Raw genomic sequence first — 72,089 nt, 5'->3', positions numbered from 1 at the left:
TGTGTTGTCACTTGGGTGATGACATTGAGGCTCATGTATCTCTTTCTTCTGTCAAATGTGGAGAACTTGGGACAATTGTGGAGACTTATTGAGTGAGATATTTCTTGCATCATTTTTCTAGGTTGTGCATATATTTGTGGATGGTCCTTGGTACTTCATGATCACACTTGCTATGCATTGTGATTGGTAGACTCAATATGCCTTTGATCTTTTCAGATTTGACATTACCCATGCAGTGGGAGTTCCTTGATGTGTTAGGTCTTCATCAACTATTTTGCACATGGAGCTTGTGGTTGCAGTTTATGGATTGCTTATGTTGGTTGCATGAGTTTACTAATGTTGGATACCTTAAAGGTACGTGTGATTAAATGGATTATCACTTGTTGTGGGTGTTATTTCAGTCATGTGGGTTTATTAGTTGGATGGGAGCAGTCAATTTGATTGTTGTTCTGGTTAATGTTCTATCTTTTTTTCTAGAGGATTACTTTGCAGTTATGTTCTAGTTATGAGATTTGAAGTTGATTTTGTTGATGCTTATATATATCTTGTGAGCACAATGGAGTGGTGGCAGTATCCTGTAGCCTTTGATATTGTTGGGGAGCTTATGATTGTGCTCTTTGGACTGGTGGATATTCACTTTGGCTTGTTCCTTTCTTCCATAGGCAGCATGCTGGAGGATGATGAGGATTGTTTCTTGAGATGGTGGACATCATGGATGTTATTGCAGATGTCTTGATTGGAGTAAGAGAGCATGTTTGGGATCATGGATGGTAGTGATGATGCATGGTTTCATCATTTTGGCTCCTAAGAAGTTGATGTTGTAGACTCTTGACAAGACTTGAACAAGTGGGAGAATGTTGGGATTAAGGTGTCTCTACCTTAGAGTCCTAACATGTTGAATTATTTAATTAATTGTTATCTAATTGGTTTATCTAAAGTTGTCTTTCAATTTGTGGGATGTCTTGGTGAGGTGGCATCCTACATTGTAGGTGATGAGATGGCATATTCCCTATTTTTTAGGAAGTTGGCAACCACTTGGAAGATGCCATGTTTGGGAAGATATTGTCATACATTTTCATTTTGGAGTGGAAATCAATTTGGCAATTTTCTATGTTGACTAAAGAGCGTTGGTTTTCAATTTCGATTATGTATTGAAGTTGTATCATAGCAATTGGCATTTATGGTGGAGTTCACTTTTGACAAGTGGTGTGAGATAAGGAAGGTTCCTATTCTTGGTCATATTAATATCTATATTGTGCTTACATTGTATTTCTCAGGATGACCATTATGGATAAGATAGGTGTTGATGTATTGGAAGTTTCTATGAGCAACGTGTCATGGATTAGCAAGTTGTTGTTTATGACACAACTTACCTATAAGGTGGTGTAGATAGTTTTGGAAACCATGGGCACCTACCTCTTTGCGTTGAGATTTATTTATATGTTGATGCCTTACTTGATCCAAAGTAGAAGAGATGAGTTCAAATCATAGAGGTTACACTATCGGATTTTCTCTAGGTTGGAACAAGATGTAAATCTCCATGTAAAGGCTTAGAGCCTACAAATGTATTTCAACTTGTTATTGAGTAATACATTGGCTCAATGTTTTGTGGGGTTTTTTACTTGAAAGGGTTTTCCACACATATTTATGTTCTCTCTTATGTCTCATTCTTCTTGTTTCATGATTCTAAAGTGTTGAATCTATATGTCGTAATGCTATTAAAATTTTCTTAGATCTATAAATTGTATGATCTTTCCTTTAAAGATTTAATTGTGGGAAATCAACTCTGTATGTTTCCACTTGTATGGCATAGTAGTATGTGCTTGTATCAACATGTTGTAATTTGTTTTGAAAAAATGCATGATACCATAGGTACATACTGATCTCTGAGGTTTTATGAGGATGCTCCCATTTCCCTTCACGTATCCACCTTCTTCAAGTCAATAAAGAAATCCATTTTTATCTCATGATGTTCCTGTCTAAGTGTTTCCTCTTTAACAATTTTAATTCGACCAAGAGTTGTTGTGTAACCTAGGAGAGATATAGACATGTGGTGAAGTTAAGAAATAATTTTTTTAGTGAGATTGGGAGCTCAACAGTTTGTTGTACCAAGTATTGGGTTTACTTGTAATATTACTCTCAATTCCAAGTTGAATAGTATTTTGATTAAAAGATAGGTAAAATTAAGTAACAAGCATTACAGAATTAAAAAGGACAACCATGAGAAACAACAAAATTATAGAAAAAGACACAAATTATTACAAACAAACAACCCAAAGTCGGGGTGGTTCAAAGCCTATTCACTCCAATGATTTTTTCTTCACAGCAAATGATTCTTCTAGCACTAAGCTCTTTTTTTAATCAATACAAAGAGTAAGATCACTAGCTAACTGATTCAACCTTGAATACATGGAAGAGGTGTCCATCTCGTTATAGTCAACAGAGGCTTTCCCTCTGTTTTCACCCATTTATGCATCCTCCTCATTACTACACTCTTCAACAACAATAGGTGTTTGCTCATTTTTTCCCCAAACAAAATGACTTTTCTTGTTGCTAGGGCAACAACCCACTTTACAACAACAATAAGAAACACCAAAAGAGTCTTCAATTACTATATGTTGCACCCAAACTTCATATTTGGAAGAAAGGGTAATCTAAGAAGAAAGATCCTTGATTTTTTCCACAAGCACACAAAATAGAGCAAAGATCAAACATTTCTTCAATTTTCTGGTCGAATAATTATTAAATATTGTCCAAAAGTGTTTGCAATGAGCATAAAGACTTCCTCATCCCAAAATTCAAAAAGAAACTCTGACAATCTAACTCACACAGGAAACTCGCTAGTATCATCTTTGATAGGATTAAACTCAGAACCCAATTTTAAGGCAAAGGCCATTCTACCAAAATAAATAAATAAATAAATAAATATCAAATCTAAGACCATCTAAAAGGTCCTCAAACAATCATCCAAAATTGAAAAGGAGAATAAGAAAAAAATGTTTAGTATTGCAGCAACCTCTACCTTACCTCTTAGATTCCACTTCTTAATCAGCCATCTTCTAACAAGATCGATGTTGAAAACGATTCCCACAGAATTTCCCAACAAGTCAAGGTTAACGAGTTCTATCCCCTCCATCTCAACCTAAACAGAAACAACAGTCTCCACGCATGAAGTGAAAGACTAAGGCACCAACACAATTGGAGCACCAGGCACATACCAATCAATGGGAGGGCAAGCCTAATGGAGAAGCTCGTCCTCCTCCTCGACATGGTGTTATGTGAATCGAAATTTGAGATTATGTTTTTCCTCCTCCAAATAACTTAAATTTATTGAAAGGAGGGAGAATTAAAGAAGCCAGCCTTTAAAAATCAGTCCCTAATTGTCCTCTAAAACAAAGCCCAACCTATAAATATAAGCTGTCTATCAGTTTGCTCCAATCTCCTTGGATTTGAACTATCTGGACATCGAACCATCTCATGTACAGTAGCAAAAGGCTTCAGCAGAGTCTTGGTAACCATAATATTTCTTGAATCATGTGACAGACAATAAACACTGAAAAAAATTATAACTAAAACCAAATGCTTGTAAATTAGATTTCACATGAAAAACCAAACTAAAACATCTCCATTTTATCAAACATTAATATGGAGTTGCATATACAATTAAAGAAAAGAATTCTAAAAGCTATATTCAGTTGCATATTTATCTAAATTGATGGTATCAATCACAATTCACTGCAACAAGAACTATACAGAACACTTTTTCTTGAACCAGAGTCCAGTTACCGAGGTGTCTATTCCATCGAATTTGTTACAGGACATAAACCTCCTAATCCATTGTTATTTATCTTCATGTTTATTATATTCAAGAATGTAATCAATTTATTATATTCAAGAATGTAATCAATTTATTATATTCAAGAACCTAATCAACACTATTGAGACTAGACTCTTGATGTAAAGTCTAAGCAGCCCAAACAAAACAAAAAACTTAGTTCAGATGCGATGTTGGTTTTGGTGCTTCCACATTAACAAGTCAAACAAAAACACAGATCATTGATCATCTAAAATTATCTATCATCTCTGTAGATGTTTTCTTTCATTACAAAACAGCCACTGAATCATCAAACTTCACATCATCCCAAAGCTCTGTAACTCAAAATTGTACAAAGAAAGATATTGATAGAGAGTGGAAACTGATATTTTAGAAACAGAGCACCTCTTCCAAATGCAAAAGGGCATGCAATTCTTTACTTTATAAACAAAATTTCAGAAGGGATCCATTCTTTTATGATATATATTAGCCAGAAGATGAAGTGGGCGCAGGAAAACTTGTAATAGAGGACGATGTTGATCTGAAAATGGCTTCTCTGACTGATTTAAGGACTGGTAAGGTTTCACCTGCCTTTTGTCTAGGAATGTTTCTTTCTCAATGTAATTATAGTTTCACAATCTATTTGAATATTGTTTGTAGTTTCTAGATTTGATTGTGAGGAATTTTTATCATCAATGTTTTGGATTACACTCTGTGATCCATCATCAAGATGCAAGAGAGTTCAAAAAGATGTAAGATAGTTTGTTGCAGACTAAAAATCCAATATAAAGAAAAGTGAAATGAAAGGGAAAGAAAAGTGAAATGAAAGGGAAGAGGGGCTGATAAAATGCACTGATCCCATAGTATTATTTATAAGAACTCATTAACTTATAAATAACAATGAACAGTATAAGACCGGTGTACTCTATCAACCCATAGACTGTGTCAAAAGGTAGGGATAAGCACAAAGACCAAGGAAAACAAAATGAACAAAAGAAAAAAAAGAAACAAATGTTTCTCTCTGCTGCTGTTGCCATTTGATCAGAGATTAGAGAAGATTTGAATGTGTTGGCCTCCGATGCACAACTCTGAATTTATAGAAACATTTGGAGACTATTCATATGGATCTCATTGTGGAAAATTGTATGTGCATCCGCCCATAGTATGTTTTATAATTCTAACCTATATTGTAGGTGCACTTGCCCATAATATGTTTTATAATTCTAACCTATATTGTAGGTGCACTCGCCCATAGTATGTTTTATAATTCTAACGTATGTTGTAGGTGCACCCGCCCATAGTTAGTTTTATAATTCTAACCTATATTGTAGGGCCGGGCGTAACAGGCACACTCTAAGCGTTGACGTATTAGGTGGCCGGGCCCACTCAACAGAGATTTCCCGTTCAGAACATTTCCGTTTACGGATTTTTTTGTTTCCACCATTTATTTCACCTAACCTCCATTCCCTAACGTCCATCCAATCCAAATAAGAGTTGCCATTAACTTTGAATTTGAACACCGATCCCGCTCAAAATTTTGAAAGCATTTTCGCATTAAATAAAGCGGGCACTCCCATTTGTCTTGCGGCTATCATGAAAGACTTTTACCAGTTGCAAAGATTTACATCCCTAGTTGCTTTATGCAAATGGGTTTTGCAGCAGATAGAAGACATGGGTATCCTCACGATGCAGGTTTTCATACCAATCGATTTTAATCAATTTTATTTTCCAGGTTTTCATACTACTCGCCTCTGCCGAAATGGGAGTTTTGGAACGGGGTATCGGTATCCATCAAAGCGGCTGGAAATACTTTGGTAGACATGTATGCAAAATGTGGAAACATAGACACGGTGAATGGACTGTTTAACCAGACGCCTCAAAGAAATATGGTATCATCGAAGCTATGATTCTAGGATATGCACAAAATGCATTTGTTGAATAGGATTCTAAAAATCTCAACCAAATGCAATTGGCGGGCGTAAACCCAGACTCCACAACCTCTGCCTATATCGTCCCAGCCCGTGTGAAAATGGGAGATTTAGAACAGGGTATGGACATGCATCACCGCATAAATGAAAGAGCAACTCTGTCATATGTTGTAGCTGCAACTCCCCTGGCAGTCATGTATGCAAAATGTGTTAGCTTCGACAAGGCACGTGAACTGTTTGACAAAATGCCTCAAAGAAATGTCTTCATGGAACGTCCTGATTGCAGGATAATAACAAAATGGGCTTAAGATGTCATCTTAGGTTCATGGAGGGCCAAAACAAGTTTTGAAAATCTTAAATATCTAAAAATTTTATTCAGTTTCATCAATCCAAATTTATGATTGACTGAAATTCTAAAGTTCTATCACATTTTATGATTGGCTTTTAAAAAACTATATAAAATCAGTTGTCATTGTAACATGTTTATGCGATCTAACTAGTTGGAAATCAAAAGAATCACAGTACAATGTTTAGGATCTTAAGGATAAGATAGCTTTCACTTGTAACATAAGATATATTAGTTTATTCATATAGTGATGGGTTTGAGGATAAGGACCACTCAGAATGTCTATTCAAGATCCCAAACTTGATTTACTCAAATGTTTATTGGTATTAATATATTCAAAATAGATTCAACCAAAAATAATATCTAAAATAGATCCAGCCAGAACATTTTCTTGCTCATAAATAAAAATTTAGATGGACCTTTCAATATACATAAAAAAGTTGGACAAATATTTTTTATGATTATGTTTTCATATACAAAGAGCAAACCATGCTTCTCATCTTCATTTTCTTCTTTAGAACCACCGTCATTTTCTATTTCAATATTTATCACCTTCCTCGTCATCATCTTCAAATTCTCTCCTCGTGAAAAGACATTTGTTTGTATGAGTTCTTTGAAATTTTAATTTCTAAATTGACTGAATCTACATATAAGATTTGAATATTTTATTGCATGTGATTTTCTTGACCATGACTACCTATGACTCTGACTTGAATTGCATCTTCATCTTGCTCATAACCTCTTTTCATTTTTCATATAGATGACAACTTTTAAATGCCTAGAAAATTTCCTTGACTCTAACCCATTATGATACTAACTGCCATTGCATCTTCATATTTTTCACCTTTATTGTACAACATCTCACCACCCCCAATCATGCTCTCTTTTTAGATGAAGATTCAACTTTACTCATGTTTATAATTTTTCTTGCAACTTGGTTGCTTATGCACCAATTTAGGATATTATTTTTAGTTATTTTTAATCATTTTTAGATTTAAGAAAGTATTTTACTTTTATATGTAGTACATCAGTTGTATTCTTATATTACCTTCTTTCTTTTGTGTGCTTGTGATCTTATCACATTTGTTATAAAGTTTGATTGTTAGTGTAAAAAAAGAAGTCAATGGTTTTGTCACATCCTACATTAGGCCCCTTTAACTTGGGCATTATGTGGACAAAATATTAATTAAAATAAAATAATAAAAAGAAATGAATGTACAAGAAAGGGAGAGGAAAGTTGGGTGATCTCCTATAATTCACATTAACTAGTGATGTCACAAGAGGGGGTTGTCATGTCATTAATAAGACATGACATCCTTCCCCTTAGCTATCCGGTATGTATTCTTTAATTGTATTAAAAAATAATGTGTGATATTCACATAACAAGTAAGGAGATATACATAGACAACTGTGGAAGAAGGCAAGTGGGAGGAGCAAGCATGAACAATGGTTGGAACCTAAAAAAGGGTAGGGGGATATAGAAACTACCTTGGTAGGTAGGATATTCTCAAAACTAGATTCATTAAAAATGGTTTATGATCTTTTGAGAAAAAGTAATTGGCAGAAGTAAAGGTACACTCCACAACCTTTGATGACATCCATCAATATTTTGTCTGAAGGAAAGCTTACAAACAAGCTATGGATATACTTCAAGATTAAAGGATAGACAAATTTCATTAGATGTAAGAAGAAACTTAAAAAGGAAAGAATGAAAACATTAGGCAAAGAATGGGCGATGAGAAGTTTGCAATCTCTTTTGGGAGAAATGTATTTAGTGGCAAAGGAGATGATGATGATCTTTATGTCTAAGGATAGCTAGAAAATCATGAAACTGTGAAGTGGTTTGAGAGGAAGAAACAAAAAAATTGAGGCAAAATGAGAGGTGATAATATCAGTGCCTAAATTAGAGTATCTTCAACATTGTTCCAAGAGCTAAGTATTAGCATCTTTCACATAGTTTTGGTCTTTGAATATCCACTCTTGTAGCTATCAACCTTATGATTTTCTAGATTTATAGGGGAGACTATGGTAACAATAGTGAATGATAATAAAGTAAGTTTTCTACTTTCACTTCCCTACGACTTGTCAAATGGTAAGGTTTACCTAGTCATTTTGGATTGTAAAATAATGTGCAAAATTTATCCTTTCATATTACTAAGAACAAATTTATTTCAATGCTACCTTCCTCAATTGAGTTAGTGGGTTTAGCTTGTGAGTATTGCTAATATATTTTATTTGATAATCATCTTAGTGTTTCTTTTCTTTTTTTATTCTCAAATTATTCTTCATTAAAAGTAATTTTAACTTATGGCATGTATCTTATCATTAGAATTAGCCACTAAGAAAGTCAATAGGCATATTTTATTTCTTTTTGTCTTTGATTCTAATAGTGATAATTGAAAGTTATATCCATGTCCTCATATGGGGTGTTGGATGTTGAACAATAGAAACTTTTTCTCCACCCCTACATAGCTATAAAATATGTTGAATGCTTTGATAGGGATGGATGCATAGTGTCTCTCACTCATATACTAAATTTGAAATATATTCATTGGTTTTGTGCCTCCACAACTTATGCCTTGTTTTATCTCTTGAGAAAATAGAGACCCCCTTTTTTCTTTTAGCTTGGCCTTTTTTTTTTTTGTCTTTTGTTTTCTTTTTTTGTCCTCCTCTTTTTTTTTCCTTTCTTTGTTGTCTTTTTCTTCTTTCCTTGTTTTTTCCCTCCTTTGTCCCCTTTCTATTTCTTTTTTGTTCTATTCCTACCCATGTTTCGAGCTTGCAAGGATCGCGGATTAGGGATTCCCCTTCAAATTTGAGGAATCAATCTTAATCCTCGACCCTCGACCCAAGGTTGGTGCAAGTGTTGGAAACCTAAATAATGCTCTATTGCATTGTCATTGATGTCAAACTTGTTTGGTGTTTGTTATAATCAATTAATGTAGTTGATCAATTTCACAGATGTTGAATATGGTCTACCAATCTAGTGATTGACCAGTTTTAGATCCAGTTGATGTGCTTCACTTGTTGGTCTAATGATGTTCAATTGATGATTTGATAAGTTGTCTGATGTTTAGTTGATGATTTGATGAGTTGTCTGATGTTTAGTTGATGATTTTTCTGGTGATCGGTTAATGTGTTTTTTTGACTCTTTAGTTGTTGATCATTTATCTAGTGCCTTAGTTGATGATCTATCATGCAAACTACATGGTTCAAAATAATTAGTGTAGATGTTGTTGTATATGTTTACATGTTGATGCTCTGTTTGATGGTGTTGTTCGCTCTCTTGACATCTATAGTTGTGGATGTTTCAGTATGGAAAAGAGAACTGATATGTTATTTGATAGTTATGTTGAGTAAGCTTTAATATGCAAGAAAGAGTATTTATGTCCTATGTGTAGAAAAATGGAAACTTTTTTGGTTTACCATGTAATCAGTTTGTGTAAGTATGCAACAAATATTTAGTTATGATAGGGATGTATGGAAACTTGGAGATGTTGGTTGTTGATGCATTGTGTTGTCATAGATATTAGTCTTACATGCCATTCCTAGTTGTTGTATGATTTTTATTGCAAGTGTTTAGTAATGTATATGATCCGAGACTAGATGTTTAGATGTTATCATGTTTCCTAGTACTGATGTTATGCATACATGAGCTGGTTTCAAGAGATTACAACACAAGAAGTTTCAAAATGCAAGAAATAATGTTTAGTGTTTTGCAGTGAAAGAATGTTTTGCATCCTTTTGGATTATGAAGATCATGATGTGCAAATTTGAATATAATGTTTATGTAGTACGAATGATGTACTAGTAGGTGTGTAGGTCCTCTGATTTCTCAAATGATGAAGCTAGTTGTTGTTGTTTTTTGATAGTAATGTTGTCTATCAGCCTACCTGGTGGCTTTTGGATATAAGGATTCAAGGGTTGGGGTTTGGAGGACATGTTCTTCTAGTTTGTTCAGTATTCTATTATATCTTTCAAGTGTTGGTTTTGATCCACAAGTTAGTTATGTTTGTATGTTCTTTACATGCTCTATTGTGTTGACCCTTAGTTGTTCTAATTGATCTATCTTGTTTGGATTATACTCTTTTGGTCCAAATATGCTATGGAGGATGAGTAAGATTATTGATATGGATCTCACCATAGCGTGTGGTGATCCACACTTAGTAATTTGTATTGGAAGATGTTTTTGGATTGACTGATTGGTGTGTTTCATTATCTTTCTACATGTTTATTTTGGTGTCGATCTTGGATATTGTTGTAGCATGTGTGGTTCGTTGATATCTACTTGAATGAATTTATTATGATATGTTTGGGTCCCCTTTATATCTTGGAGAAGATTGAAGTGATTGTTTTAGGTCCAAATGGTGTAATTTTTGTAATATTGCTTATTCTATCTTGGTCGACCTAATTGAGGGTTTTGATGAAAAAAATTATATATAAGAATGTATGGTTGTAAGTATTGAGAAATGGAATGAGCATGAATCATTGTGAAGTGGATGAGAATAATATTCAAGTAGATTTTGGGTTGGTTATGTGCAAAAGTTAATTGAGAAGAGCCTTGATAGTTAAATCTTCATAGTGACAATCATTAGAGATAGTATTTATGATCAGATGTCATTTCAGTTTTAGTTGTTTCTCTTGTCTATCAATGGACAATGAGTTTGTTGGTAGACTCCTATATCTTGCCCTGAGATAGTGCACCTCAATTTTGTAAGTCTCTTTATATCTTTCCCTAAGGTTGTGAGCATTATCATTGCAATTCCATTAGGTGCATATTTCTCCTTGGTAGTAAGCCTAAAAAATTGTAATCAACTTTACTATATTATGAGTGTGATTCTCAATGTGGTTTTTTCCTCATTGGGTTTTCCACGTAATTCTAGTGTTCATGTGTTGAATATGCTTTGTGCTTCCATTCTTTGAAATTATAATAGAAGGTTAATAGTTATATAGATCTGAAAAGAATTCATCTACTCTGACTCATCCCCTCCTCTCAGTCCTGCAATGATTTCAATAGCAAGCAATTGGATTTCTTGTTTCCTTATAGTCTGCAGACCTAGTCATGGTGTGTGCAACAAACTATAATTCAAATGAGAGGAGGGTTTATGGTCCATTAGGAGATATCATTTTAGATATCTCTCTTAATGCAATTAAAGTTGTCTTCCACATTCGTAAACACGATACATATTCTAAGGTGATAATCACTTGCAAGTAACAATATTATGTAGAGGAGAAGAAGCCAATAGTCTATATCAATGAGCATTTGCTTGAGAAGTCCAAGAAATATAATCAATTGGAGAAGACGAAGATTATTCACCAAGCCTACCTACATATGGATGCAAGGGATTATGTCACCCTTCTAAGTAGAGTAGTAGGCCTCCCAGATGCAAATTTCCATCCACACTTCTTAAAAAATTATTCAAACTCCCAAAAAATACATAATATAAATTTTCTTTAAAGCAAAATTAAATAAAATTCTCCCTCCAAATTATTGGAAAACTAAATTCTATATTTAGTAATCCTCTTGAACATATACCTCACTTTCAATATTGACAAAGCGTAAACTATCTTCAATATTAAAAAATAATCTAATTAATTTTAAATTATAAATTAATTAGCTATAAGTATAAATCTTAGAAATTATATATGTAATTATTTGTGATTTCAATAAAATATAATATTAAACTTTAATCAAATTTTAGATAAAGTATAAAATCTATAATTATTTATGAGTTCAATAAAAGAAAAAAATATGTAATTATTTATTGTAAATCATTTAGGATGGAGATCATGAATATAGAACAAGGAATAATGAGTATGGATAATTTGATGTCCACAAAAATGGTTGAAGATTTTGGCCTAAGATGGATGAAGTAGTCACAACCATACAAGATTAAATGGTTGCATTAGTGAGATGAGATATTATCGAAGAATTTTTTTTGGTAAAGTTCAATATAGGTGCATATTATGATGAGGTGATATATGACATTGCACCAATGGATGTGTGTCATGTATGGTGTAGGTAAATGATTAGAGGGATAACATCCACACAATAAAAAAATATGTCTAGAAGATAAAATTTGATGCCCCTCTAAGGATAAGTGAGGGATAATTCTAAAGATACAGGTCATGATGAAAATAAATAAAAAGGTAATTGAGTTTAAAATTTGTAGTTTTAAGATCAATCCTTTATAGATCTTGTCAAACATTGGTGAATTTATCTTCTAAAAATAAGCAGCACCAAGATGTATGCTCCAATAAAAAGCTCATAGTCATAAGAACATCCACAAATATTAGAATAATAATACAAACTTTTGAGAACATTATGTTGAAAAGGAAGCTTGATTGAAATAGAACTAAACACTCTAAATAAATTAATCATTGTTAGAGGGATGAACTGGGATAAATTCATGAAGGAGATATTTTTTATCTCAAAACTAATAAATGTCCAAGCAAGGAAAATAAAATACAAAGGCAAAAAAAAACCTTGAGAAATTTAGCTACCTATAGGCGAAAAGAATCCAAAACATTTTCATAGAAGTTGAAGCTCTTTTGCATGACTTGTTATTATTTAAATCACGTAACATTAACACAATAATAATTAAGAGTAATTTCTAGTCATCATTTTATGTATATAGAAAGGATGCTCTACTAATCAAAGAGTAAAAGTCACTTTGAATGAAGTTTGTGTTATACTAGTTAGTTTAACATCTTTAATTTTCACACATTGCAATCGATGGTTGGCCTAGCCTTAGTAAGATATGAGAATAATAGTACATTTAATCTTGTTGTTTGTATAATCATTCCACCTTCTGTCAGCATTCCTTGATGTCATGTATAAATCAATTCCTATGTTGGAGTGATACTTCTCACACATTTGGTTTAGCTCAAGAGGGTTTTGGTCTCATTATTTTTTGTTAGATGCTTCACACTCTTTAGCTATATGATCATTTATTTCACTCCTCTCCTTTTTAGGCTCTTTGTGGTACTAAAACACTCACAATGGAGTTGCTAGTTCACTTTGATGGTGAATTATAGTAGATGGACATCCTTGTAGAGATCAGAAAAGCTAGATTGAGAAACAAATTCTTCAGAAGTGGTGAGATTGTGACTGTCATTTTAGAAGTGCTTGGTATGAATCTCATGAAAGGATTTAGTTGACACAATGTCAACATTGACATTTCTTTCAAATTTATGTTTAATATCTATACCCTCACTAGTGGAAAGAAACTCACCAAAGCCATGAGACAAAATTACATTTAGAATAACAGTATGATAGTGTGAAAGCAATTATTGACAACATTGCTCTTCTAATTGTCAATATTCTTCCTCTCAAAGAATTTGAATGCCATAGATTTGTCTCGATTGATATTGTTTGTGTAAACATTGACATTTCTTTCATATTCATGTTTAATATCTATACCCTCATTAGTGACAAGGAACTCACTAGAACCATGAGACAATATTACATTTAGAATAAGAATATGATAGTGTTAAAGAAACTGTTGACAACATTGCTCTTCTAACTATCAGTATTCTTACTCTCTAAGAATTTGAATGCCATAGATTTGTTTCCATTGATATTGTTTGTGCCATTAAGTCAAGATTGATGGTATTGAATAAATTTAAACATTTAATATTCTCCATGAACCTAAGAAGACATCCTCTGGCGTTTATTAATATCCTGGAATCAGCTCATTGCATGAGGACATATTTCTTCAAGGCATTTTGTCAAATAGTTCAAGTTCCTTACCTAAGCTTCTACATGTTTGTACATGTAGAAATCATTGCACTCTGTCAAATAATTCTTGGAGCCATTCTATCAAGCAGTTCACGTGCTTTGTCGAAGCTAACACATTTTGCATACATGCCTACCAAGGGAGTTGCAGCTACAACATATGACAGAGTTCCTCTTTCATTTATGCGGTGATGGATGTCCATACCCTGTTCTAAAGCTCCCATTTTCACACCGGTTGGGTTGATGATACCGACAAAGGTTGTGGAGTCTGGGTTTACATCCACCAATCGCATTTGGTTGAGATTTTCAAAATCCGATTCAACAAATACATTTTGTGCATATCCTGGAGTCATAGCTTGGATGATACCACATTTCTTTGAGGCGTCTGGTCAAACAGTTCATTCACCGTGTCTATGTTTCCACATTTTGCATGCATTTCTACCAGAGTATTTCCAGCTGCTTTGATGGATATCGATACCCTGTTCCAAAACTACCATTTTGGCAAAGGCGAGTAGTATGAAAACCTGGAATATAAAATTGATTAAAATCGATTAATATGAAAACCTTTTTGCATCAATAGCATCGTGAGGATATCCATGTCTTCTATCTGCTGCAAAACCCATTTGCATGAAGCAAGAAAGGCCTTGAAAATACCTCAGAAGCCATCTAGGAGGGATGTAAATCTTTGCAACTGGTAAAAATCTTTCATGATAGCGGCAAGAAAAAGGGGAGTGCCCGCTTTATTTAATGCAGAAACGCTTTCAAAATTTTGAGCGGGATCAGTGTTCAAATTCCAAGTTAACTGCAACTCTTATTTGGATGAGACGGACGTTAGGGAATGGAAGTTACGTGAAATAAACGGTGGAAAGAAAAAAATCCGTAAACGAAAATGCTCTGAACAGAAATCTCTGTTGAGTGGGCCCGACCACCTAAGCAGTCAACGCTTAGAGTGTGCCGGTTAAGCCCGGCCATATTGTAGGTGCACCCGCCCATAGTTATTTAAAAGGCTGCAAAGTCGAAAACAAAAGATTATTAGATTCCACCCATGACGACCAAAGGACTGTGATATGACTCGTTGAAATTCTTCCGTCAATTCACGAATGTTCTAAATGGCTAAATTTAGCAATTAATTTGATTTATTTATGATATTTAATTGATCGTATAACTTTAAATTTATTACTTGGATTTGGTTTATTTATTATCTTATCTAGGGTCACTTCAACTCTATAGATTTTTTTATATTTTTGAATTAAATTGTATTCTTTATTTTGTTTTTTAAATCAGTTATATTTTAGTCTTTTTATCTTGTATTTCAAGATTCACGCTATTTAAAGTATTTTTTTCAAAATTGTGACTGTTATCATGTTTCATCAAAATATTCAAGTTCTGTAAGTCTAGGACTTGTGTTTAAGGACATCATCTTAGGTCATTTACTATCATCAATTCTTATAATATAAATATCCACACTTAGAGCATCTTAATCACAATTGCATTAATTTCTATCTCTATAACATTATCATTTTATTTCAATACTTATCACTTAATCTTTGTATATTGCCAATAAAACTAGCTTATTGTGAAAGAAATTAATAATCTTTCTTTTGTTTATAATAGGTTATAATAGGTTGTCGAAGGTGCTTTTCAATACTACCTCATTTCAAATGTAACTACACACATGGGGAAAAATCTTCAAAAACAACAAAAGAAAAATTGTACACATCATACTATGACACAAGAGCTACCTAGTTCGCAGACTAGGTTGTGTGCAAGATTTAACCCCAAGCATTAAAAATAGTATCCTAATCTCTCTAAAAATGATATATCTTTGTGTATAGTCATATGTTACATCATTAGTAGTTGAAGAATGTCAAATTGGACATCGTGTTGTAAATTAGATAAGTTCAAACTATTCCTTCTTAGTTTATTCATTTTATATGATTTTGTGTCTCATATCTCTCTTTTAAAAAAAATTATTCTCAACAAATTAGATCTAGCTTTAATTCAACAAATTGGTTAGAGCATATATCTCTTATCATTAGCGCATGTTTATTTTCCCTTTATTTTCATTAACTCATAACTTATGCACGTACATATTTAGAGTAGAAATTTTCTTATTTGGGTTTATCATAGAGTGCAAGGTGGTATAGAGGCCAATTCTATTTGTCCTCAACCTCCTAATTGTAGGGTGTCAGGGTCACTTGCAATCTATGACTCAAAAAATTGAAAATCATTTGATTATCCCTTTGGAGACCCCTCTCAATGGGTTGTTATTCATCACAATGTTCTACCTCTTCCTATATGATTGAAAATAGCTAGCGGAGTGATGCCTTTCTATTTAAGCTTCTCTTAGTTTATAGATTGTGTGTTGATGAGTTGTACATACCAATTTCCTATGTTCTATAGTAAACATTCTTATATTTACTTTATTTTCACACTTTTAATTAACATATAATTGTAAGAAATGTATTTGAATTGAAAATTTGTGTCTTCTAATTTTATGATATTCAATAAATTTGTATGATTAATGTTAGATAATATGATATTGTAGGAGTGTATCTCATCTAACAAATTTCAATGTTGTTTATAATACACTTTGTGTAATGTTTGGCTACAAGCTCTTCTAGAAAAATATTTTGTTAGGATATGGTGCCAAAAAATCCATAAGAAACATAAACTAGATCAAGTACAAGATCCAAGGATCATGACTGTCTTCTCAAACCAAGATAATATCTCTACGCTCGCTAGTCTTATGAGATATTATCTTGGTTTGAGAAGACAGTCATGTTCCTTGGATCTTGTACTATACATTACAATGAAATCCATAAGAAACATAAACTAGATCAAGTACAAGATCCAAGGATCATGACTATCTTCTCAAACCAAGATAATATATCTACGCTCACTAGTTTTATGAGAAAATTTGCAATATTAACATTCTTTTTAACATTATCTAACTCTAATTCACAAATTAGCATGCTAAATTCCAAGTTGAATAATACTTGCTCTGTTTGATTTCCTTGCTTTGATAGGTTGTTCATGTCTTTTGAACAGGCCTTTTTATCTATTTTTGTGGTGCATAATCTTCTCTTTGCTTGGAAAATTTTGAACTCGAGAGACCGGACAATGGATACATCAATATTTCTTTTGAAAAGTGTTTCTTTTTAAGTTTTTGATTGGAGTTATGAATATCAATATGGGAGATCTATTTTTCAACATGAACGTTTAATAATATCTTAATAAAGGTTTGAATTTTGGTGACAAGAATAACAATGCTAGAATTTAACTTTCATGCTATGCCTTTAGAAACCTATTTTATTTTATTTTTTGATAAAAGTGGATGAAACCACTAAAATTATATTAAATATTGAGCTTTTTTCTTTAGAAACCTATTACTTGAATGAAAAAAATCCAATTAATTTTTTGTAATTTTGTCTTTTTAAAATATAACTTATATCTTCAAGTTTCAGAAGTGATAGTCTTTTTCATAAGACAAGGTCTAAAACATCTAAAAAAATTGGACACTTATATAGTTAGGGGCATTATGAGGAGATTTTGTGATCAATTGTGATATTTGTCTAGACATAAATAGTTTGGGGTGCTCCGAATGAACAAGGAGATTTGATGGAAATACTTCCACAGATTTCCCAACGTTGCAGTTCAACCTATATTATCATGTTTTCTTTCTTTTCTTTATTTTTTATAACCTAAACCTTAAGAAAAAGAGATGGAAAAGATTTACAATTTCTAATTAAATTACTTAATATTAATTTAAGTAAATAAATATCTATAAATTAATTGTAAAAAAAATTATAAATATTATTTTTTATAAATATATAAACAATATATTATAAAATCTCACAATATTGATAACATATTTATATTTTGATGTTACAACTTATTCTTACAACATTTATACGGCCCATTTATACCAGCCTTATATAAAAGCTTATCAATACTTCTATAACATCATCCACGTGTAAAACCGGATATGTGTTAGTACTGTTATAAAAGGAGGTAAATACCGGCCTTAAATAATATCTTAAGATATTGAGCTTCTGTGTTATGAGGTGTTCATGCCTTTCCAAATTCCAGTAATATAGACTTTTGACTATTGGATTTTTATTTCTTATGATGTTTTAAAAAAATTGAAACCTGACCCGTTTGTTCTCTTACAGAAGGTTAAATTATATAAACCTTCCTTTAAAAATCGGAGTTAACAATTGTCCTCGGAAACAAAACAAATTCCCTACATATATATGGATTGATGGATTAATGGACTGTACACCAAATAATCTCCTGTACAGTAGAATAAAGCTTCGGCAGAATTTTACTAACTATTAGGGAAGAGCATCAGTTATGTTAGAATTTTTGAATTTTAATTAAAGGAGTTATGTAATTTCTGTTTTTGAGATGATTGTAATGTATATTTATTGGAGCATCTTTAAGTAGGTATTGGGTCACATTTTGAAATGATCATTTTTTATCCTTACCTGTATAACGGATCTCACAACATGCATCGTTACTATCCAGAAACCTGAACTATAACTATAAATAGTTAAGTTGCATACAGAAACCATACAAAAAAATCATCAAAAACCAATGTGTCGTTTAAGATCTTTGGATGCATGAACTTAGCTATAATGACTACTGAAATGCTAAAAGAACAATGCTATGTCTGAGAAATTCTATTCTTATATTTTCAATATTACCAAATTTACTTTATTTGAGTCCAAATTTGCTTGCAACATCTAATATCAATTAAAAATGTTGGTCACATAACTATTTTGCTACTGAAGTTGAGAACTGAAGAGAAATGTTGTAGAGTGAAGAGTCAGAATATCCCAGTCAGTACAAGTATATTTCTTACGATTGAAGATCTTTGAATTGAATATGAGGAAACGATTTACTTCATGTTTACTATATTGAAAAATGTAATCAAATGTCTAGAGTCTAGATTCATGATGTAAATTCTAAGCAGCCCAACCAAACATAAATAAAAAAGAGATTTCACATGCAATGTTGGTTTTGGTGCTTTCAACCGACTGCCCTTTGGTCTTTTAATCCTTTTCCCTCCATTCGTTGTCCCTTTGCATTCTATGGAGACTTCAAATACTGATGAAAACATATTGTACTTGCAATGTAATTAGCTGATAAAAAATATAGCCGTAACAAATACAGAGATTTAATAAAACTTATTTCCTGATCTTTTATGGTGAATCACTATAAATTTTGGTGTTCTGATTGTTTTTATTTGGTCAATTTTTTTTCTGTTCTTTAATTATCAACAATTGACATCAAAGCTCGGTGAAAGAGCTGTTTGAATATTGGTGAAAAATTTTGAGAAAAAATGGAAGAAGCAGATAAATGGAGAATAGATAAATTCTTAGGACAGAACTTCAGATTATGGAAGGTGGAAATGGAATCACTGCTGATCAAACAAGATCTCTCCCTTGCATTAGAAGGAAAAGCCAAGAAGCCAAGTATGATGGGTGATAAAGACTGGGAGAAATTGGATAGAAAAGAGAGAGCAATAATCTTCCTTTTGTTATCCAACAATATTATTCCTTTTAATGTTTCAGCTGAAAAGACATTGAAAGAATTATCCAGAAAAAACTCTCTGCTACGTATGAGATGGCTTAGGCTTCGAATAAAGTTTTTATCATGAAAAAGTTATACAATCTAAAAATGAAGGAGGGAGGGATCATGTTGAATCACCTCAATGAATTTAATACTTTGATTACTCAATTGATATCAATGAGCATAAATTTAGATGATGAAATCAAAGCTATATTGTTATTGTGCTCTCTACTGAATAGTTGAGACCCACCTACAAGTGTTGACATGTATTACAATAAAGACTTATGATCACTTCAAAACTATAAGTCATGGAAGAGTACGAATGATCGATTCAAAATACCTCAAATATTTGGATAATTTGTAAATAGTCAACCTAACATCATGGTCAAAAGTGCTTGGTATTGCTGCAGACAACACATACTGCATGAACATTAACAAATAATAATGTTAATAATATACATGAACTGATATTATCGCTAGGATATACAAATTTACAAGTATGTTTCCAAGTACTACAAAGTTACCTTTATCCAATTGTGCCAATCATGTGTTTTTAGGCCCGAGAACTCTGATCCATCTCTCGTGAATAAGTTTTTTAATGTTGCACCAAAACCAGAAGGAAATCTTATGCTTTTCATTGTATCAATGATGTTTTCTTTCTCCTTTGATGTAAAAGTCCACGGAGCATGATTATATGAGTTGTTTTCATGCAACCACATGTTAGGCATGACACTAACAACTTGGAGGTCCTTTCGTAACTTTATTTGTGCTTCAAGGTTGGTTCCATTTAGATGTTTCCACAAGCACTCTGCCACATTTTTCCCAATGTGCATCGTATCAAATAGGTGGGCTATTGGCAAGTTCTCATAATAGTCTAATTTGTAGAAAATAGATTGTCTTTTCATTCCCGGTGGAAAGCCTATCCCTTCTTTTTTGTCATACATTGTTTTCCACCTAGTAGGGTTCATCCTTCTTGGCTTCCTCATTTCCACTTCCTTTCCATTGAACTTGAATTTCTCAAGTACTCGATAGCGATGATTTTGTGGTAAGTATTGTCTATACTCATCATATACAGTTTTATTGAGATCCTTTGACTGCCTATACAACATTTTTGGCCCACATGATGGACAACCATGTTTCCCCTTTGTTTCTAGCCCTAAAATAAGAATACAAACCACATTTACTAAATGGTACAATGGACACTATAATTACAAATGTAATCTACAATATATTACCACAACAAATAGAGAGCCCCGGGGCATCATGAATTGTCCAAATAAGCATCGCTTGAAAGAAGAAGTTTCTATCATTGATAGGTCTTGATACATCAAGCATATTTACACCATCCCATAATTCACGAAGCTCATCAATGAGGGGCTCCATGTATACATCCATATCCTTTACGTGATACTTCCCTAAGTAAACAAGAAGTTTTTTATCAGGGTTTAACTGAATTGAAATATTTTAATATAATACTCAAGAAATCACTGCATTCATATATTCTAGTACCTGGTATGATAAGAGTTAACATTGCATGCTCCTTTTTCATTGCCATCCAGGGGGGGAGATTGTTGTTAATAATTAACACTAGCCAAACAAAATATGTTGTTCTAAGATCTCAAAATGGATTTACACCATCCATTGCTAGAGAAATTCTTGCATTCCTTGGCTCATTTCTTAAATGTGGCCATTTTTCCTCAATCTCTTTCCAATATTTGCTATCTGCGGCCATACACATGACACTGTCTTGGCTCCTCCCATGTGCATGATAAACCATATATTTTGCCAACTCCTTGCATTTGAACATCCTCTCGAACCTTGGCTTTAATGGAATGTGTCGCAGTACTTTATAAGGAACCTTCTTGGATACTTGATCTTGACGATATCTACTTGTGTGACACACTGGGCATTGCTGCAAATTTGCATTCCTTCCATAGTACAATATATGGTCATTTGGACATGCATCATATGTATTGTACTCCATTCCAATGTCTTTCATTACTGAAGATACTTCTCTATGAGAACGAGGCAACTTATTGTCCTTTGGAAGCATTTTATTTGCCAAAAGCCTACATGATGCAACAAATGTTTTTTATAAGATAAGTATACACATTATTCAAAAAATCTAAGACATCGAGAGCATTAATTTATAGGAATATTGAATCCTACCTTAATATATCAGTAAAGCATGTATTTGTCAATCCATGTGTAACCTTCAAATTCAACAACAACATAAGTGTTGCCAATATAGAAGTATCTGCATTTGGGAAAACAAGTGTCGTAGCCAACTGAGCTAGGGGGAATCAGTAACTTCTTCAAAAGATGTGTAGAAGTCTTGGATGAATTCATTGACACCAGCCTCATTTATCTCTTCAAAGTGTCTTCATCCATAACTGTGTCTTGTTCTTCATCTTGAGAGTGGCTATCATCGGTGACATCTGTTGGTTCTTTAGAAATATTGTGAACTGGAAGCGGCTTTTTATCAGAAAACCAATTGAAATGGTCAATAATAATGTATTGAATAATGTGCACCTTTATTTATTTAAAAAATAATAATTTGTTAATTATAGTGTACCTCTTCTATATAAACCCCATAGTTCAATCTATGGATACCGACAAGTCGTCGCTTCTTTAGTTTCCTATTTTGGCACCTATTGCAAGTGCAATATACCATTTCGTTGAAGTATTCATCTGTCCCTAGAGCGGGTCTTGCTGCTCATTCATCTGAATATTCAGATGATGATGATGTGCTATTTCCCTGAATGCACCATGTACTATCAGCAATAAGAGTACAGATTTTACTTCAAGTGTTTCTTCTTTTTGAAAAGAAGATGTCTCTTAGGTGCATGATATGTTATATCTTAATAAATTTGAAACTTTGGAATCGTGGCTTTAAGATGAGATACACAAAAGTGGAAATAACCTCTCTTGGGCTTTAGGTAGTGAGACTCTAAAGTAGACCTCGTCGTATCCTCCTTCTAAAAATTATGATTATATAAACAAAAATTCCTATCATCTTGTTAATTTTGTATGTGTACATTTGCATATGTTTCTATGTTAAATGCCCCATGTTTGATTCACACCCGATGTCCACTCCATTAGTTTATGCGTAATAATTATAGAAATGTTCATTTTAAGACCTATCAATGCTTATATTGTTAAACAAAAATAATAGCAGGTCAATAGTCATAAGCCAATACTCATGAAATCAGGTAAGGAATAGTCTACATTAACAGTACCAGGGCACACTTGGAGAAAGAGGACAGGTATCCTATGTTCTCTAGATGAAATCTGACCTAAAAAAGAATGTCTATTGAGTATCATTTGAAACATGAAAACCACATATATATATATATATAGTGTTATATACAACTGCACACAGACATTTATGAACTAGTTAAGATCATATCACAAAAGTCTCTCATGTGAAGCCATTTGACAGTGATGGTCACCACCAAAGTCAACATAGTAAGAAAAGAGGCCTGAGACAGTAAAAGGCACAACATTCTCAAAAGAAAAGATATAATCAATAATTCAAAACACAAGCAGTCCCATAATGAGAAGCTATGAGCAGCATGGATTCAAAGATAGTTCATTTGGGCATGAAAAGACTAACATCACAAAGATTTGCATCACATAGAAATTGAAGAACTCATCATTACCGTGATGAAATTGAAGAACTCGTCATTACAATCTAAAATCAAAGTAATGATCAGCATAAAAAGCAGTCCAAACAGAACCATCAAGATTCAATGATCTCATTTTGACAAGGGTTTCATTTGCCAACAATGTTGCAGCATAAAGACAGTTAAGACAATGTGATATAAGGATATTGAAAAGAGGATAATAAAGCTCAAATAATACATTAACAATGCCATTACACACGAGGAATGTCAGTTCAAGTTCAGTCTCAAATATCAAAAATACTGCGAGTACCAAAAATAACAACATAAATACCTAGTCTGCCATTTCGTATAGAAACCAAGAAAATAGCCCTAATAGAATTGCCAAGGTAGAATAACCTGAAATACATGGATTTAAATTAATTAGAGAATGAGCAACAAAATATAGAGTAAATACCAAGATTATGCAACCCAATATGAGGTGATTTATGTGTCCAAATTTCCTTGTCTTCAACACTACACTTCGACTATTTTCACAATCATCTTCAATGTGAATTTATGTATAAAACTAAAAGCTTTCAAGTTCTTACTTACTACTCATTTTCGTTTTCAATTTATAAGAGAGTTCTTTTAGTAGTTTTTTTGACTTATTAAATTCTAGCAAGGATTAGATGTCATTAAGGATTAAATAATTCCCCATAAATATTTCTCTATGAACAAGTATTATATCAAGGAAGGATACGTGAATATCAACAAGTAGATGAAATTCTCTCATAAAATGATATAATAATGATTTACTAAAGATAAAATTACAACATTTTGAACATCTATAAACATACCTTTCTTTGCAAAGTGCTTGATTTGTTCAATTTGCTTTCATTATATTTGCTTTCTCTCTACTAATGGTGTTGTTCCCTTCTGCAATTTTCAAATTACTTTGTTAGTTTTCTGTTTCAAGATTAATGTACAGTTAAAGAATATCTCCATATTATTCTGAAAGGGTCCAATAACAGTAACATTGCCAGGGGTTAAAAGTGTTCTGACATCAAAGTGGACACAGTAAATCAAAAGTCAAACACACAAAGTAAATGCCATGGTATGCAGTTATTAACAGTCCCACAAGGTTCCTCAAAAATCAGTGAGAAGAACGCAACAATACAATATTGAATGATCAAAGAAGAATACATGGTGAGTTACATGGGATGGTAGTCAAATATTTGTATGGGTTCTCTTCCACATTGAACAAGAAATCTGTGAAGATCAAAGAAAGATACTTCATAGTTTAACATGTCAATGATTCGTTTTTGGGCGGGGGTATTAGTTTAACCTGTTATTTCTGTTATTACTAGCATATATGACTGTAGGTCGTGCCTTATTGAGAAAGATTTATGGATACTTGAGAAGGTTGTACACCCTAGAGGCGGCCATACCACATGAGAAGGGAGTGTGGGAATGTGGAGCTGAATCACCCCTATTTGAGTGCTCAAAATACCTTGTCCTTAGGCATCTAAGGGATATTTGTTGATGCAAACCCAAAATAAGGTAGACTCTGGTGAGTACTATCAATAATAAAGGATTGTACCCTGTTGTACCTACATGCTACAGTTGTTTTGAAAACAGAAATTCTGAGATTTTTAAATATATTATCATTTGAGATTGTTTTGGTTCAGTTTGAGTCATTTGGGTGTGGTTTGCCAATTCATGAGTAAGGAAGTGTGTTCAGTATGCTGGTATATCATTTCGTTGAAGTATTCATCTGTCCCTGGAGAAGGTCTTGCTGCTCACTCATCTAAATATTCAGATGATGATGTGCTGCTATTTCCCTGAATATACCATGAACTATCAACAATATTACTATTCATCTAAATAGTTAGCCCTGAGCATCGAATCAGAGAGAGTCTCATATGATTTTAATCTGCATTTCAATCCCCAAATAATGTTGTTAAACAAGATGACTGGGAATGTGAGGGATTTTGCGAAGCAGCAATTGGCAGAACAGCTTCAAAGGATTAATAGAGGCATGAGCATGGAGAGGAATAGTTGGGGAGGAAGAATGCGTCGCATCAAAAACCAAACAGTGGCCAAAGTTTCCACGTAAATTAGTTAATCAAACATGTGGATTCACTTTTTTAGTATTCCTCATCTTTATATCTTGTATTTTTAGACAAGACAACAATGAACTTCTGAGCGTCATTTACAAGGAAATCACTAATAGACGTTCACATAAGAGCTCTGAATATATATATAGTGACTTCTGAGCGTCATTTAGAAGGAAGACACTAATAAATGTTTACATAAGAGCTCTGAATATATATAGTGGTGAGCAGGAGCATTGCGCTGCATGGTTTAGTACAAATTTTCTTTTACATTGTTACCTTGTGAATGTTGTATCACCTTCAACCCTGTTGGAAATCCGCAAGAGTGATATGTGTATGGAACTGTTAGAATTAGCGTTGATTCAGTTTTCTTCATGGATTTTTGGGTTTTCAATAAATATTTTTTAATAAAAAATTTGGAAAAAACAAAATTTCCATTGTCAAATGAATTCCACTTTAAATTGACTCCTCTTCACTTAAATTTAAAATAAGGAAGAGGGTTTAACAGATGCTCAAGTTTCAATAGATGTGCATAAATATATAAAATTTGAAAGTCTAGTAAAATATTTCACATGTATTAATAGTTGTTTATTTATGTGTCATTAATCATTTTTTTTTAGAGGAATTGTGTAACTATTTTTGGTGGTCATAGCACACAGTTATTAAGGCATCTATGCATAAGTATTGGTCGACACCTTCATTAGAGGAATATGTATTAGAGGAGTTGTGATCATTTTTTGGTAATAGTACCACATGATTGTTGGGGCATGTATGCATAGGTATCATGAAACATCTCTAAATAACCACTTGTGAACCTTTGTGCACATGATAAATAATGTATTTGTCCATTCTTGACGAAGTGACTGATAAGAAGTTATTTTATGTTCTATCCTCTGGCCATCCATTGATTTTGCATGTTGTTAAATATATTCTAGGGCAAGAGTTCATCATGGCCTATCATAAATATAGAGTGAACATAAACATTACTGCAATGTTCCTGGCAATGGCTTTGTACATGGGCACCCCAAAGACAAGAGTGAAAAAACTATGCCAAATGATCTTCAAACATGCTTTTTTGGGGGAGATTGACGCAGTTCTTGATAATGTGGATGGCAATACTATGGTTTGTTTGCACAAAGCTATTACCTATCTCGAGGAAGGGGTAGCGAGGTGAGATAAATCCTAGAGGTGTACACAATGAACCAGAGCTTCTACAGGCCAAGTGGGAAGATGCGGACAGGAGCCTCAATTTTTTGCAACACATGGTGGGTATGATGGGAATTCCTGAGGGATGAGTGAAAGAGTACATGTTAGATGAGGAGATTGATATTCGAGAGGAGGAATAATATCTAGTGTTGTCGCCATAGGGAGAGGAGCAGCATTAAAATGATATTTCAAAAGTCTAAGAGGTGGCCAATAGCCCAACTCACATAACCTATGGGGTGGATTGTCTAGTGGTGGCCAAAGTTATGGTGGTCCAAAAAATCCAAAGATAGGACACAGATTAAATCAAGGTCTCCGGTTCAATGGATCTGTTTTTGCTTGGTCCTTTTAGTTTTCAATTGTTGATAGTGTATTTTCTGGTTTGAGTGGGTCACTTGTATAATCGAGTGTATTTTTAAATTGGTTTTTGGTTGGCGGGTTTAATTTTTTTTTTGGCTCTTGTTGATAGTTTTGGGGTGTGGACAACTGCCTTTTCTTCCAACCCATCTTTTAAACTTTGCTACTTATAAACATTTTTGTTCTCGTTGTGGGTGTTCTCCCTTAGTAGCTATTTAATAATAAAAAATAATAAAAACTTTTGCATTTGCCATTAATACTCAAAAGTTGAAATAATAACATTAAGCTTTTAAGTCAGACACAAAGAAACCCAAAAAATAGTGTAAAACTTCAATGCATTGCTTAGGAACTTAGGGTGCATGAAGTTAGGGTGGGCAGCTATTGGGCCTTCTCTAATAAGTTTGTAGTTTTATATATATATATATATATATATATATATATATATATATATATATATATATATATATATATATATATATATATATATATATATATATATATATATATATATATATATATTTTAAACTGATTTTTATTTTAAAAGAATTGTAATAGTATTATAATATTTTTTATTAGGTAGAAGCATTTTCTGAAATATCCCTAATTCTTTTTACAAAGATAAACAACGAAAAAAAATCCAAACAATAGAATTACAACAAACCTACATGAAATAGTTTTACAATATCACTACTTCCATATGGCATTTAAAGTATGTGGGCTAGAAAACAAATCTAGATGACAAAAATGAGGATTCATATCAAGGTAAATGTGTTAACCCGCCATTGGCAGATTCAGTCGAATATATTCAGCCGAGAGATTTGTTGAAATTCCTTGAGGTTCATTTTATTTTTTATTCTTACTAGTAACTCGTGGTATGCAGAATAATATTGTGGATATTTTCCATTTGGCCCCCCAAAAGCTTCCTGCCATGTATCTAGCAGGACCAAGATCTTTTCTCTAACATTTAAATCTAGTTGCAAAATACAAAATAACACCCACATAAAGGACTACTGAAAATATGGACTAAGCCCAGAAACCATAAATCATTGAGCTACAACCCAACAAAACATGTGCATATTATACACAAGCTTTCTTCCAGACCTTTTTCTTTACTATCTTGACCATTTCATGTAGCACATCTCTCTCAGCAACTTGCAAGTGAACACTGTGAAGAAGACCTTTCAAGAAACACAGGACAGTCATGCTTCAGTGCTTGTACACAACAATATGACAGCAAGTGCAAAGGTTTAACAGTCAATGCATCAATAAATGACAATACAGTAGAAGCCTACAATATGAACCAAAGACAGAGACTGTGATTTACAACACTCATAATTAAAGACTCGGGAACAATGATCCAAAGAGAGTTTAATAAAAAGCCAATGAGAGCAGTATAAATACATTGAGAAATCTTAGTTTGAAGGCAGAGGTAAAGGTGACTGTCACAATAGCAACTCAATAGGAGCCAACGAAGTAATTCAAATCCAACTAGCAGTGATAAGGGGAGTATTTTTATGAGTCATGTAATGATGCAAGAAATATATTAGTACATTCATTTAGATTCCCTGTCATGACACAAAAATGACAATCATGTGCAGTAAAGCTCAGCTTAAGGACAACCACAACACTATAATCAGAAAATACCTATCAAAAGTAGGCAATCACACTATAACCTAAAAGAGATATAAGAAATGTTTTTGAGATTCATATTAATAGGCCTAAGAGAAGTGATTTGAAAATTGTAGTGTTTGCAGGATCCCATTACAACACTCAAAAATAGAGGAAAAGATAGTATAAAGTTCTAAAGAACAGTAACATTGCCAGGGGTTAAAAGTGTTCTGACATCAAAGTGGACACAATAAATCAAAAGTCAAACACACAAAGCAAATGCCATGGTATGCAGTTATTAACAGTCCCACAAGGTTCCTCAAAAAACAGTGAGAAGAACGCAACAATACAGTATTGAATGATCAAAGAAGAATACATGGTGAGTTGCATGGGATGGTAGTCAAAGATTTGTATGGGTTTTCTTCCACATTGCACAAGAAATCTGTAAAGATCAAAGAAAGATACTTCATAGTTTAACATGTCAATGATTCATTTTTGGGCGTGGGTATTAGTTTAACCTGTTATTTCTGTTATTACTAGCATGTATGACTATAAGTTGTTCCTTATTGAGAAAGAATTATGGAGATTTGAGAAGGTTGTACACCCTAGAGGCGGCCATACCACATGAGAAGGGGGTGTGGGAATGTGGAGCTGAAGCACCCCTATTTGAGTGCTCAAAATGCCTTGTCCTTAGGCATCTAAGGGATATTTGTTGATGCAAACCCAAAACAAGGTAGACTTTGGTGAGTACTGTCAATAATAAAGGATTGTACCCTGCTGTACCTACATGCTACAGTTGTTTTGAAAACAGAAATTCTGAGATTTTTAAAATATATTATCATTTGAGATTGTTTTGGTTCAGTTTGAGTCATTTGGGTGTGGTTTGCCAGTTCATGAGTAAGGAAGTGTGTTCAGTATGCTGGTATATCATTTCGTTGAAGTATTCATCTGTCCCTGGAGAAGGTATTGCTGCTCATTCATCTAAATATTCAGATGATGATGTTCTGCTATTTCCCTGAATATACCATGAACTATCAACAATAAGAGTAAAACTTATAACTCGAGTCTTACTTGTTTTTAAAGAGAAAATGACTCCAAGGTGCAGGATACCTCCTTTCATAGCTTAGTGTAGGAAGCACATTCCGCACCTCTACTTCCTTTAAGTACAATCATCAAGCATCAATAATAGAAAACCTTTTCAGAATATCCCTAATAGGTAACTTCATTGATATGCACCAAACTCAGAAATTACATCCAAATACTACACAAAAATACAATTGAGATCTTTGGTAATATATTTATTTTCATTGCTCTTTTAGCAGCTTCCACACAGAATTAATTTTGTGCATTAGCCTAGAACTAATTTTGTGCATTAGCCTAGAAAGGATCTCTCATAGCATATTCTTTCAAGTTAGATCGGAGTCAGCAGCATCCAAGCAGATTATAAGTTGCAGAAAAGGATTATATATCTGTCAAGACCACCTTACGTAGATTTAATTACCCTATCAGACTAGCAATGACAATTATACAGTAAACCTTTATAATCATTATTTAAGCATTGTTTGAGACTTTTGAGGAAAGAAGCTAATTCTCCCCTATTTCTATAAGTCATTAGAGAAGGGGACATTACACCCCCTCTTCCTCCCACCCACCTCATAGGGCTCTGTTGGACTCAGTGGGAGAACTTCCAGCTACTGGGTTGGTCTCGCCCGAAGTAAGAATGCCATTCAATCATGACTTGGCTCTTGTTTTGGGTTTTCAGGCTAAGGACACACGCAGTCACAGAACCATTTGTAATCGCCAAAAAGAGAAATCTGAGTGCCCTGCATCCCCTAATAAGTTGCTAAGCCCCTCATTTTCATGATACAATGAACATCAATGCTATGGGTCACCATATTCTCATTAATGCGGGAGGATTAACTGAAAGTACAGTGTTTCCACACAAGTATTCCATGGAAATATCTGCTATAGTTTACAAAAACCAGAGATTTGATGGTGAGGGCTTACCCACTGATCTTCTTAAAAGGTAATAAATTACAAATTAAGGATGCGTATTTGGGTTTCCGTGAAATGTAATGTATTTGAATATACTAACCCACAGAGTTTGGGCTCGAACAGGGCAATGGTAGCAGAGGATGAATCCATGCTTCATGGTTGAAGCTTATGATAGCAAGAGTTGCAGAAAATGGGTTTTTGGCAGATATTAAAGTTGGAAATGTTCTAGCAGATGCACATGCAAATGTGGAATCATAAGCAACGCACCTAAACCGTTTGATAGAATACCTCGAAGAGATGTTAAGGGAAAAAAAGAAATGATTGCAAGGACTGCACAAAATGGATATGTTGCAAATGTTTTAGGAAATTTCAAGCAAGAACTTACCTGTTTCGACCCTTGGGCCGGCTATGGCATCGAAAACTGTTGAAGATCTCTAAACCCCTCGATCTGGAGTTGGAAAACAGTACACGAAATGACATTAGTTGGAGATTCTGAATCAACGGATGCTTCAGAATCTTGAGGTTCTGAATAAACGCTTGGTTTGTTGCCTCTGCTCCCGATGCTCCTGCTTCCCCTGTAACTCTTGCCTCTGCTAGCTGGATGGGAAAATATGGGAGGATTTTGTAGGTTAAATAAAACCCCTCCATTCCTTCCCGCGATCGCGCCATTGATAATGAACACTGTGAACGCCTCGCATGAAGCCGTTGCCGTCGGAGAAGCATTGACATGTTGAGCTTAGTGATAGAAGAAAATAAAAGACTGGAGGGAAACAATATAGTTTTAGAAACATGTTTTCCCTATTGTCTTAATTTTAGACAATTAAATAATAAAAAAAGTAATTAAACAAAAAAAATTATATTTAAGACAAAAGTAATATTTTGTCTTAAATACCCCTCTTGTGTAGTAGTGAAGGGAAGGCCTCAAGATAGAGGCAGAAATAACGATAAGAGGATATCCAAATCTACAAGAAGATCGAAATCCATAGATAGAAATGGAGGTTGTTGATTTTGTGGAAAAACAGGTCATACTAAAAAGAATTATTGGTCACACAAAAAGGCACAAGAACAATTAAAGGACAGCGAAGCTAACACAAAAAAGATGAAGGTGTTCTAGTCTTGTCAACAAGTGACACTACAACATATTCATGGGTGTTGAATTTTGGTACTTCTTTTCATGCAACTCCATGCTAGGAAGCCTTCAAAAACTATCAAGAAGGTGCACTTGGAAGAGTCTACCTTGGTGACAACGAACTATGTGAAATAATTTTCAAGGGTGACATGATGTTGCAATTAAAAAAAGCAAATAAATGGCTTTTCAAGGATGTAAGACATGTTCCTAAGCTAGAAAGGAATCGGATATCCATCGGACAGCTTGATGCTCAAGGGTGTAACACCAATTTTTCTTCAAACACATGGAAGGTGGCTAAAGGATCCTTGGTGATTGTAAAAGGAAGCAAATATTAGGTAATCTATATGTGCTAGAGATTCACATTGAAGTGGGAGCTACAGTGGCAGTTGTGGACAGCGGGATGGAGTTTTGCCATAAGAGACTAGGACATATTAATGAGGGTAGAACTCGAGACATAGAAAAACACAACAATTTTAGACAACAAATATTAGTTTATTATTATCAATAATATGCTTCAATACATGCAAATACATTCAAGAGGAATAAATCCTCATAGGCTGCAACACAACAACTTATAGAGTTTTCTGGAAAACCCTTTCCCACAATCTAAAATTTTTTTGACCCCAAAAATTCACTCTCTTAAAACTCAACTACAACAACTCTCCAAAAACTAACTCAAGAATTGACCCACAAGTTTCCTAAATAGCCTTCACTGGTTTGGAGCCAAAATTACAATTTAGAAATTAAAATTTGGCGGTCTAGCACCAAATCATACAATTTGAATTTCAAAATTGAGCCAAATTTGAAAACTAGAAACTTTCTGAAAAATGGTCCAACTTTTGGCAAACATAACTTTTGAACCAGTAATTAGATTGATGCATCATTTTAAGCGTCGAAAAGCTTTCTGAGTGAATAATATGCTAAGGATCCACTCTGCTATTTCTCGCCATTTTCGGGTCCTTTTGAGGTTGTTTAATGCCTCAAATCTAATTCAGAAGAATTTTTTTCGGTTTTTCAAGAAACTGAAACTTGAATAACTTCCAAACCGTTAATGATTTTAACTTGATTCTTTCACCAATATGCTTATTTTTCTATTCTTAGGCTTCCCGCAAAATTCAGGCTCCATGTGCCTTCAAATTAAAACTTTCTAAATTTGGCAGTCAACTAGAAAAAACAAGTGGTTAATTCTGAAAATTGGAATCTCCTATTCATCCAAATGAGTATCCAAAAATGCAAAAACATTAAAAGAAAACTAACTAAAAAGAAATATTCTTGGGTGATGCAGGATTGCCCTTACACCACCGGATGCTCCTGCATCACATATGAACAAAAGGGGACTTAAAATTATGCTCTAAAGGGAAAATCCATCGATTTGGAGTTGTGTGAGCACTATCTCTATGGAAAACAAAGATAGACCAGCTTCTCGAAGAGAGGTCATGACAAGAAAACAACACCCTTGGAGCTTATTGTCTCAGATGTGTTTGGTCCTACAAATTGGAGGAGCTAATTATTTTGTTACTTTTCTTGATGATTGTACTCAAAAAATATGCATTTATATGCTAAACAGAAAAGTAAAGGTATTTAGCAAATTTAAGCTTTCAAAGCCATGGTTGAAAATCGAAACAAGAAAAAAATTAAATGTTTAAAAACTGATAATGGGGGAGAGTTTTATTCCTTCAAATATGATAGTTTTTATACATATAATGACATCCCAGAGATTCAAATAGTTCCTTTCACCCCTCAAAAAATTGGTGCAGCTAAAAGGTTGAATAGAACGATTTTAGAAAGAGCTTGGTGTATGCTCTCTAATAGGCAAAGAATTTTGGGCAGAGGCAATTAACACAATAATGTATTTAATTCACCGAAGCCTTTCATTTAGATTGAATTTTGAAATTCAAAGGAAAAATGGTTGGACAAATGAATTTCCTACTCTCGTCTCTGGGTCTTTGGTTGTGAAGCGTTGCTCATGTCCCCGAGGAAAAGCAAACGAAGTTGGATTCTAAGTCAAAACGATGCTTATTGTTGGCTATGGCGAGGAACAGTATGATTTCGAACTTTCGGATCTAGTTGCCATGCAACTTGTTCGCAGTAGGGATGTTGTATTTAATGATAAAATAGTTCCAAATTTGGATGTATAGGTGAGGCCAATAAAAGAATATATACACATGTCTCATATAACAAATGAAAATATTATCTCTGCTAATCAAGGTCATAGCTCCCATCCCCTGTCTCACAGGTAATTTCCCTGTCCAATGTAACAAGATTTGGAGGATAAATTTATCCCTAGCAACAAACAAGTGAGTTGTGGTCTCCATCCACCTGCACGCCTCACTCGGGAACTATAAATCTTGAATCTCTCACGCATAGCAGTTCCCAAGCTCTTGTGTCCTCCTCTTCACTACCTACGCATTACTCACATTCTTCCTCTCGCTCTGTCCAAGGCATTACTGGAGACGATGTCACCGCATTCACGCGACCTTCTCTAAATTTCACTCCTACTAACTACGTCACCAAACAAAGAACGCATAGCCACTAGTGGACCTTCAACTAGTAATCATGACCTACCTTTCACTCCTACTAACTACATCACCAAACAAAGAACACATAGCCACTAGTGAACCTTCAACTAATAATCATGACCTACCTTTCACTCCTACTAACTACATCACCAAACAAAGAATGCATAGCCACTAGTGGACCTTCAACTATTTAGGAGTATCACATCAAACGTGATAGAAAAGCATTAAAATACTATCCTATTTTAGATTGTCAATTAAATTCAAGATAAATTATTGTTTTAAAAAATATATAATGATATTTTTCTCAACATGCATCATAAAATATGATAAAAAGTATCAAATTTTAACTCATAGACTTAATTCACAAAATATAATTATTCTCTAAATTATGAAGTAGAATTTTAAAGAAAAACACACACTAAAAAAAAGTAGAAGCAAATATCAAATTATAATACTGCACAAATAACGGAGTTGACTTGGACCTGTAATTTAGCCAGAATACCATTTTCAGCTCACAATTTTCCTGTTTTACTGCTGCCTCTTTTACACCTCTAATTCGATCAAGAGCTGTTGTGGAACAGAAGAGAGATGAACTTCACAAATTAGCACACTAAATTCCAAGTTGAATAATACTTTCTCTGTTTGATTTCCTTACTTTGATAGGTTGTTCATGTCTTTTGAACAGGCATTATGGGAAGAGTATCAGTTACGTTAGAATTTTAATTATAGGAGTTTTTCAATTTTTATTTTTAAGATGATTGTAGTTGTAGCGTCCTAAAATTGCGACACTTGCAATTTCGACTGCATTTGGGTCTTCACGATGGCGATGCAACACGGAACCTGAATGGAGACCCCGAAACTTGTTCATGACATCAAAAACTGCATTTTTCAGCACCCTGGCCTGATCCTCCTTGCACCCTGCTGCCCCTGGAGGTGGGACCATGGCGCCCAGCACCCTGGTCCCTGGCCCTATTTTGGGCCCAGTCTCTTATGGGGCTTCGGGTCTTTAAGTTTGCAAATTGGAAAATAATCTTCCTAGGTCGGCCTAAGGTCAGGAAAATCAGTCTATCAGCCCTAATTGACAAGTATATAAACTAGATTTCCTCTCCCATTCTGGTAGATGGAAAAAGAGGCGAAAGCAATATTCAAACATTCAAGCATTCAAGCATTCAAGCATTCCTTCAAGCAATTGATCATTCTAAGTCTCCATTCAAGGCTAGGTGTTGCATTCAAGACAAGGATTCAACCATTGAAGAGGAGATCACTTACAACACATTACATACTACATACATTACACCTTCGCATGTAAGAATACAAACATTCTTACAACAAGGTATCAGTACTTGTTTACATTACAAACATTTACATTTATAGCATTCTCATTTCTTGGTTAATTCCAAAACCGAGGTTTGACCTAAAGGCAAACCCCTCATCCCTAACCCCCCAATCGTCCTCTCTTTTCTGTGTGTAGGTTGCAGGTACGCAGCTGTAATTGAAGATCTGGAGTCCTTGTGCAGAGACGAACCGATCCCCCTTCGTTTCGCGGATTTTTCGGAGGACCGTGTGCACGCCGGGCGCCATCGTCTCGTCAACTTTCGCTCAAATTTGTAGAACAGCACCGTCTCGACATTTTACTGCTAATTCCAGGTCCGCAGCTTCATCCCATATCCCTATCTCTGTTTATAAGCGAATCTTTCCTACTTTACATGCATTCCTAGTTCAATCTTTCTATCTACATTCTTTACAAAAGAGGGTATCCTTGATGTCTTAACCCTTGAAACTCATATAGAATTCAATCTTGTATTGCATGGGATTGGATCTTGTGGGTTTCAACCCCTCTTTTGAATGTAAAGTCTCCCCTAAGTGAAAACCATCAACCCTAGTGACTCTCCCTTTCTCTCTCCTTGGAGTTGGGGAGGGGAGAACGACTAGGGTTCGATTTTTCCGCTTTACATTTTGGTGAACCCGACGTGAACATCCTCATTCTGATTATTCATGGTTAGATCTGAAAATTTTGCTTCCCTAATTACATTTCCATGTTTGATCTTTTGCAAATTTTAGAGGCTAATTGCATAAAAACCCTAAAATTTTCTTTTTAAGTAATTAAACTTGTGAAATGTTTAATTGTTAATGCTTGTTTCAGATCTACCCTTCTATTGCCAATTGTTAATTCATTTTTGTGCTTTAATTCTGAAAATTAAGTGGTTAAGTGTCAAAACCCTAATTTTTAAAACCTCCTTGATTCAACCTTTGATTGATAATTTCACTGATCAAAACACCTCCAAATCGGCTATAACTTTGGATTCCGCAATAAAATCACAATATCTTTCATCCCTGAAAATTTGGAAAAAAGTTGCGAGGACCGTGTGCACCCCGAGCGCCATCGTCCCCGACATTTTTTCCGAAATTTCGGGAGCTAGATCCTACTGTATTTTTCTGCTAAAATCCAGAATTTTGGCTGATTTTATCAATTCTAACACTTTCAAAATTAAAGTCAAAGTTGGTCTAGTGATTGCTTGGATTAAGGCTTCTAATCATTCAAAAATTGTTGAAATTGAAATTCATATCAAAATTGTGTTTCTTACAGTCCTAAATCTGAAAAGTGTGTTGGCATTCATTCAAAATTTCAATGCTTTATTCAAATTCTTGCAATTTGTGACTTTTGAAATTAAGTGTTTAATTGCAACAACCTTGATTTCCATTTTCAAAATTTGAATTTTGTGTGAAATCGAGTCATTTTTTAAATTTCAAAGCTTACATTGCTTTCAGTATTCCCTCTAAAATCATAAAATTCAAAAATTTCAGTTTCCCTCTCTTTTTCAAAAATTCAAATTTTACATTTTTCAACAATCTTGGTAGGGTTCAATTTTGAGATTGCAACTTTAATTTGGCCTATCTACAGATCGTAAAATCACTCAATTTTTTCAGATTAGCTTTAAAATCATCATAACTTTCATCCCTGAAAATTTCGAAAAAAGTTGCGAGGACCGTGTGCACTCAGTTCGCCACGGTCCCGGACATTTTTTCCGAAATTTTGGGAGATTGTCCTGATTGCATTTAACAGCTTAAATCTAGGAGATTGGCTGATTTTATTGAAATTTGCTACCTCTAAAACTCAAAATCTTCTCTCTCTCTTTAGTGCATGAGTTTTACGACAATAAGCCCTACTTACACTATTCCCGTTAGACGCAGCCTTAGAATTAAGTCTTTCCAAGGTGTAATTACCGAGGAGATGGAACCTAATTTGAATGACCTCTTTAATGAGGACATGGGTAATTCCTCTAATCCTCTTAATGATGAAGAAGCTCTCCATGAGGTTTCTGTAGAACAACTTTCGAAATTGGATAACCAATTTGATGATTTTCGACAATGGATGTCTCAAGAATACCCCGATAGCGAAGCTCTTTCATTAATTGAGGGTCTAAAACGTATGGTTCAAAGTGATAAGAATGGAATTGATATTTTGCGTGGTATTGCACACATTGTGGATTCAAATGTGATGCCGATGAAAAGTTGTGCCGAAACCTTAGGTTATACACAACCTCCTACTCAAGGTAATCATTCTATTCCTTTGACGACTTCTATTGCTAGTATACCTACTTTTACATCAAACATAATGACTACTTCAACACAAGACATTCCTCCTATGATCACCAGTCATGGGGGCAATCCCTCTTCTTCAATCAACCCTCTTCCTTCATTCAATCCAACTTCTTCATTCATTCCTTCAATAAGTGTTCCTATTATATCACCACAAATGAACATGACGCAAGGGGGCAATTCATTTAACCCTTCCATTCCTCCTTGTAGTGTTCCTCCTTTCCAATCATCTCGTATGACTAACTATCATAGTGTCCCACCACCTTACTCTCTACCTTCTTTCAATAACATAACACCTCCATCACAATCTAACACGTCTAATATGAACTCTTCGACTGAAGCGACCATTAACAATCTTGCACAAACTGTCTCTTCTTTACAACAACAAATTGCTTATGTGAATCAATCTAAGTTTAGTGTGCCCACATTTGATGTTGCGAGCCCAATTTCTCTTGACATTGTTCGAGCTATCCCCCCTAAACATGTTGAAATTCCGCATTTGGAGCTTTATAATGGTAAGGGTGATCCTCTAACACATGTTAAGACCTTTCAAACAATATGTACCGATTTTGCTTATGACCAAAGGTTGCTTGCAAAACTGTTTACTAGAACATTAAGAGATAAAGCCCTACAATGGTATTGCTCATTGCCTTCCTATTCTATTTCTTCTTTCGAACAACTTGCAAATGCTTTCATTCAACAATTTCAAAACAATATAAGTCCTAAAGTTACTCTGATTGATTTAATGCATTGTAAACAAGGTGTTAAAGAAAAAGTGACTGATTTCATTGGTAGATATAAGCATTTGTATGCTCAAATTTCTTTTCCAGTGCCTGATAATGATATTCAAAGAATCTTTATTTCTAATTTACAAAAAGATATTAGAGAAAAACTCCTATTTTCTGAGTTTACTTCTTTCCAACAGTTGTGCGCAACTCTTCACAATTATCAACTGACTGTGAGTCAAATGGAACAAGCAAATCCTATGGCTCCGAGTGATAAGGGTGATAGTAGTCAACAACCATTTGGGAAGTTTAAACCGAACAGAGAGTCCATTAAATTCAATGAAAACATCATCAACAACAATGTGAATGCAGCATCAGGTGTGCCTCCTATTTCTAAGTTTTTCAAGAAAGAAAGAAAGTTTACTCCTTTGAATGAATCATTGCATAGTATTATGAATAAGTTATTGGAACAAAATGTGCTCACTCTCCCTCCTATAAAGCAAATAGATCCTGCAAAGATTAATTCACCCTATTTTGATAACAAATCTTTTTGTCAATTTCATCGTCATCCTGGGCATGATACTGAAAAATGTTTTGCTTTAAAGGGTAAAATTCAAGATTTGATTGATAATAATACTATCTCTGTTTCTGGTGTGAATGATAAAGGCAACACATCTGTAGCTCCTCCTAACCAAAATCTTCAGATTTTTACTGATCCATTGCCTTCTCATACCTCTAATGCGATTGATACTACTGATTCCTCTATCTCACCTGATGATCTTGTGTCTATGACTCCTAATGTGATTAACTTTGTGGAGCAGCAGAAAATCCCTAAAGAACCTTCCATCACATTTGATTCCAGTGAAACTATCAGGGCACCTGATGGTCCTTTATATATAGTTGCAAAAGTCAAAAATACACCTTGCCGTGGAGTGCTTATTGATCCTTCTTGTATGGTTAATGTCATTACTGAAGAATTTCTTTTTACTTTGCAATTGAATCAAGTGATCTATGACGAAACAAATGTGGTTGTGAAACTATTTGATGCATTTTCTTCTCCTGCAATTGGTTCTATTACATTACCTATTGAGGTCCATAACAAATCTCTTGATGTGAGTTTTGCTATTATTCCATCGTCCGAACAATTTCGTGTGAAGCTAGGCTATCTTTGGCTATCTTCCATGAAAGCTATTGCTTCTCCTATTCACAAGTGTTTGAAATTTCCCCATAATGGTGAAGTTGTTACTGTCAATCATAGTCTCTTTAAACCAGCTGAAAGAACCTCTAGCGTTCCTATTGATTACTTTTGGCCTAAACAATTCCAATCTCTTCCTCCGCGAAGTGATCATCTTTTCAAATCTTATCAAAAGTGGAAAAAAGATATGATCCTATCTCTAAGTGAACCTAGAACACCCAAACTTGACATTCCTATCGTTCTTGAGAAGGAAGTTCTTCCCTTGAAAGATAAAACTAATGTCTTTCCTCAAGAAGATTCCCAACCCATCCCTATGAATGTGACTATGTCTATATCTAATAAACTTTCTAAAAGTAGACCTATACCTCCTCGTCATGATGGACTTGGTCTCCTTCCTAAACCAAATTTTCCTCCTTTATATGGAGCAGTTCCTCCTCCTTCCTCTTATGGAGAGAAGAGACCTTCCTCTTCTCCTATTGTTCAACCTAAGAGACCACAACCTAAACACCCAAGTGAAAAGGATGAGAACATTCCTCCTCCTCAATCTTCTCAACTTCCTACTAAGACTAGACGAAATCGTTCTGCACGTGAACGCCGACGAAAGCGTCGTCTTAGAGCTCAGGCAGCTGCTTCTCAAACTTTGCAATCCCCAAAAACACCTTCAGCTAGTATTATTCCATTTTCTCCTCAGCCGACGATTGAGCCGAAATCTCCTAAACATAAGATGCATGATGGTCTTGATCCTGTGCGAGTTAAAGATCTTATTTTTATAAATCTTGATGATGATATAGATGAAAATGTTATTCATGATGAAAATGTTACTCCTATTCATTCTGATAGTGAATATGAATATGTTGATGTTGATAACCATTTATCTAACGAATTTTCTAAAGCACTTATCCTAGCTCCTAGACAAGAACAACGTGGCTCGGAACATGAGCATAGCCCTTGTTTGGATCTTGTGATAGCTCCATCTGCTGTGTTGGATGTTCCTCCTCTAGCGTGTTTCCTACCTTCCCGAACTATTGATCAACAAGATCGGGGGGTAGATGACGTGCTAGACTAGTTTCATTAGCATAGCAGATTCTCCCCTCCTCTCTTTTGTTACTTCTTCTATGTGTTATTCTCATTCTTCTATTTGTTGTCCTTAGTGTTGCCTACTTGAGGACGATGCAAAGCATTGAGATCTCTTTTGGTCTCTCTCATGTTGACGCAAAAGAAACATGTGTTCCCTTCTTCTAGGTGACCTTCCTTGATTGGGGAATGAAGAACAATTATGCATATATACATATGATATACATGAATTATCATACAGCATACTGACCCCGAGGAAAGCGAAGTCACCTTGTGCTTTGTGTTTTGTGTCTATTATCCTTGGGCTTATCTCACACTTGGGGGCTAAATCCTTGTGATAACGTGCTCTTTTCTCATTTCTTATATGTATCACTACCTTAAAGCAATCACCCCCGATGAGGCGTGTGTGATCGCTTTAACATAGGGGGGCATACATCCCATTCATATCTTTTCAAGATACTTGAAAATTTCTTGACAAATTTAGCTTTGCCTTGAAAATTTTGATATCTTTCTTCCATGACTCATAGTGAGGGAACCTTACTACTGACAGTCATGGTTCTCCCTCGTGATCTTCCCTTTTACTTTGTCAATCGAAGTCGTAAGATCCTTAGTCCACTGGGGGCTTGGTGTATCTTGCCTCCTTGATGTGGTGAAAGTTTTTCAATGTTGTTTCCTTGTACTTTACCAGAAGTATGAGCGTACGCTTATACTCCCGCTAAAGTGGGGGCTAAATGTAGCGTCCTAAAATTGCGACACTTGCAATTTCAACTGCATTTGGGTCTTCACGATGGTGATGCAACACGAAACCTGAATGGAGACCCCGAAACTTGTTCATGACATCAAAAACTGCATTTTTCAGCACCCTGGCCTGATCCTCCTTGCACCCTGCTGCCCCTGGAGGTGGGACCATGGCGCCCAGCACCCTGGTCCTTCAAGACTAGGGCGCCCAGCGCCCTAGTCCCTAGCCCTATCTTGGGCCAAGTCTCTTATGGGGCTTCGGGTCTTTAAGTTTGCAAATTGGAAAATAATCTTCCTAGGTCGGCCTAAGGTCAGGAAAATCAGTCTATCAGCCCTAATTGACAAGTATATAAACTACATTTCCTCTCCCATTCTGGTAGATGGAAAAAGAGGCGAAAGCAATATTCAAACATTCAAGCATTCAAGCATTCCTTCAAGCAATTGATCATTCTAAGTCTCCATTCAAGGCTAGGTGTTGCATTCAAGACAAGGATTCAACCATTGAAGAGGAGATCACTTACAACACATTACATACTACATACATTACACCTTCGCATGTAAGAATACAAACATTCTTACAACAAGGTATCAGTACTTGTTTACATTACAAACATTTACATTTACAGCATTCTCATTTCTTGGTTAATTCCAAAACCGGGGTTTGACCTAAAGGCAAACCCCTCATCCCTAACCCCCCAATCGTCCTCTCTTTTCTGTGTGTAGGTTGCAGGTACGCGGCTGTAATTGAAGATCTGGAGTCCTTGTGCAGAGACGAACCGATCCCCCTTCGTTTCGCGGATTTTTCAGAGGACCATGTGCACGTCGGGCGCCATCGTCTCGTCAACTTTCGCTCAAATTTGCAGAACAGCACCGTCTCGACATTTTACTGCTAATTCTAGGTCCGCAGCTTCATCCCATATCCCTATCTCTGTTTATAAGCGAATCTTTCCTACTTTACATGCATTCCTAATTCAATCTTTCTATCTACATTCTTTACAAAAGAGGGTATCCTTGATGTCTTAACCCTTGAAACTCATATAGAATCCAATCTTGTATTGCATGGGATTGGATCTTGTGGGTTTCAACCCCTCTTTTGAATGTAAAGTCTCCCCTAAGTGAAAACCATCAACCCTAGTGACTCTCCCTTTCTCTCTCCTTGGAGTTGGGGAGGGGAGAACGACTAGGGTTCGATTTTTCCGCTTTACAGTAGTGTATGGTTATTGGGTCATCTTTAAGTAGATATCTAGTAACACTTTGAAATGATCATTTTTTGACACTTGTGTGCATAATGAATTCCATAAGGTGCATTGTTACTATCCAGAAGCCTGAACAATAAATATAAGCAGTTAAATTGCATACAGTCACAATTAAAAAAAATCGTCAAAATCCAATGTACCGTTTAAGATCTATGGATACATGAACTTAACTATAATGACTACTGATACGCCTCCCCTATATTTTTCAAATTATATGATATTTGGTGATCCTCTCACTCAAAAACATAACCAAAATAAAGTAGAAATTCAAGGTACGTACAAACCCTTTTCTCATAATGAAGAGTAAATTAATCAAATGAGTGATTTTTGTGGCTAAAAGAACAACACCATGTCTGAGAAATTTTGTTCTTATATTTTCAATGTTAACAAATTTACCTAATTTGAATCCAAATTTGCTTGCAACATCTAATATCAATGAAAAATGATGGTCACATGACTATTTTGCTACTGAAATTGAGAACTGCAGAGAGATGTTGTAGAGTGAAGAGTCAGAATATCCCAATCAATACAAGTATATTTCGAGAGATGTAGAGTGAAGAGTCAGAATATCCCAATCAGTACAAGTATATTTCCTACGATTGAAGGTCTTTGAATTGAATATGAGGAAACAATTTATTTCATGTTTACTATATCAAAAATTGTAATCAACACTCTAGAGTCTAGATTCATGATGTAAATTCTAAGCAGCCCAATCAAACATAAATGAAAAAGAGATTTCACATGTAATGTTGGTATTGGTGCTTTCAACCGACTGTCCTTTGGTCTTTTAATCCTTTTCCCTCCATTCGTTGTCCCTTTACATTCTATGGAGACTTCAAATACTGGTGAAAATATATTGTATCTGCAATGGCACTAGCTGATAAAAAATATAGATGTTGTATGTCTAACAAATATAGAGATTTAATAAAGTTTTTTCCTTGTTTTAAAGTGGATGTAGTTTTTATGGTGAACTGCTATAAATTTTGGTGTTTCTGATTGTTTTTTATTTTGTCCTTCAAATTTGTTTGGCAATTTATTTATCTGCTCTTTAATTATCAACAATTGACATCAGAGCTTAGTGAAGGAGTTGTTTGCATATTGGTGAAGAATTTCTTAAAAAGATGGAGGAAGTGGATAAATAGAGAATAGAGAAATTCTTGGGGCAAAACTTCAAATTATGGAAGGTGAAAATGGAATCATTGTTGATCAAACAAGATCTCTCCCTTACGCTAGAAGGAAAAGCCATGAAGCCAACTATGATGGCTGATGAAGAGGGGGAAAAATTCGATAGAAAAGAGAGAGCAATAATCTTCCTTCCGAACGTATCCAACAATATTCCCTTTAATGTTTCAGCTGGAAAGACATCGAAAAAATTATCCAGAAAAAACTCTCTGCTATGTATGAGATGGCTTCGTCTTTGAATAAAGTTTTCATTATGAAAAAGTATACAATCTAAAAATGAAAGAAGAAGGAATCATGTTGAATCACCTTAATGAATTTAATAGTTTGATTACTCAATTAATATCGGTGAGCATAAATTTAGATGACGAAATCAAAGCCATATCGTTATTGTGTTCTCTACTATATAGTTGGGAAGGTGTAGTGATGGTGATCAGCACTTTGGTATCCAACAAAGAAAAACTCAATTTTGATGATGTTGTCGGCACTCTTCTCAGCAAAGATATGAGGAGAAAAAAGCAAGGGTCCTTATTTGATGATGTCTTGATTTTTGGCAATAGGAGAAGGCCTCAAGATAGAGGTAGAAATAACGATAGGAGAATATCCAAATCTACAAGAAGATCGAAGTCCAGAGGTAGAAATAGAGGTTACTGGTTTTATGGTAAAACGGATCATACTCGGATCATACTAAAAAGAATTGTTGGTCATACAGAAAGGCACAAGAACAATTAAAAGACAACAAAACCAATGTTGCATATCAAAAAGATGAAAGTTTTCTAGGCTTATCAACAAGCAACACTACAACAGATTTGTGGGTGTTGGATTCTGGTGCCTCCTTCCATGCAACTCCATGCTAGGAAGCTTTCAAAAACTATCAAGAAGGTACGCTTGGGAGATTCTACCTTGCTAACAGTGAACTATGTGAAATAATTGACAAGGGTGACATGATATTGCAATTAAAAAATGGAAATAAATGGCTTTTCAAGGATGTAAGACATGTTCACAAGATGCTCAAGGGCGTAACATCAATTTTTCTTCAAACACATGGAAGTTGGCCAAGGGAACCTTGGTGATTGCAAAAGGAAGCAAATTTTAGGTAGTCTATATGTGCTAGATATTCACATTGAAGTGAGAGCTACAATGACAGTTGTGGACAGTGAGACGGAGCTTTGCCATAAGAGGCTTAGACATATGAACAAAAGAGGACTTAAACACATTCTGGCATACAAACGTTACGTTCAAAAGGGAAAATCCGTTGGTTTGGAGTTGAGTGAGCACTATCACTATGGCAAACAAAGACAGACTAGCTTCTGAAATACAGGTCATGACAAGAAAACAACGCCCTTGGAGCTCATGCTCTCGGATGCGTTTGGTCCTACAGATTAGAGGAGCTAATTATTTTGTTAATTTTCTTGATAATTGTACTCAAAATGTATGGATTTAATGCTAAACAAAAAATCATAGGTATTTAGCAAATTTAAGCTTTCGAAGCCATGGTTGAGAATTAGAACAAGAAAAAAATTAAATGTTTAAAAACTAATAGTTGAAGAGAGTTTTATTCTTTTGAATTTGATAGTTTTTGTACATATAATGACATTTGTTGGACTAAAATAGCTCCCTTGAGGGCAAGAAAATGGTGCACCTAAGAGGTTGAATATAATGATTTTAGAAAGAGCTTGATGTATGCTTCGTAATCTAGGTTTGGACAAGGAATTTTGGGCAGAGGCAATTAAGACGGCAGTGTATTATTTAATTAATTAAAGTCCTTCATCTAGATTAGATTTTGAAATTCCAGAGTAGAAATGGTTGGGCAAACGAATTTCCTACTCTCGTCCCCGGATCTTTGGTTGTGAAACGTTGCTCATGTCTCTGAGGTAAAGCAAACGAAGTTGGATTCTAAGTGAAAACGATGCATATTCGTTGGCTATGGTGAGGAGCAGTATGGTTTCAAACTTGGGATCTAGTTGCCTGCAAGAAACTTGTTCGCAGTAGGGATGTTGTATTTAATGATAAAATATTTCAAGTTTGGAGGTATAGGAGAGGCCAATAAAAGAATATATACACGTCTGATATAACAAATGAAAATATTATCTCTGCTAATGAAGGTCACAGCTCCCAAGCTCTCACATCCCCTGCCTCACAGGTAATTTCCATGTCCAGTGTAACAAGATTTGGAGGATGAATTTATCCCTCGCAACAAACAAGTGAGTTGTGGTCTCCATCCACCTTCACGCCTCACTCGGGAACTATAAATCTTGAATTTCCAACGCATAGCAGTTCCCAAGCTCTTGTGCTGTCCTCTTCACTACCTACGCATTATTCACATTCTCCTTCTCGCTCTGTCCAAGGCATCACTGGGGACGATGTCACTGTATTCACACGACCTTCTCTAAATTTCCCCTTACCACAGGAAATGAGGGAACCATTGACTTCAACAATTGGTCCTAATTCACCATCGAGTGGACAGTCCACCTGAGCATCTAATAGTGCAGATTCTACCTTTGCTTACATGCAAGGGCAAAGAAATCCCACGCAGAGACTGTTAGAGGATGTTGTTAATGTGCAGGCAGTTAAAAAATAATATGCAGACTATGCATGATGAACATTCTACGCAGTCTTATCTTGAAACACAAGCAACCAATAATGTTGGGAAAGTTATAACGTGCAACCAATTACAATTTCCTCTTCCACGGCATAGCTGGTTCATACGCAGGCTCCAATTCAACGTGCTGGTAATGTTAATATACAGGGGACTAACATCGAGCTACAGGGCAATACACAGAGATATAATTTTGATGATATACTGGGTATGCACTCATTGCCAGGGGGAATAAGGTAGCGTAGTTATAATTCTCACATAGAGGCAGGGCAGATACATAAAAATTAACCATCTGATATGATTGGTTTGTATAGTGTTAATAATAATGATGGAGGGCCAAATTAACCATCTAAAAGCAAACAGAGAACCAAGTGCCAGGTTGAGTTGGGAGTGTTGACCACCACCGAAATTTGATGATTACCGGTTAATAATTTCTAATCAAGCAGAGCCTGCAACTTTCAAGGATTCTTGTCAAGATACAAATAGTGACAAGTGGATGGAGGCAATGTAAGAGGAAATGGACTCGCTGATGACTAATCATATTTGGGATCCGGGGAAGCTTCCGTTCAATCAAAGAGAATTGATGAATCAATGGGTATATAGGTTGAAAGAAGAAGAGGATGCAGAAAGAGATATCGGACTAGATTGGTGGTGAAGGGATACAATCAGCAAAAGCGAGTAGACTCTAATGAGATTTTTCTTTTATCAGTTGTGAAGATAACCACCATTCCAACAATTTTGGGATTACAGCAGTCTACAACCTTGAGTTTGAGCAACATGATCTGCATTTCTACATGATGACATTGAAGAGGAGTTGTATATGGAGCAGGCTCAGAAACAAGGGTAGGAGCATTTGTATTGCCGGTAGAGGAGAACTTTGTATGGGTTGAAGCAAGCTCTAAGGTAGTGCTACTTCAAGTTTGATTCCTTCAAGGCTGAGCAGCATTTCACATGTTGTGAATTTGATTTGTGTGTTTACTACAAGAACCTAGATAATGATGAGTTTGTCTTACTATTGTTCTATGTTGATGATATGTTAGTTACTGATACTAGCATGAGGGTTGTTCGTGATTTGAAGCAACACTTAGCTTAAAAGTTTTCTATGATGGATTTAGGAGTAGCAAAGAGGATCCTTGGCATGACTATAATTAGGGGGAGGGAGAGAGAGAGCTGATTATCACAAAAGAAACACATTGACAAAGTTTTGAATCGATTTGGTATGACAAGTGCTAAGGTTGTAAGCACTCCACGCATTGATCACTTTCATCTATCATCTCAATTTATGTGTCCTAAGACACTAGAAGGTCAAGCCTATATGAAAAGTACTTCATATTAATTGGTAGTTGGAAGTCTCATCTATGCTATGGTTTGCACTCGTCTAGATATTGTTCGTACATTGGGAGTAGTAAGCAGATTTATGAGCAATTCAGGTAAAGTTCATTGAGATATAGTTAAGTGGATCTTGTATTTAAAAGGTACTTTAGATTATATTGGCTAAAATCTAGTTTTATTAAAAAAAAATTCAATTGTACATCGATTACTAATATAAAAACAAAATTACAGTCTGGTTACATAATTAGCTACCAAATTGATCACTCATGATATGCCCATACCAGGATATCAAAAAAAACATATGCAATTCCATCAAAATACATATTACGGATCATAGTTTGAGTTAACATAGTCTTATTACATTAGCCAATAACATCAATATCTTACTTATCATCACTATCGGTTTGGTTTTCTACACCATCTTTATCTTCACGGCCCTCCTCATCGTCATCGTTGGTTTTCTTTTCACCTTTTCCCTCTTCTTGTCTTGGCCTAGTCTTGCTACGAGATGTGGGAATACTCTACATCTTTGACTGCTTCATCCCTCCTTAGTTGATATTGATGCTCCTTACAGTACACATTTGTCAAGCTCCTGTAGCCAAAGGTCTACTTCTTTAATGTCCTCTTTGTAGATTTGGGTTCCTTCATAATCTTCATAAATCTATCGGATGCGAATGTAACTTGTCCACAATCAAGAGAATTATGAGTCTACATGTAGACTCGGTAAGGGTCCTCTGTTTACCTTGATACATGTGCTCATTTCTCTTCATCCATATAAAACCAAAGGATGTTAGTAGACAAAATAAACCAAAAAAATATTGTCTCTTACTAAGCCTTGGAATAAAACCCATAAGATATTTAAACCAGCAAGCTTCATTTATGATATTGCCCATAATAAGAGACCAAACAACATTAACATGCTGGCATTGAAAAAGTATATGAAAACAACTCTCAATATTACAGTATCGTTGATAACAAGTTTATGGGTCAAAAGTTGCCATTTAAAACAATTCGATTTAGGTTCAATCATATTAGACCAGCAAGCTCCAAGAAACTTATTCCATAGTTTATGGTCGAGGTTTAGGTTTCATTTAATGTTAGTATGGTCCATAATACTTTGAGTTTGAGTGAGCCTTAAGATTGAGAAAGGGGTACCATATACTCATTTAATATTTGAAATTAATTAAAATTCAGAAACAAGCTTAATAGGCTTTTTCAAGTTTGCAAGTGCTTTAGAAACAATTGTCTAAGTTATTTTTATTAATGTTAGATAAATGATAATTAGTTTTCATATTGTACCAATCCTTCACACTATATTTAGTACATAAATCGTTCAACATAGACAGCTCTGTCATGTTCCACTTTCTAGTGCAACAACCTTGGATAAGAGAAACAATTTTACCATTATTCTCAATGTTCCAGCATGTTGATCTGTAGCCGACAATTTCACCTTTGATATAATATATAGCATCAATATGAATAGGGTATTTTTTGCTCACTTCCCATGCCCTCCATATACCACAAAATGCATTGGATGCTAGTGGAAAAGCACTTCTTTTGCCAAATAGGATGTCATGCATATGTAAGCCTTTCCATTTTTTATCCCCTTTTAGGGAGGCATCTTGAATATTCCTCCTAATCAATATTTTCTATGGTTCCTCTCCTTCCAAGGCCTTAACAATCTACTTGGTTGTTAAGACAATACCTTGTTTTCTAAGATCTTTCAATCCCACGCCTCCTTGGTATTTACTCACATAGTACTAATCCCAACTTATTGCATGTACCCTTTATTTCCCTCTCCCATCCAATCGAAGAAAATGCTTAAGGGTAAGTGCACAAAAATGGTGGTCAAAAAGGGGGGTATAAGTGGACACTTTTTTTTTCTGAATTCAAGTGAACCTGAACTTGGAGGCAAAATTTGAAAGTCATCCACTCAAGATATGAAGATAATCAAAGAAGAAATTTTGTAGTACTCTGAATCTAGTTTCCAAACTACTAAACTTTTTCAAAATTGGATAAGATTAAGGGGGCCAAATCCTTCGCGCACGAAAACCTGGCTCTGATTTTTTCTGAAAAACATAACATAGTGTCTGACGTGCGCATCAAAAAATTCATAGTTAGATTTAGTATTTGGACAAATCTTTTGGCAGAAAGATAGTTAAGAGTGAGCACTAGAAGATGTGTATTTTTTTGTAATTTTTTGTTGAGTACTTTTTTTTTTATGATTTTTCCAATTGAGCACATCCTGAAAATTAGGTACCTGTTCGTGCGTGAAGCATAAGTTGCACTAAACAAATAGAAAATACAATTTTATTTTATTTTAAATTATAAATAATCAAGCGCACTACAATAATATATAAAAAATTTAAAATTTGGATAAGTATATCAAAAGTTATTCAAAAAATGGTGCACCTATGTCTGTGAGAACTATGGAGACACTGGTAAAAGAAATTCAATAATAATATGTTATTGTTGTTCAGATTGAAAAATAATTATATGGTTAGAAATCATAGAAGATGGGTGAAAATATGGTGGCAATTTTAGAAATAACCACTTGATGAAGTGTAAACCTGATGATGACAAAGTCGATAAACCAAGTTGATAAAATAAAACACGTCAAAAATAAGAGAAATTGAGGGAAATCAAACTTTCAAACCGTAGCTTTGTCATCCAGGCCTATTTCCAAGCCTAAACAGTCAAAAGCGCGTATGGGGTACTTATGGTTTAAAAAGTGCGTACGGGGTACTTATGGTGTAAGCAGCGCGTACGCGATATTGTATAATATGATATTGTATATATAATATGTGTATATGTGTGTGTGTGTGTGTGTGTGTGTGTGTGTGTGTGTGTGTGTGTGTGTGTGTGTGTGTGTGTGTGTGTGTGTGTGTGTGTGTGTGTGTATGTATATATATAATATATTAATTATATATATACACATGTAAGTGTATTGTCTCCCCCTCTCAAATTCATACAAGGTGCCTCTCTCTCTCTCTCTCTCTCTCTCTCTCTCTCTCTCTCTCCATACCCCATCCCTCTCTCCCTCCCTCCCTCTCTCCCCTTCTCCCTTCCTCCATACCCCATCCCTCCCTCTCCCCTTATCCCTTCCTCCATACCCCATCCCCCCCCCCCCCTCTCTCTCTCTCTCTCTCTCTCTCTCTCTCTCTCTCTCTCTCTCTCCCCCCCCCCCCCTTCTCCCTTCCTCCATACCCCATCCCTCTTTCTCTTCTTCTCTCCCTCCCTCCTTCCATACCCCACTACAACTGTGTCTGCACTTCTATAGAAGTAAGTGAAATTATTTCTTGTCTACAACTTCCTCCTTGATTTTTATCATGTATGCTCTCCTAAGAAAATTGACTGATGGATTTGTGTGTGTATATTGAATAGGAGGAATAGGGTTTGAAATTGAACCACGAGTGTATTACCATGACAAACAAGGAAACCTGCAACAATATCCTTCTCAAATGTGTTTTTAATGAGCAGAGCAGATGTGGAAAATAGTGTCAACAAAGCAACATGATGAGTCGAAGTACCTGCAATATGTTTTTCAGAAGGAAACAACCGGTACGAAGAGAAAGAGGGAGAGTAACACAGATGATGTCCTGGAGAATGATAGTGGTTGGTATGCGAGAGTTCCCATGTTGTTACACAATGCGTGTCACCTAAATAAATTAAAGTTTGTTGTATGCATGGCAGTGGTAGTATATGATCATCATCACTTGTCAAACGGCTTGGAACGATACATACCCATAAAAGAAATCGAGTGTGTAATTCCTATAGTCACAATCAAGATCAGTCTTATAACCTTGCAAATTTAATAGCATCATATGTTTTAGAACTTAGGCAGTACTCTTAGGGTTAGGTCAAGCTCTTACACTTGCTTTTTAGTGAAGCCTCGTTGTTTGTTCGCTTGGAGTCTCGTTGTATGATGTTCTATTCATAACTTTAAATTTAATATATCATTTTAGTAGCCCACCATATGACCCCTTAGGTGTCATTAGAGGTCATATTGTTTCCTAAGAGGTCATATGGTGTCTTGTGACCCCTTAAGACACCATATGACCCCTCAAGACACCGTACGACCCATAACAACACCATATGGTGTCCTAAAGGGTCATAGGATGCCATATGACCCCTCAGGATACCAATGACCCATAACAACACCATATGGTGTTCTAAGGGTCATATGATGTTCTATGACCCCTTAGGACACTATTTGGTGTCGTTATAGGTCCTATGGTGTGCTAAGAAATAATATAGTGTCATATGGCCCCTTAGGACACCCTATGACCCCTTAGATGTTATTAGGGGTCATATTGTGTTCTAAGGGTCATATTGTGTCTTGGATTCGATATCTCTTCCTCTCCCTCCCCCCCCCCCTCTCTCTCTCTCTCTCTCTCTCTCTCTCTCTCTCTCTCTCTCTCTCCCTCCTTCTCCCTTCCTCCATACCCCAGTCCTCTCTCTCTCTCTCTCTCGCTCTCTCCCCTTCTCCCTTCCTCCATACCCCATCCCTCTTTCTCTTCTTCTCTCCCCCCCTCTTTCTCTTCTTCTGTAATTCCTATAGTCACAATCGAGATCAATCCTATAACCTTGTAAATTTAATAACATCATATGTTTTAGAACTTAGGCAGTACTCTTAAAGGGTTAGGTCAAGCTCTTACACTTAGCTATATCAAAACTAAACTACTGAAGTTCTATTGTATGATGTTCTATTCATAACTTTAAATTTAATATATCATTTTATTAGCCCACCATATGACCCCTTAGGTGTCACTAAAGGTCTTATTATTTCCTAAGATTTCATATGGTGTCCTGTGACCCCTTAGGACACCATATGACCCCTTCAAACACCATACGACACATAACAACACCATATGGTGTCCTCAGGGGTCATAGGATGCCATATGACCCTTAGGACAATATTTAGTGTCATTATAGGTCCTATGATGTGCTATTTGGTGTTGTTATAGGTCCCTCCCTCCACCCTCTTCTCTCCCTCTCTCCCTCCTTCTACCTCTCTCCCTCTCTCCTTCTCTCTACCTTCCCTCCCCCTCTCTCTCCTCTCTCCCTCCTTCTACATCTCTCCCTCTCTCTACCTTCCCTCCCCCTCTCTCTCCATCTCCCTCCTTCCCTCTCTCTCTCTTCCTCTTCCTCCTCCCCTCTCTCTCTCTCTCTCTCTCTCTCTCTCTCTCTCTCTCTCTCTCTCTCTCTCTCTCCACCCTACTCTCCCTCTCCCTTCCTCAATACTCCTTCTTCTCTCCCACCCTCCCCCCTCTTCTCTCCCTCTCTCCATCCCTCTACCTCTCTCCCTCTCTCTACCTTCCCTCCCCCTCTCTCTCTCTTTCCCTCTCTCTCCCTCTCCCTCCTTCCCTCTCTCTCTTCCTCTCCCCCCTCTCCCTCGCCCTCCCCCTCCCTCCTTCCCTCTCTCTCTCTCTCTCTTTCTCTCTCTCTTCCTCCCCCTCCCCCTCCCTCCCCCCTCTCCTCTCCCTCCCTCCCCCCTACTCTCCCTCTCCCTTCTTCCATACCCCTTCTTCTCTCCCATCCCCCCCCTCTTCTCTCCCTCTCTCCCTCCCTCTACCTCTCTCCATCTCTCTACCTTCCCTCCCCCTCTCTCTCCCTCCTTCCCTCTCTCTCTCTCTCTCTTCCTCTCCCTCCTCCCCCCCCCTCTCTCTCTCTCTCTCCCTCCCTCTACCTCTCCCTCCCTCCCCTCTCTCTCTCTCTCTCTCCCTCTATCCCTCTCCCTCCTTCCCTCCTCTCTCCCTCCACCCTACTCTCCCTCTCCCTTCCTCCATACCCCTTCTTCTCTCCCACCCCCCCTTCTTCTCTCCCTCCCTCTACCTCTCTCCCTCTCTCTACCTTCCCTCCCCCCCCCTCTCTCTCTCTCTCTCTCTCTCTCTCTCTCTCTCCATACCCCTCCATACCCCTTCTTCTCTCCCTCTCTCCCTCCCTCCTTCCCTTTTGCCCTCCCTCCTCTCTCCCTCCCTCCCTTTTCATTCACATTTTTTCTACTACCAATAGCACGTACGGGGTACTGAAACTATTAGTTCATAGCCCTGCCATAACTTTTTAAAGGCGTAGAAGCGCATACGCGATACTTATTACTTGTAAGCACGTGCGGGGCATTGAGCCCATTATTCGCTACCCTGTGATAACATTTTTTAGGCTTAGGAGCGCGTACATGCTACTTATTAGTACAGAATCAGAAAAAAATACCGTTGGGCTTGCCAACATTTTATGGACTAATAGCGTGTATGCGGTTATTAATGTAGCACGTACGTGATACATAGACATAGTTTTAGTTGCCCAAGGGCCACAACGGCCTCAAAAAAAGTTTTGGAGGTCATTGAAGGCCCCACTGAAACTGTGTATGCACTTCTATCACTATTTTATACATAGAAGTAAGTGATTTTTTGTTTTTGCATGATTTCAAATGATTGAATTGTTGTTCTTATTAGTTTTGTCAATAGTATTGTGATTGTTTAATAGTTTGATTCCAAAAAATAGTGATAAGATGCATATTTATGGTTATTTGTTTTTTTATGAACTTTTGTTTACATATATATGTAATATGATTCTATTTAGGACAACCGATATCAACCATGGGAAAGAACAAGCGAGGAACAATGGAACAACGAGAGGTTGAAAAGGAAAGACAAAGGCAGCGTATGAAGAAATTGCGTGACATAAGAACAATGGGAGAAGAAGGTATGTCATCCTCAACATCTCAATTCGATTTACCAAATGAACATAATGCACCTAATGTAATTGAAGAAGAGACATTTGACTTATCGTATGAACCTAATGCAATTGAAGAAGATACTGCATTGAATAATCAATTAAATGATGAACATACACCTTCTCTATTTGATGAATTGAATGTACATAATGCACCGATGTTAACACCTCCTAGAATCATTCGTAGGAAACCAAAGTATCTAATTGACATTGATGAGAATATATTGAAGCCAATGCCCAATAAAATGAATGAACGAACTTGTAGGAGAATGGTTAAAAGAATATGGCAAAACTATTTTGAAAACTTAAATCAAACCGCAAGATGTCAATTAATTGTTCAAATGATTAAAAATTTGAATTTTAGAGAGACAATGAAAATTCTAGGCCTAAGATCATCTAAAAGTAACAGTGAAAGAACTATTGTGAGAAATCTATTTGATGCATATCAAGTTATTGGTTCAAAATCACGTACTAAAGATTCTAATGCTACTCGACGTGTCATTACATCAACCATAATGAGCAAGAAAATAAAAAAAGATCGTTTGATAAGCAAAACAAGTAAGTCATTAAACGTTAGTAGAACAACATTAAGTAAAGCATTAAAGAGGCGGGAAAAAATACAGGAACCTAACAATAATTCTCTTTGGGCATTCTCGGGTAGACTACCATGCAAAGACAAGGTTGTTGTTGATGCACTAAGAACATTAATTGAAATTTTTTGGCATGACAACACAAGAGTTTCGCCCAACCAATGAGATGTTGTTAGAAGGCGAATTGGGTCTACAAATCATGAGCCACATGCCGAACACTATTTGGATATGACTCAAACTAAATTTTATGAAAGATTCCTTCAAAAGTTTCCTCAAATAAAAATTTCTCAAAGATTTTTTGAAATGGCAAAACCTTTTATATTAAGATTAATCATGTACGCACCACATGTTGTTGTAGGATGCATATTGAATTTTCCACGCACTATGATATTTTTCGTCATATTTTTTCTACTTTGCACACTAACGATGTTTTGCAGGAATGTAATATATAAGCACCTCCTAAGTCAGTAAGAGAATTTATTTCAAGTGTGCTATGTAATAGACATGATGGTTGCATTTATTATAAGATGCCTTGTTTGGAAGATTTTTGTGCTATATGTGGTGGTTTGCAACATTTACCAAGATGCGTACATTTGGAGAGCACACATGAAACTGGTATGAAACTAGTTTCTTTAGGAAAATACAAGACAGTCATATATGGAGTTAAAGATGGAAAAGATTTGAAGAGATGTGAGCTAGTGAAAAATGATATATGTGTAGCTGAATTTATGAAAATGTTTCAAGAGAAACTAGTTTATGAGTACATAATGCATACACATAGAGCTTGATGGTTAGATGAGCAATTCAAGCTATGTAAGGACACATTTCCTCTTGGCACCATTGTCTCTATCATTGATTTCGCTGAAAATTATACACTACAACCTTAAAATGAAGTGCAATCTATGTATTATCACTCTACACAAGTTTCTATTTTTGTACACATAGCATTCATGCATGCAGATGATAGCACAGAGGAAGATAGAAAGGTTGTTATAAATTATCACTGCTACATAAGTGATGATCATACTCATTCATCAGAGTTTGTACAAGGATGCTTTAAAGTTTTCTATGATAGTTTAAAGGAAAGAAACATACGATACAACCGACACTTAATATGGTTTGATAATTGCACCACACAATTCAAGAATTCAAGGATGTTTTATTGGTTGACAAGGATGCATATGATAAGCAGTGTACAATATTTTTGAAATTTCACTGAGGCTGAACATGGTAAGGGAGAGCATGATGGTGCAGGAGCATGTGTAAAAAGAGCCCTAGCTAGAGAAGAATTGAAGTATGAAGGTGGTGCTGAGTTGATAGATGCAGAAACAATTGTGCGATGGTGTAAGTCTATGATGGGTCCAGGTAATCCAGGTACGCCAATGGTTTATAGATATTTTTGGTTGATCACTAAATCTAACATTGAAAACTATCTAGATTGTTGTACAGTTGCAGGATTGAGTGACATGCATTCATTTATGAGTTCAAATTCAAGTTCACTGGTAATTTATACGAGACAAATGGTATGTTTTTGCTCTTCATGCATGTATTGTTTGTGGGAAGCATCTGAATCACAAGAGTGGGTTGACAAATGGTTTTCTAGACCATTGGTTCCCATTGATTCATATCAAATTCCCAAAGCACTACAATTGAGCCAGATGGAGACATCAGTGGATTTTGACCATGTATCCGACCTAGTGGATTTAGGTGATTTTTTGAGTTAATTTTTTTGCAAGTATTCTTTTTGGTTCATTTTGTTGTACATCATACTTTATTTTGGTATTAATTAACACTTTATAAAATGCAGGTCATGTGTATGCAGTTGTTGCAGAAGAGAACAATGAAGAAGGAACAAATTACTATATGTGTCATTGTGTTGAGCCAAAAAGAAAATTGACAACCACAATCATTGACGGAGAGGGTATTTAGTACCCAATAGGGTCTATTGTCGTGACAGGAACATGGCTTAGGAGATACCCTATCAAGAATTTTGATGTTTGGTTGTTCGAGGACTTTGAAACACACAGACATATTCTTCATTTCTCTAACCTTTTTGTTGCAACAAATATTCATTTGATGAAGTATCGTGGTAGACCTCATAACAAGATTTTATGGAAAGTTCGTGAATCTGACCATGAGGGAATACTTGACACAATAGGGGTTAGAGTCGATCTTGAAGGCTCACTTGATTGATTCTACGGTTCAGAGTAGAATGATTTTGAGAATTTTGTATAAATTGTCGATGAATTGTTCTATATTCATTATTTGTATATATAAATGCCCATGAGTTGATTTTTACATGTTTAGGGGCATAATTTTGTATATTTAAATGACAATGAGCTGATTTGTACATATGTACATGCCAAAATTTGTATATTAAAATGGCGATGAGCTGAACCGCACATATTGTAATGCCAAATTTTGTATAAAAGCCCATGAGATGATTTGTATATTAAAATGACGATGAGCTGAATCGAACATATTGTAATGCCAAATTTTGTATAAAATCCCATGAGATGATTTGTAAAACATTTTTTTGTATAATCAAATAGCCAAGAGCTGATTTGACCATATTTAGAGGCAAATTTTTGAATAATATGTGACAATGTTTTGTGACTATTTTGTGTGTCAATGTTTCTTGACTATGTTTTGAGTATATGTGATGTGTCCTTGGTCAATCATGAGCATTCTTAATTCTTATATAAACATGGAGAATTATTTGAGTCATTATCGGGTCATAGGGGTCATACATTGAGACTAGATTCATAAAAATAGAAACTTGTGTAGAGTGATAATACATTGAGACAAGAGGGGCATGCCTAGCGTACAACTGCCCAACCAGACGCGCTCGTGATGTTGGCTTGTGCACACGATGAATCGAATCATTTCTAGCCAATCTTGCAACTTTGCAACTTTGCATTGCATGCAACTAACAGTTTTTGCAGCAGGCGAAAAAATGCTACCAATTGAAAATGGCTCTGAGTCATCAAAAACCGAGATAGACCATTGTAGAGGAGCCTCACGCAACCCCCCAGATTCAAACGGATCAACCATATGTTTCCTGGATTTCAAGAAACAGTCCATCAAATTTTGACAATTTTTTGGACTCGGGGCACTTGAGAGATCACCCTAGTATAGTATGACTCTCGAGGTTCCGGCGCTTTCAGATGCATGAGAGGGGCATGCCTAACGTAAACCTTCCCACTCGAACGCGCTCCTGACGTCGGTTTGTTCACACGATAAACTGAATCAATTCTAGTCAATCTTGCAACTTTGCATTGCATGCAATTGATGGTTTTTGCAGCAGGCAAAAAAATGCTACCAATTGAAAATGGCTCTGAGTCGTCAAAAACCAAGATAGACCTTTGTAGAGGAGCCTCACGTAACCCCACGGGTTTAAACAGATCGACCATATTTGTCTAGGATTTCAAGAAACAATTCGTCAAATTTTGACAATTTTTTGGACTCACGGCACTTGAGAGATCGCCCCAGTACAATATGACTCTCGACGTTCCGGCGCTTTGGGATGCACGATAGGGGCATGTATAACATAAACCTGCCTAGCCAGACGCGCTCGTGATGTCGGTTTGTGCACACGACGAACCAAATTAATTCTAGCTAATCTTGCAACTTTGCATTGCATGCAATTGACGGTTTTTGCAGTAGGCGAAAAAATGCTACCAATTGAAAATGGCTTTGAGTCGTCAAAAATAGAGATAGGCCATTGTAAAGGAGTCTCATGCGACCCCACGGGTTCAAACGAATCGACCATATGTGTCCTGGATTTGAAGAAACAATCCGTCAAATTTTGACATTTTTTTGGACTCATGGCACTTGAGAGATCGCCCCGATACGGTATGACTCTCGACGTTCTGGCGCTTTGGGATGCATGAAAAGGGAATACCTAGCATAAAACTTCCACCCAGACGCTCTTATGACGTCGTTTTGTGCACACGACGAATCGAATCAATTCTAGCCAATCTTGCAACTTTGCAATTCATGCAAATGACAGTTTTTGCAGCAAGCGAAAAAATGCTACCAATTGAAAATGGCTTTGAGTCGTCAAAAACCGAGATAGGCCATTGTAGAGGAGCCTCACACAACCCCACGAGTTCAAACAAATCGACCATATGTTTCCTATATTTCAAGAAACAGTCCATTAAATTTTGAAAAAAATTTGGACTCAGGGCACTTGAGAGATCGCCCCGGTATGGTATGACTCTCGATGTTACGGTGCTTTGGGATGCACGAAGGGGCATGCCTAGCGTAAACCTGCCTACCCGAACGTGCTCGTGACTTCGGTTTGTGCACACGACAAACCGAATCAATTCTAGCCAATCTTGCAACTTTGCATTGCATGTAACTGACGGTTTTTGCAGCAGGTGAAAAAATGCTACCAACTGTAGAGGAGCCTCACGCGACCCCATGGGTTCAAACGGATTGACCATATGTGTCTTGGATTTGAAGAAATAGTCTGTCAAATTTTGATAATTTTTTGGACTTAAGGCACTTGAGAGATCGCCCCGGTATGGTATGACTCTCGACGTTCTGGAGCTTTGGGATGCATGACATGGGCATGCCTAGAATAAACCTACCCACTCGGATGCACTCATGACAATGGTTTGTGCACACGACGAACCGAATCAATTCTAGTCAATCTTGCAACTTTGCACTACATGCAACTGACAATTTTTGTAGCAGGCGAAAAAATGCTACCAATTAAAAATGGCTGTGAGTCGTCAAAAACTGAGATAGGCCATTGTAGAGGAGCCTCACATGACCCCACAGGTTCAAAAGGGTTGACCATATGTGTCCTGGATTTCAAGAAACAGTCTGTCAAATTTTGATTATTTTTTGGACTCATGGCACTTGAGAGATCGCCCCGATACGGTATGACTCTCAATGTTCCGGCGCTTTGGGATGCATGACAGGTGCATGCCTAGTGTAAGCCTGCCCACCCAAACATGCTCATGATGTTGTTTTGTGCACACGACGAACCGAATCAATTCTAGCCAATCTTACAACTTTGCATTGCATGCAATTGACAGTTTTTGCAACAGGCGAAAAAATGCTACCAATTGAAAATGGCTCCGAGTCGTCAAAAACCGAGATAGGTCATTGTAGAGGAGCCTCATGCGACCCCATGAGTTCAAACGAATTGACCATATGTGTCTTGGATTTGAAGAAATAGTTCGCCGAATTTTGATAATTTTTTGGACTCATGGCACTTGAGAGATCACCCTGGTACAGTATGACTCTCAATGTTCTGACGCTTTGGGATGCACGACAGGGGCATGCCTAGCGTAAAATTTCCCACCCGGACGCACTCGTGATGTCGGTTTGTGCACACAATGAACCGAATCAATTCTAGCCAATCTTGCAACTTTGCAGTGTATGCAATTGACAGTTTTTACAACAGGCAAAAAAATGCTACCAATTGAAAATAGCTCCGAGTCATCAAAAACTGAGATAGAACATTATAGAGGATCCTCACACGACCCTTGGGTTCAAACGAATCGACCATATGTTTCCTGGATTTCAAGAAACAGTCTGTCAAATTTTGACAATTTTTTGGACTCAGAGCACTTGAGAGATCGCCCCAGTACAGTATGACTCTCGACGTTCCGGCACTTTCAGATGCACGAGAGGGGCATGCCTAGCGTAAACCTGCCCACCCAGACGCGCTCCTAACGTCAGTTTGTGCACACGAAAAACCGAATCAATTCTAGCCAATCTTGCAACTTTACATTGCATGCAACTGACGATTTTTGCAGCAGGTGAAAAAATGCTACCAATTGAAAATGGCTCTGAGTCGTCAAAAACTGAGATAGACCATTGTAGAGGAGTCTCACGCGACCCCACAGGTTTAAACAGATTGACCATATGTCTCCAGGATTTCAAGAAATAGTTCATCAAAATTTGACATTTTTTTGGACTCAGGGCACTTGAGAGATCGCCCCGGTATGATATGACTCTCAAAGTTCCAGAGCTTTGGGATGCATGATAGGGGAATGCCTAGCATAAACTTGCCCACCCGAACGCGCTCCTGACGTCGGTTTGTGCACACGACGAACCAAATCAATTCTAGCCAATCTTGCAACTTTGCATTGCATGCAATTGACAGTTTTTGCAGTAGGTGAAAAAATGCTACCAATTGAAAATGGCTCTGAGTCATCAAAAACTGAGATAGGCCATTGTAGAGGAATCTCACGTGACCCCATGAGTTTAAACGGATCGACCATATGTGTCCTGGATTTGAAGAAACAATCCGTCAAATTTTGACATTTTTTTGGACTCATGGTACTTGAGAGATCGCCCCGGTACGGTATGACTCTCGACGTTCCAGTGCTTTGGGATGCACGACAGGGGCATGCCTAGCATAAAATTGCCCACCCAGATGCGCTCGTGACGTCGGTTTGTGCACACGACGAACCGAATCAATTCTAGCCAATCTTGCAACTTTGCAATTCATGCAACTGACAGTTTTTGCAACAGGCGAAAAAATGCTACCAATTGAAAATGACTTTGAGTCATCAAAAACCGAGATAGGCCATTGTAGAGGAGTCTCACGCAGACGCACGAGTTCAAACGGATCGACCATATGTTTCCTAGATTTCAAGAAATAGTCCGTCAAATTTTGATAATTTTTTGGACTCAGGGCACTTGAGAGATTGCCCCGGTACGATATGATTCTCGATGTTCAGGTGCATTGGGATGCACAACAGGGGCATGCCTAGCATAAAAATTTCCACCTGGAAGTGCTCGTGACGTCGGTTTGTGCAAACGACAAACCGAATCAATTCTAGCCAATCTTGCAACTTTACAATTCATACAACTGACTGTTTTTGCAGCAGGCGAAAATGCTACCAATTCTAAATGGATTTGAGTTGTCAAAAACTGAGATAGGCCATTGTAGAGGAGCCTCACGCAACCCCACGGGTTCAAACGGATCGACCATATGTTTCCTGTATTTCAAGGAACAGTTTGTCAAATTTTGCAAAAAATTTGGACTTAGGGCACTTGAGAGATCGCCCCGGTATGGTATGACTCTCAATGTTCTGGCACTTTGGGATGCATGATAAGGGCATACCTAGTACAAACCTACCCACCCGGACGCACTCGTGACGTCGTTTTGTGCACATGATGAACCGAATCAATTCTAGCCAATCTTGTAACTTTGCATTGCATGCAACTGATGGTTTTCGCAGCAGGCAAAAAATGCTACCAATTGAAAATGGCTCCGAGTCATCAAAAACCGACATAGGCCATTGTAGAGGAGCCTCACGTGACCCAACGGGTTCAAACGGATCAACCATATGTGTCCTGGATTTGAAGAAACAGTCTGTCAAATTTTGACAATTTTTTGGACTCAAGGCACTTGAGAAATCGCCCCGGTACGGTTCGACTCTCAACGTTCCGGAGCTTTGAGATGCATGAAATGGGCATGCCTAGCATAAACCTTCCCATCTAGGCACGCTCGTAACATTGGTTTGTGCACACGACGAACCAAATCAATTCTAGCCAATCTTGCAACTTTGCATTGCATGCAACTGACGGCTTTTGCAACAGGCAAAAAAATGCTATCAATTGAAAATGGCTCCGAGTAATCAAAAAATGAGATAGGCAATTGTAGAGGAGCCACACGCAACCCCACAGGTTCAAACGGATCGACCATATGTGTCCTGGATTTGAAGAAACAGTCCGTCAAATTTGGACAATTTTTTGGACTCATGGCACTTGAGAGATCGTTCGGATATGGTATGACTCTCGACGTTTTGGCGCTTTAGGATGCACGACAAGGCCATGCCTAGCATAAACCTACCCACCTAGATGTGCTTGTGACGTCGGTTTGTGTACATGACGAACCGAATCAATTCTAGCCAATCTTGCAACTTTGCATTGCATGCAATTGACAGTTTTTGCAGCAGGTGAAAAAATGCTACCAATTGAAAATGGCTCCGAGTCATTGAAAACTGAGATAGGCCATTGTAGAGGAGCCTCACGCGACCCCATGGGTTCAAATGGATCAACCATATGTGTTTTAGATTTGAAGGAAAATTTCATCAAATTTTGATAATTTTTTGGACTCATGGCACTTGAGAGATCGCCCCAGTACAGTATGACTCTCGACATTCCAGCGCTTTGGGATGCATGAAAGGGGAATGCCTAGCGTAAACCTACCCACCTAGATGCACTCGTGACGTCGGTTTGTGCACATGACGAACCAAATCAACTCTAGCCAATCTTGCAACTTTGCATTGCATGCAACTGATGATTTTTGCAGTAGGCGAAAAAATGTTACCAATTGAAAATGGCTCTGAATCGTCAAAAACCGAGATAGGAAATTTTAGAGGAGCCTCACACGACCCCATGGGTTCAAACGGATCGACCATATGTTTCCAGGATTGCAAGAAACAATCTGTCAAATTTTGACAATTTTTTGGACTCGAGGCACTTGAGAGATCACCCCGGTATGGTATGACTCTCGACAATTTGGCGATTTGGGATGCATGACAGGGGCATGCCTATCTAAACCTTCCCACCCAGATGTTCTCGTGACATCGGTTTGTTCACACGACGAACCAAATCAATTCTAGCCAATCTTGCAACTTTGCATTGCATGCACCTAATGGTTTTTGCAGCAGGCAAAAAAATGCTACCAATTGAAAATGGCTCTGAGTCATCAAAAAATGAGATAGTCCATTGTAGAGGAGCCTCACGCGACCCCACGGGTTCAAATGGATCGACCATATGTGTTCTGGATTTGAAGAAACAGTCTATTGAATTTTGACAAATTTTTGGACTCATGGCACTTGAGAGATCACCCTGGTACGGTATGACTCTCGACGTTCCAGCGCTTTGGGATGCACGAAAGGGGCATGCCTAGCATAAAGCTACCCACCTGGACGTGCTCGTGATGTCATTTTCTGCACATGGTAAACCGAATCAATTCTAGCCAATCTTGCAACTTTGCATTGCATACAACTGATGGTTTTTGCAGCAGGCGAAAAAATGCTACCAATTGAAAATGACTCCGAGTCGTCAAAAACCGAGATAGGGCATTGTAGAGGAGCCTCACGCAACCCCATGAGTTCAAACAGATCAACCATATATTTCCTGGATTTCAAGAAATAGTCCGTCAAATTTTGACTTTTTTTGGACTCAAGGCACTTGAGAGATCGTCCCGGTACGATATGACTCTCAAAGTTCCAGCGCTTTGGGATGCACGACAGGGGCATGCTTACCATAAAAATACCCACCCAGACACTCTCATGACGTTGGTTTGTGCACACGATGAACCGAATCAATTCTAGACAATCTTGCAACTTTGCATTGCATGCAACTGACGGTTTTTGCAGTAGGCGAAAAAATGCTACCAATTGAAAATAGCTCCGAGTCGTCGAAAACTGAGATAGGCCATTGTAGAGGAGCCTCACGCGACCCCACGAGTTCAAATGGATCAACCATATGTTTCCAGGATTTCAAGAAACAGTTCATCAAATTTTGACAATTTTTTGGACTCAGGGCACTTGAGAGATCGCACCGGTATGGTATGACTCTCGACGTTCTAGGGCTTTGGGATGCATGACAGGGGCATACCTAGCATAAACCTACCCACCCAGACGTACTCGCGACATCGTTTTGTGCACACGACGAACAAAATTTGGTTATGGCGAGTGTGAGGGTGCTCTCGCACCAAACACATATTGTTGTTTATATTCATATTGTCGATTTTTGTTGTTTATATTCATATTGTTGATTACATATGCAAATATTCATTTAAATTTATAAAAGGACAACCATTAAATATAGTAAATACACAATAATGAACTGAATACAAGGAGTTTTGTTGGGTTAATTCAACATTTTAGAAATTTTATCAGATCATATTCTACGATTGCAATGTTTTATATCATATATTTTTGTTGTTTATATTCATATTGTTGATTACATAGGCAAATGATCAATTAAATTTATAAAAGGACAACCACAAAATACAACGAATACAAAATAATAAACTCAGTACACATTTATTGGATCGAATATATATATATATATATATATATATATATATATATATATATATATATATATATATATATATATATATATATATATATATAAGGCATGTTTGCCAAGTCAATACAAGTATTACAAAAATGTGGCATATGCCATGTCCAAATCAATATACAATAAAAATCTAGAATATATCTACATGTATTGGTCATTCTATGACCAAAACTAACACTATATGATCCTAAACTTGTGGTGGATCATCAAAATTAAGCCTCTTCGATGCAGTACGCGACTTTGTAGATGGTTGCAAAACCACAATTCAAAAGCCAAGTTAGAATTCTTTTGTAGAAAATAGTTCACAATTAACAACATAACTATGCATTTAACTATAATTCCTTTTTAATTTAAATGTAGATTATCTCATCAGCTGATCTAAGAGCTAATGTCTTCTCTCTCCTCTCCTTGTCACTCTTAGGAGTTTTCTTGAAGACATACTTAAATGGATCCACGTTATGGTCGTACCACGAAGGGGTCTATTGTAGATTAAATGTACAATTAATACAATGTACTAACATAAATATATCAAAAACACTTAAAAGCTATAATATAGAGAACAATGACATACCTGTGCCTGAGATGCTTCTCCAATGGATTGAGGATGGCTCACCATCGATGTAGAAACTGTCGCTACTACCTATACAAAAAATGTTCAAAGATTAAATACAATTAATATAATGATAAGTATTGAAGGTTAAAACCATTTAATTTTACATATCAAACAAAATTGTACTGGATCCTAAGATGCTTCTCCAGTGCACAAACGAGGGTTCGCCATTGATGAAATAGGTATGGATATTTCCTGTATGAAAAAATTATAAGATTATAATATATCACAAGTTCACATGTACGCGTGCATATAATCATGAAATCAAGAAAATAAAGTAGAGATACATACCTTCGCCCTCTCTTGATCCACGGGCAAATCAGGTGCATTCAACAAATCCACATAGCTCAATGGTCGTTGTACATGTAAAATAGACAAAAAACACTAATCAATCTACAAACCCCAACTAATACTTGATTTCAACATTTTCAAACAATTGTACAACTTAAAATGTGTTCAATTACCTTCTTCCCACGTTTTGGCATCTTCGAGGAATTCTTTTTCTTAGGACGAGCCCTAGATGCGGAGGGGGTACCCTAAAAAAAATAAATTAACATGAGATATTAGTACAGATAATAAATTAAACATAATTTTAAAAATCTAAAATGAGATGACTTGCATATTCCATCAAAACAATACATAAAAAGGGTTGTACAAAATATGATACCGTATAGCCTTGTAGGCCAAAATCGATCGCTGAGAGCGTGATGTCATCAATCTGGGACATTTCGTCCCCTATCAACACCTAAAAACCAAAAAATGGACCAAGCACTAAAGATAGTTAGTATATCTTGTATTTTTTTGAATTCAAAGTGTACTATTCTATTTTAACATGTTACAAAATTTATACCTCAGGCATCGAAGTTGCAACTATAGTAACTAGGGGAGGAGTATGAGATACCGCTGCTGCATCCTGAAATGCATATTATTTGTCTCAATTTAAATCGATGTATAAATGAAAATTTATTTATGTAATTACAAATTTAAAGTGACTGATAAATAAAATGCTATGAATTCAAATCAACACACTTGTGTCTCTCGCTCATGGGCAAACACCATGTCCATCAACTCATCTGTCAGCGCAAAATCCTCAGTCGTGTGGGCTTGACTTCTACTCCCGCAAATCGTACACACATGAGATGAGGATGTTAGGATTCCCAAAGATACTGAGAGGGGGGGGGGGGGGGTGAATCAGTATCTGACCGGTATATTAATTTTCTTAACTCATAACATGAAAAGCATATCAAAACTGTGTACTGGTAAACCAAAAATAATGCAGTAAATAAGAATAATAACCACAACATAAGAGACACACCATAACACAATATTTTAACGAGGAAACCTGGTGTGGGAAAAACCTCGGTGGGATTTGTGACCCACAATATTCACTTACTAGCCAATAAGAGAATATTACTGCTTACAATAGGGGCCTGCACATGCAGGAAGGCCAAGTGCCTAGAGCTCACTGCTCAGTTACAAAAATAAGTCACACTGACTTACAAAATGGATTATACAAATCCAATGTCTTGTACTGCTTCAGATCAACATCTACTATGCCAGATTCAGTACCGGTTTAAGCTCTACAATATACATAAACCCTTATCTTACAATTCGCATATTAGGTCTGCATTAAACCTTCTATCCATATCTACCATACCATACATACTAAATGTTCTACAATGATCTCATACTTATATGAGTCATATTACAACCTACCAAGTCGGATTAAAAGATTTTATGATTAATTACAAAATACATTTACACAAAATTCCTATCGGCCAGGGTGCCGATAATCTTCCTTTTGGTGCCGGTGATCTGTATGCCAGTGTAGAGTCTGCCAGTGCCGGTGCCTATGTTTGCCTGCCGGTGTCACAAGATTGTAAGGTTGCCATCAATGACAAAACCTTCAATCACCTACAATTTCTCATTGGAGTGTGCATTTGCCAACAATCTTCCCCTTTGGCATTGATGGCAACACTCATGAGAAAAATCAAAAAGCATCCAAAATGATGTCCAAAAAGAATCTGCCAAAATATCTTACCAAAATTGTGTTGTCAAAAATGTATGCTCCCCCTAAGTCGATGATGTCATGTTCTGATCATTTTTCTCATCTCACTACTCCCCCTTTGACATCAATGACAAAGGTTGTCATTTGCTATCAGTGGAGTGTGGTTCTTGCCTGGATCCTTGTAACCGGTGGGTTACAATCTGAAAAAGATCTGCCAAAACCAAATTTAAACTGTTGCTGAATCTTTTGCTATCTGTTAGTGCCGCTTGTGTTCTCTGAACTGTACCGATGAGTATGTGTATTTTCTCTTTTGGTGTCTTGAGTTGGGAGCTAGAGCCTCAGAAATTTCTTTTCTCAAAGAAATGAGGTAATCTAGTTTAGGACCTAGTTTGCATTTTAAACTCTTTGCCTTATGCTTTATTTTCTCTTTATCCTTTTCTAACTTCTCATTTTTCTCTTCAAGATCTACAATTTTCTTTTCAATTTCCAAAAATGAATCTGATGTGCCTATTAGATTGTCAGAAATATTGTTAATCTCAGTTTGTGTTTTGCTGATCTCCGAATCTATGTCCTCTGTCAAAATGTTAGTTTTGCATGTATCCCTGTACAGTTTCTTGAAATCCAAAATTGTTTCTCCTAGTGCCGGTAATAAGGTTTGTATTTGTTCCTTATTCTTCTTAACTATTTCCTCAAGGAATTTTCCTTTCTCCTTATTCATTTTCTCTTTGAATGTGTCCTCATTGATCTGATCAACTGTCAAAATGTTCTCAGTGATGTATTTCGACAATGTGTCTAGTTGACCTAATGAATCTTTATTGCCCAAAATGCACTTGGGTGCTATCAATTTAAGAATAGGAATGGTGTCATCAATAGCCTTATAGGCTTGTGCATTACACTCAGTTATTTTCTTAATAGAGTCCAATAATACTTATGTTACATTTGTTGGTCTGAACTCTGTCATTGAAGTACGAGAAGTCTGCCCAACTATTTTTACAATTTCCACGCTGCCAGTTGTGGTAATGACTTTGCTTTCTCTCTCGGTCTGAACCTGTGTCTCAACCCGTTTCTGTTCCGGTCTCTTCATTTGTGCCTCAGAGGGTTTCTCTGAGCTCTCAACTATCCGTTTCACAGATGTAGTCTCTGTATGCACTTTCGGTTTCTCTGTATTTACCTCTGATTGTTTTTTAGTTTCATTTACCGATGCTTCAAATGGTTTCTCAGTGGTCTCCTCTGTCGGTTTCTCTGTATTTGTAGGTTTTTCAGTGCTTATATTTATAGTCTTACTAACTCCAACCTCAACATTTGCAGCTGGTGGCTCAGTAGCCACATCTTCCTTCTTATCCTCAATGGTCTCTTTGTCTACCACAATGTTTACCTCTTGTGTGTCTATATTCATGGTATACAAAATTTCAGACTCAAGATTTGTATCCTCTAGAAGAGTCTCCATACTCTCTGTAGTCGGTTGTGTATCAACTGATTCTACCGGTGTAGTATCAGAAGGAGGTGGGGGTAAGTTATCAGTTATTTTTAGGTTCGGAGGTCCACCTTCCTTACCTTTCCCCTTACCCCTGTCCTTTTGATAGACTCTAATAGTCTTAGGTCTTTTAAGTTCTTCTTGTTTCTCCTTTTCAACAAAGAATATGTCCCATTGATCTGCAGACTCTTTAGAAATTTCATTCATTCTTCATGCCATAAGTGCAACATGCCGGTGACCGGTTGAAAATACTATCCGGTTGGCTTCACTGATTAGTGGATCTATTTCTTCAGTGGAGTTCACTGGTGAACTGCAAGCAATTTTTCTATTTTTATCTTTTTATCTATCTCAACAATAGCTACCCTTCTAGCTTCTAGTCTTCTGTATAGATCAGTGGGTATTTCATCAATAATTTCCATCAAAAATTTCTTGTATATGTCCAAGTGTAAAATTACACTATTTTCTACGCTTTCTTTATCATCAGTGGAAAGTGTGTTATACAGTTTGCTAATGTTTTTCAACTTTCCATCCTCTATTATTTCACTTAAAATTTTGTCCAGTGGAGCAATGTCTTGTTTTACCTTCTTCTTCTTTGGAGTTAACTTCTTAACTGGAGGCCTAACTGCATGTTGCTTTTGTCTAGTTCTCTTGGGTGTAGATGAGGGTGCCGGTGAGGGTTTTCTTTTCCTTTCTACCCTTTTGAATACCGTCAGTATATCACTTTCAGAAGAAGTTGCAATCAATGAAAGATGAGTTTCCGGTTGAAGTCCTTCCAACTCACTTTCCTTAATACCAGTTTGCTTCAATACATCTTCTTTAATTTCTTTAGCTTGTCTAGTTCCCTTCCTCACTGTTTGTTTAGCTTTCTTAACTCTTTTCTTAGACTAAATACCACTCTCAATTGTTTCTGCATTTCCAAAGACTTTCTCAGATGGTTCCTTTGGTGCTTCAAGGAGGGCTTTTGCATAAGTTTCAATGATGTTATCATCTTTTTCATATCCCATTTCAATTACCCAGATAGTCCTAGGGACAACTGCCTCCATCCAAATTTCATCTTTCTCGATTACAAAACATATTTCCTTTTGATATTTATCTACAATTGTCTATGACAACCTTATTCTAGTCTTCATTCGAGCTTTTAGTGCCTGAAAATGTTCATTTATATTTTTCTCTCTGTTTTTTCCCATGTTGTTTAATGTATCCAAAAGTTGCTTTCCTACCAGTATGTCAAAACCAAAGTCTTTTCTACCAATACCGGGTACTTCCTTAGTAATGTACAACATCAAACATACAAGCAAATTTCCAAATCTGAAAGTTCCTTTCTTATCTCCTTTGATTTTCTTCAGATTGTCTATCAATTCATCTTTAAGCCATTCATAGATGTCAATCTTAGCATTGTTGTTCACTAAGTCATAAGCACTTTTAATACACACGCTAGATATCGAGTTTAACCTATTTGCATGTGTGGCTTTATAGACAAGGATCATACTGACAAATCTAACATTTATGTCCTTTACATCTTTGACTCTAAGTGATCTCTTGTCAAATGTTGCGATGGTTAGGTCCATTGCTGTGTCATTAGAGACCTTTTTAGTTCTTTAGTTTTGTCAGGCCTGCTACCGGTAGAAGGTAACCTTGTTACTGCCTTAACTGCTTCTTTGGTGATCTTATGGATGGAATCCAACCAAAAGAATTCACCATGAACTCTTCTTAGCACAATCCTTATAACATCCTTGGGAAAATCCAAGATACTAAGGATTTCAGTAAAACCTAGGGTTTCCACTATCTTATGTGTCGGTTTGATATTTCTAGATTCATCACATAAAACAGTCTAATACATATTCTTGATTTCATCATCTCCTAATTCCTCTATATGACAATGTATGTATATCCTAGGATCCTCTGTATAAACTACTCCTTTAGGAATTTGAGAGAATGCACCTAGGGTATCATCTTTCTTCGCTATTTTGGGAACAAGTTTGAATACGGGTCTAGGGTGCTTGATAACTTCAATCACAGTAGGGTTTGCAATAAATTCAGGAGTGGATGAGGAATCCATAGTTATAAATACCTCAATCTGCCTTAAGGATGAGTGCTTGGATGAACTACTTCACTTTTTCGCTAAGGATGCCTTTGCTCGGGAATTTTCGCGCTCTCAAAGATTTGAATGCTTAGTGAATGAAAAAGGAGCCAAAACATTTACTTTATAATGTTATTTTCTCCAACTACCACATTTAATGCTTACCGGTTAAGTCACAACTTAACTCATTTTCTGGTAAAGAAGTAATTCAACTTTTCACCATCAACCGAGGGTATGTTAACATGTTTTTCAGTTTGTTGCTAAACCCCCAAAGGATTTTCCTTCAGCTAGATGAAGAGTCTCCTGCCAGTGGAGTGTTACTTTGTTCTGCTGGTGGAGGAGTATTCCCATCAACATTTTGATCTGTCTTTCTGATCCATTGCTTTGAGAATTCTTGCTTTTCCTCTTCAACTTTTTCTTTACCTTTCAAGCTAGGACCTTTGTTATTTGCCGGTGATGTCTTGTTTCTACAAAATTTTGCAATATGTCCAATTTTGTTACAAGCATAACAAGTCACATTGTTTTTCTGAATAGCTTTCCCATATCCTATGCTGGTTTGTGTTCTGCATTGATTATATAGATGTCCAAATCTTCCACAAACATAACATCTTACATTCATCCTGCAATTTTATGAATTGTGACCAACTTTGTTGCATTTAGAACATTGACTGGTGGGTGCATTAGTGTTCTGATAATTTCTAGATCTACACTGATTTTCTCTATGACCATACTTGTTACAGTTAAAGCATTTTCCATTAAATTTGTAAGCATTAGGTTGTCTTGCCGGTTTTCTATGATCATGTTTGTTTGCAGTACCGAAGCTTTCACCAACTTCAAAGCCAAGGCCATTTGCATCACCATTTGGTTTCTGATTCTTTAGCATGTCATCAAGTTCT

At 36.2% G+C, this 72,089-nt stretch overlaps 1 protein-coding gene across 4 annotated transcripts; it reads right to left on the bottom strand.

Moving 5' to 3' along the window:
• Positions 1–19,353: 19,353 nt before the first annotated feature.
• Positions 19,354–31,053, bottom strand: LOC131051993 (uncharacterized). Of its 4 annotated transcripts, XM_057986591.2 has the most exons (10): positions 30,668–31,053; positions 27,781–27,857; positions 23,863–23,941; positions 23,358–23,422; positions 21,976–22,158; positions 21,570–21,875; positions 20,910–21,469; positions 20,636–20,815; positions 19,925–20,556; positions 19,354–19,820 (listed from the first exon to the last, which is right to left on the bottom strand). In XM_057986591.2, exons 7-10 carry the CDS (start codon positions 20,953–20,955, stop codon positions 19,707–19,709), a joined length of 972 nt encoding a protein of 323 aa, XP_057842574.2. In that variant the 5' UTR covers positions 20,956–21,469; positions 21,570–21,875; positions 21,976–22,158; positions 23,358–23,422; positions 23,863–23,941; positions 27,781–27,857; positions 30,668–31,053; the 3' UTR covers positions 19,354–19,706. The 4 variants fall into 4 exon arrangements, 3 of the variants coding, with proteins under 3 accessions (XP_057842574.2, XP_057842572.2, XP_057842573.2); XM_057986589.2 differs by lacking the exon at positions 27,781–27,857 and having other exon boundaries at positions 30,668–31,052; XM_057986590.2 differs by lacking the exons at positions 23,358–23,422; positions 27,781–27,857.
• Positions 31,054–72,089: the final 41,036 nt, after the last annotated feature.

Source organism: Cryptomeria japonica, chromosome 2 (assembly GCF_030272615.1).
Source record: "Cryptomeria japonica chromosome 2, Sugi_1.0, whole genome shotgun sequence".
In the NCBI taxonomy this organism is placed as follows: domain Eukaryota; kingdom Viridiplantae; phylum Streptophyta; class Pinopsida; order Cupressales; family Cupressaceae; genus Cryptomeria; species Cryptomeria japonica.
Note: the sequence above shows the minus strand (reverse complement) of the source record. Positions and strands in the feature narration are given on the sequence as shown.

Excerpts from the sequence above, each read along its gene's own strand:
- LOC131051993 (XM_057986591.2), bottom strand. The coding sequence starts at position 20,955 with ATGGCAATGAAAAAGGAGCATGCAATGTTAACTCTTATCATACCAG. Across the intron at positions 20,816-20,909 it reads GTTAACTCTTATCATACCAG|GGAAGTATCACGTAAAGGAT; the intron begins GTACTAGAATAT and ends TTGTTTACTTAG. Across the intron at positions 20,557-20,635 it reads GGGGCTCTCTATTTGTTGTG|GGCTAGAAACAAAGGGGAAA; the intron begins GTAATATATTGT and ends TTCTTATTTTAG.